The 69,136-nt window shown below is 39.2% G+C and overlaps 3 protein-coding genes and 3 long non-coding RNA genes across 10 annotated transcripts; all 6 read left to right on the plus strand.

Moving 5' to 3' along the window:
• The first annotated feature begins 6,722 nt into the window (after positions 1-6,722).
• Positions 6,723-22,725, plus strand: LOC119907978 (salivary glue protein Sgs-3-like). Of its 4 annotated transcripts, XM_038725715.1 has the most exons (7): positions 16,762-17,157; positions 17,540-17,815; positions 18,475-18,708; positions 19,104-19,268; positions 20,044-20,046; positions 21,155-21,248; positions 21,716-22,725. In XM_038725715.1, exons 1-7 carry the CDS (start codon positions 17,019-17,021, stop codon positions 21,741-21,743), a joined length of 939 nt encoding a protein of 312 aa, XP_038581643.1. In that variant the 5' UTR covers positions 16,762-17,018; the 3' UTR covers positions 21,744-22,725. The 4 variants fall into 4 exon arrangements, with proteins under 4 accessions (XP_038581645.1, XP_038581642.1, XP_038581643.1 ...); XM_038725716.1 differs by lacking the exon at positions 20,044-20,046 and having other exon boundaries at positions 16,766-17,157; XM_038725717.1 differs by lacking the exons at positions 16,762-17,157; positions 17,540-17,815; positions 21,155-21,248; positions 21,716-22,725 and adding exons at positions 6,723-8,439; positions 8,823-9,101 and having other exon boundaries at positions 20,044-20,640.
• LOC119907997 lies at positions 10,560-14,170 on the plus strand. Its single transcript, XR_005445171.1, has 3 exons — positions 10,560-10,637; positions 12,603-12,695; positions 13,161-14,170. It is a non-coding gene; the product is annotated as an uncharacterized LOC119907997 (long non-coding RNA).
• A 2,587-nt stretch (positions 22,726-25,312) lies between the features above and the next one.
• Positions 25,313-31,311, plus strand: LOC119907979 (salivary glue protein Sgs-3-like). Of its 2 annotated transcripts, XM_038725719.1 has the most exons (6): positions 25,314-25,710; positions 26,093-26,368; positions 27,028-27,261; positions 27,657-27,821; positions 29,751-29,844; positions 30,313-31,311. In XM_038725719.1, the coding sequence occupies exons 1-6, from the start codon at positions 25,572-25,574 to the stop codon at positions 30,338-30,340; spliced, it is 936 nt and encodes a 311-aa protein (XP_038581647.1). In that variant the 5' UTR covers positions 25,314-25,571; the 3' UTR covers positions 30,341-31,311. The 2 variants fall into 2 exon arrangements, with proteins under 2 accessions (XP_038581646.1, XP_038581647.1); XM_038725718.1 differs by lacking the exons at positions 29,751-29,844; positions 30,313-31,311 and adding an exon at positions 28,597-29,254 and having other exon boundaries at positions 25,313-25,710.
• A 3,493-nt stretch (positions 31,312-34,804) lies between these two features.
• LOC119907993 lies at positions 34,805-39,846 on the plus strand. Its single transcript, XR_005445165.1, has 4 exons — positions 34,805-34,934; positions 36,223-36,387; positions 38,276-38,369; positions 38,844-39,846. It is a non-coding gene; the product is annotated as an uncharacterized LOC119907993 (long non-coding RNA).
• A 790-nt stretch (positions 39,847-40,636) lies between these two features.
• LOC119907668 lies at positions 40,637-44,375 on the plus strand. The gene is made up of 4 exons (XM_038725385.1): positions 40,637-40,697; positions 41,434-41,724; positions 43,082-43,315; positions 43,927-44,375. The coding sequence occupies exons 1-4, from the start codon at positions 40,637-40,639 to the stop codon at positions 44,085-44,087; spliced, it is 747 nt and encodes a 248-aa protein (XP_038581313.1). The 3' UTR covers positions 44,088-44,375.
• Positions 44,376-67,165: 22,790 nt separating this feature from the next.
• LOC119907998 lies at positions 67,166-68,983 on the plus strand. The gene is made up of 3 exons (XR_005445172.1): positions 67,166-67,361; positions 67,455-67,524; positions 68,908-68,983. It is a non-coding gene; the product is annotated as an uncharacterized LOC119907998 (long non-coding RNA).
• Positions 68,984-69,136: the final 153 nt, after the last annotated feature.

Genomic DNA, 69,136 nt, shown 5'->3' on the forward strand with positions numbered 1-69,136 from the left:
ATAGGCCATCCACTTCATTTGTACCATTAACAGCGATTATTGGTGAGAAAGAACTGAGCAGGCTAGCGGTTTCCCCTTGCTTCCAGTCTTCATGCTCTAAGCTAAGCACATAACTGTATTTAAAAAAAAAAAACCTGTTAATATACTGTTCTATTAACAAAGTAAAAGCTGTTTGACTAATAAATCACTTACTTTCTTGTGTGGTGTGTGATGAAATTACTACCTTTAGTGCTTTATTGTGTTTATACCTCCTTTGGCCAGTTTATTATACCAGCGGGGTATCTGATGACTGGCAGGGCGTATGTGTTGATGGCTCAGATCTTGTTTTGACCTGCCTCACTCTCTGTAGGTATTTGGCTGTGGTGGACTTCCTTGCTGCCTCCTCATGGTTTCCGTTAGCCTGCGGCACCCAAAGGTATTTGTAGCTGTCCTGAACATCTGCAATGTGGCCTTCTGGTAGTTCAACCCCCTCGGTTCTGATCATCTTCCCTCTTTTTGATACCATGCGACCACACTTGTCCAGTCTGAATGACATTCCCATGTCGTTGCTGTAGATCCTGGTAGCGTGGATCAGTGAGTCGACGTCTCGTCATTTCTGGCATACTGCTTGATGTCATCCATGTAGAGGAGGTGACCGATGGTTGTTGTCCATGAGAGTTTAAATAGAGTTTGTTTTCATCATTCCTGCAAATGTGCTATTCGCAGGAGTGTGGTTTTTATCTGCCAGCAGTGTTTTGCTGTTTAAAACCAATAAAGCTTGCCTGGTTCCAGCCTCCTATTTGCTTTTTTTTAATGATATTTGCTCCTTATTTAACACACAATTAAAGCAATGGTTAGAAAACAAGTTTGTACATAATTCAAAATCTGTGGTTCAGTGTTAACTTTTGCTCTTTGAGTAAAATAGGTTGAGATGGCAGCTTATAGTGCAAATAAAATGTTATATTGGAGGAGAAAAATACTATACAATTTTTTAAATTGTATATCTCCAAGGTCTTGTCTGCATTTATTGTATATCTCCAAGGCGGGGCAAACCACCATCTCAGCTACTGAGAGGACTGTGAGGAGACCGACTGTACAGATCTGGCTGAAACATTGAGAGCTTTGCTGCGTTCTTCACCTGCTCCTGGAGCAACTACAACAACCTGAAGTTGTCAGTAAACTACCAACCCAGCAGGAAGCAACACAGAAAGTTCTAGTCTAGAGAAAGTGAGCTAAGCTAGCATCCATACACACGAGCTAACCTAGTAGCTTACACCAGCTCCACACAGACATACTACTACGGTTACTAGCAAACCAAAAACAACCATGCCAAAAATACCTTGTGAGAACTCCATTCTACCTGATGACGCAAACAAAAAGATCACTGACCTCAGAAAAGACATCTGACAGCTATCCAATGAACTCCAGAAAAAAGACTCCCTTCTGACCAGCTTCATGGAAGTGGCTCCTGCACAGACCAAACAGATTGCCTCCCTCAACGCCACCATCCATGACACAATGCTGTGGGATCCCTCTACTTGCCCACGGCTTCCATCCTGCTCGACACCAAAACACCAGTCATCTTGGGCCGAAGTTGTGGTCCGTGGACGCAAGAGAGATTCGGACGGGGATGCATCACCACCGCGGATAAGCCTCTCTAACCGCTATGTGTCCCTGTCCGACACACTCCGGTACACACAGTGGATACACCTGCGGGCCCAGCATGTCCCGATAATGACCCCGGTCTGTGGACGATGCCTGCCGACCCTGGGGCCTTCCCTCCAGCTAGTGGTGCTCGGTTGGGTCCCCGGTCTGATTCTGGACAACCATCCCAGTCAAGAACCTCCGCTTCCCGGCATAGGATCCTGAGGGACGCTGTGCAGAGACAGTCTGGAGGCCATCCCTGCTCCCTGACAGCAGGAAATCCCTTTCTCAGGTCAAACCTTGCTCCCTCAACACAACATTTGCCTGTCCACAAGTCCCATCCTCAGTCAACACATACTGAGGAAGTTAATTCTATGCTGTCCCGCTCCAAAAATCTGCAACTGTCATCCCCTCGTTCCCTTTTCTCTCCAACTACATTAATAGTTGGGGACTCCATAATCAGGAACATCCGTTTCTTTAATGCAACCACTCAGTGCATTCCTGGAGCCACAGTCCCTACCCTCCTGATAAGCTCCCGGGGCTGCTGAGCTCACTTCCACCCACCATACACAGAGTGATTGTCCATGTGGGGACAAACAATGCGGCTTGTGAGCAGTCAGAGCTGACCAAAAAGGATTTTAATGACCTTATAAGCTTATAAGTACAGAAAGTTTTTATTTCTGGTCCTATTCCCACACTGATCTATGGAGCAGGGCGCTTCTCCAGAATCCTCAGCCTCCACACCTGGTTAAACTCCACCTGCAGAGCACGCAATATCGGTTTTATAGAAAATTTTAACTTGTTTTGGGGGGGAGTCCACAAAAACAGGCTGGGTAGGCTAATGCTAGGGGCTAACTAGCAGCACGCTGTACAGTCCGCTCCACGTGAATGACTATTTAAATCACACACCCCTTCCCCGGTATCTTCCTCGTGTCTCACACTGAGTACACTTACTCCAGCTACAGCACCCTCCTGGCCTCATCTATCATTACACCACTCCAGTTTACCCATACAGACTGTTATTAAGCAAAGGGCATCCCGCCCACACAGTACACGGTGTGTAGACTTCAGTGTCTCCACTAGCCAAATCATCTACACACACACATACACACAGGACCTGCCATAAGTTTGCTCTCTTCAACATCCGCTCTATTGTCAATAAAGCCCCGCTAGTGAATGACTTCATCACAGGTCACAAACTGGATTTTTTATGTCTCACAGAAACATGGCAGCCACAAAATGATTCATCTAAACTCAGCAGCTCCACCTGGCTTCACCTACATATCCAAACCAACCTCTGGAGGAAGCGGAGGCGGCCTTGCGCTGATCTATCATGAGTGTATAAAACTAACACAACTCTGTTTACCTGATCGGTGTTCCTTTGAGTTAAGCTTCGTAGACCAACACCTACTATCATTGCTGTCATATACAGACCACCAAACTCATCCAACATGTTCATCACTGAGCTCTCAACAGTCTTAAGCACACTATGTCTCCCAACATCATTTTAATTGGGGATTTTTGATAAACCTGATAACATGTTCACAAAAGATTTTAAAACAATGTTAGAGTACTTCATTACACACACCAAGGGCCACATCCTGGACCTAGTCTGTTGTTCTGGCATCTTACCCTATAACTTCACATCTGCCGAGTTACCCATCTCTGACCATAAAGCTGTACTGTTCAACACCAACCTACTGCTCATACCATATCGAAACATTAGACATGTGCACCCAGAAAGCCTTATCAGTTTAATTACATCAAACCCAGCTCCACCGCCCACCACCTCAACTCTGGATCTAATGGACTACTACAATGACAGCTTATCCTCTGCTCTGGACAGTTTAGCCCCTCTAAAAACACGGATTAATTTACCCATACTTCTCCCTGGTACACATCCAAACTGTGTCAGCTTAAGGGCATAGGACGCCGCCTGGAGAGGCTCTACAAAAAGACTGGACTTGCTGTACATAAACAGATGTACAATGATCATATACTGCTATACAAAAATGCTCTCTCAACATCCAAAAACTCATACTACGCAAACATCACTGCGGCAAGTGAAGGGAATGCCAAAATCCTCTTCCCCACAGTAAAAAAACTACTCAATCCACCGGAAACTAATATGAACAATAACCTTTCAAATGAACAGGGCTCTGCTTTCTTGACATTATTCTACTCAAAAATCACTGTAATACATCTTGGCACAGTGCAGACCAACCTACAATCAGTAAGTTCATTATCACTGCCTACATCCACTGTCTTCTGTGACTTCAGCCTTCAAACTGAAAGTCACATTTCAGAAACTATTGCCAAGTCCAATAACTCCACATGTCATCTGGATCCAATCCTCACAACCCTAGTAAAAGCGTGCTTGCCCCACTTCGGAACCGGTCTCCGTAGCCAGTCTTTGTGATGATCTGGCTGAGGGGAAGCTTCCATGTTGTGCAGAGGCAGGTTATTGGCCGGTAGTTGGATGGGATTGTTCCCTGCTGGGGGTCCTTCATGATCAGGACTGTCATATATATATATATATGTGAACAGGCTGTGGCTGGATGGGTGCTATCTTTTAGTTTCCTTTAGGCTCTGCAGGCACCTCATCTCACTGATATCACTACTTGGTAGATGGGTACCAATGATCTTCTGAGTGATTTTAATTGGGTTGTGCACATCCCATGCCACTTGGTGATTTTTCCAGTTAGGATGCTTTCTATTGCTCCTCTGTAAAAGTTGACCAATCTCGGCACTGGAATTTAGCCTTTTTAAGTTTCCTTGAGCTTTCATCACCAGTGTGTACATGTGAGTCGACCACGTCAGGTTCTCTGTGATGCTGATTCCCAGGAACCTGAAACTGTTCACCTGCTCCAGAAGCTCCAAAGATCAACAAATCAGCACAGGATGAGCCAGAAAGTAAATCAACCAACACATACAGAAGTAAATATTTACCGGCAATAACATGAGCATAACATTGTGGGTTTGGAGGTTGGGGTTATAGTTACAGCACCTCCTGTCACCAGTCTGTCAGGCTCCTGAAGTTTGTGGACGACACATTGGCCTCATCTCTGGTGGGGATGAGTTCACCTACAGGTGGGAGATCGACCAGCTGGTGACCTGGTGGAGCCAGAACAGTCTGGAGCTCAACGCTCTGAAGACAGTGGAGATGGTCGTGGACTTCAGGAAGAGCTGTGTGATGCCACTGTGGACTCCTTCCACTTCCTGGGCACCATCATCTCCCAGGAACTCAAGTGGGAGCTGAACATCACCTCCCTCACCAAGGAGGCCCAGCAGAGGATGTACTTCCTGTGGCAGCTGAAGAAGTTCAGCCTGCCAAAGACAATGATGGTGCACTTCTGCACCGCCATCATTGAGTCCATCCTCACCTCCTCCATCACCATCTGGTACGCTGCTGCTACTGCCAGGGACAAGGGCAGGCTGCAGCGTATAATTCGCTCTGCAGAGAAGGTGATTGGCTTCAATCTTCCATCACTTCTGGACCTGTACACCTCCAGGACTCTGAGGTGTGCAGGAAAGATTGCAGCTGACTCCTCCCACCCAGGACACAAACTGTTTCAGACTCTCCCCTCTGGCAGGAGGCTGCGGTCCATCAGAACCAAAACCTGTTGCCACAGAAACATCTTGCAGTGGGCTTCCTCAACAAGGCCCGGGTCCCCACAGTCACTGACTCTCATGCCCCCCTACCCAAACACACACACACACACACCCACACACACTCCTGACCCCACACTTTGCAACACTTGCAAGGCTCGCGGGCTGAATGCGGCCCGCCACATCATTTTATGTGGCCCGAGAAAGCTTAAAAAATTCATGATTGTCCTAAAAGAAAAATCTATGCTGCCATAAACTACATCTCCCACAATGCATGTCGATTTTGTGACCCAAGAAGTGTCGGCATCCCGCCACTAGATTGCAATTGGAGATGAGACATGGATACAAACAATCCCTAAATGTCCAAGATGAGAAAGACTGATGCAGAAGAATCCATGGATGGTTCGTTCTTTCATTATTTCATTTAAAAACCAAATCAGAAAAAACCTAATTTTGTTTTTTCTGTTTTAAAACCAAAACGGAAAAACAGATACATAGAAAACAAAAAAACAGACATTGTTTTTTTGAAAATATTTATTTAGATTTGTGCAGCTTTGTGTGTGACACTTGATAAACCTGCAGCAGATACACTTGGGCGATGGCGGTGCCTGATTAAATGTAATTAAGATGAGCTTGAACATCAACATAAGTGTCTTTTTTAGTTAGAAAAACAGGACAATATCATATGGCTGCAGTACCGGAGGCTGCAGCTATATGATATTGGCTGGAGCGTACAGGGCGAGGGAGAGGAGGTCACGCCCTTGATAAAGATATTCAGGTATTTTCTTAGATTGCTCAGGTAACCAGCTGCTTCAGATCAGCCCACAACAAAATGCTTCCTTGATGCTGACATACATAAGATAGAAATTGGAGAATTTCGAGTGTTTGAGGCTCTGCAATAGGCCTATAGCGCTCACTTCTACAATCATATCCACCACAGTTGAGATGCGATGCGATCTGAAAAGATATAGTTAAATGGAGCCGCCTGCTCTCATTGGCTGGATGTGGATGTCGAGTCGGCCAACTCTTCCAGATATTTGGCATGCTAGATATCTGGCAGACGTCGGTGATGTGTCAGAAATGTGTCAGGGAGCCATTTTGATGCGTGGTAGTGTGAACTAGGCTTAGGCTCCAGTAGCCTATATGTCTGCATCTTTCCAGGTATTCAAACTATCTGTCATTAGTTGGACGTATTCCCTCTGCAAGGCTGTGTGCAGCTGGACTATTTGTTTTATCAAATGCCACATCTGTCCCTCACGTTATTAGCAGCATTTTATTTTGTTTTACCAGGGTTCTGCTCTTCTCTGTAGTACAAGAAAAATGCACTTACTGTTCACATTTTCCTCCCAGATTTTCAGGATACTGTAGTTTGATCTTTAGCTGTAGCATATTATATAGCCAACCTTTTAAAGGGTTACTGTTTTAAAACAAGGTGGTTTGACAATAAGATCTAACATCTCACCCCCTGATCCCACAGAGACACCTCCAGCAGTTTGAACCAGTGTCGTCCTCCAAGCTGTCAGAACTGGTCTCACACATGAATCCCCCTGTTGTCCTGTAGACATCACTGTCAAGCTATTTTTTTTTTTTTACCACAGTCCGCCTCTTTGTTTTGGCTATAATTTTAGCTCTCAAACACACGGATTTGTCTCTTCCACTTTTAAACATGCAATTGCACAACTAAAGAAAGCCAGCCTCAACCCCACTGGCCATAACAACTACAGGCCCATCTTGACCATTTATTTCCAGGAAAAGACGACTTGGTCTCTTCCTATTTGAACTTGTTCAACAGCCTCCAAATTCCAGTCTGGTTGGAGAACAGAATCAGCTCTGCTTAAGGTACGTAACTACATCCTTCGCTCTGTAAACTGGTTCCTGTGTCATTTTACTCCTGCTCGATCTCAGTACAGCGTTCAACACGATCAATCTAACCCGTCTGCCTCGACTGGAAAGCCATTTGATGTTACATTATGTTGTAGGTAGATGCAGAAGTGGATCCAGAACACAATATATTGTATTAAAAGCAACACTCTTCTTTAATAAATGATCTGTTGGTGAGGTTGCTGGCAAGGCTGAGGTCAACAGGAGGCAGGCAGGCTAAGATGGCGTGGTTCGGCTGGCGTTTAGCGGAGGTAGCGTGAGGTGAGCAAGGAGGAACCGTGTGAGCACAGCAGGCCCAGCGCCAGGAAGTGACTGAAGAGGCAGTTATGCCACTTCACACATTTGTTTTCATCCTGGGGTGACAATGTAGCAATGTTTTCACTAGATACAACCAAGTCCCTACCTTACCATATATTCTAAATTTAATGCAGCATAATGTTAGTTTATTAGGCTGTATTCTTATTTTTATTATTCTTATTCTTATTATTATTATTATTCTTATTATGTAGGCCTATAACAGGGTCCTTAGGCTACTGTTCTGCTTGTTTTTTCAGACTCCCATTGGGCATCTAGACCAGAACACACACATAAGTTTAAAAGTCCAAAAAAAATGTATTTATTATCAATTCCAAAATTCAAAGTAGATTTTTACCCAACAGAAAAATGTTTAATGATCACTTTTGCTATAGAATAGCCTACATGGCGGTGTAAACGATCCTCCGGTAAAAACCACACAAGGGAGCCGCACGCTCTCTTGAAAGAAGTACAAAACACAACTATCACAGGGAAAGACTATTTTAAACTACATGTTTATAGATATAGAGAAATATATACATTTGAAAATACTACACACTGGACCTTTAACCAGCAGTCAGGATCAAGCTGCTGCGCTGCTGATACAAAGATCTTAATGTTAATACAAATTAATGTTAACTCTTCTTATGACCACCGCCTTTTTCAAACCTTAACAAACTTTAGTTGCCACAGAAAATATCTAATTCATAGAAGATGCAGCTGGACTTCATGCAGCGAGCTGCCCTGTGACATGCTAATCTTTTACTGTAAGTGGAAAAATCATACTACTAAACACATAATACTCTCCAGCACCAACACGCTATTTGTAGTTGGTGAAAGATGTGTGAGCTCATGTTCACACTAAAGGAAACATCATTATTCATCGACCACAAAAAGACACTCAGTTCCTGTTCAGCCTCGATAAGCTGAGGTCAGACATTATTCTGTCAGTCACTTCAGTCTGAGTGAAGATGAGCGTGATTATCTGCAGCTGCCTGTTGGCCTTTGCTCTGAGCTGTAAAGTCACTGCAGGTAAGAACTTTTTAAATTCATCAGTTACTCACCTGTTAAAATATATTTGTTATTGGCAGTGGCCAGTACATTTACTCAAATACTGTATTTAAGTATGAATTTGAGGTACTTTACAAAACCTTTGATAGGTATAGAGAGTTTATAAAATATGTTTATAGATTAAACTACCCAACACTTTATCCAAGTACGGCTGAAACTTTTGGTCAACTGATTGATCAGTCGACAGAAAATTAATTGGTAACTAATTTGTTGTTAAAAGTTTTTTCATGCAAAAATATATTTTAATAATAAAACTATAATGAGGTTGTGTTTGATGGGCAATCGCTGCATTTGACAGTAAAATGTGAACTTTTGATTCATGAAAAAATCTGTTTCATTTGCAGCAATAAATCATGAAGCAGTCGAGGAGAAGAGCCAGGTCACTCTGCGATGTCCTCACCCTGTGGGTAAAGTGACGTGGAGCAGAGAGATTAATGGAAACAAAGTTGACATACTTACAGTTGATGGTGGCAGAGAGATAAGACACAATGATCCAGGCAGACGATACAGTTCACAGGCAGATACATTTAAGTCACTTCTCATTCTCAGAGCTGCTGCATCAGACACTGGAAGATACTTCTGTAATAATGAACCAGCTGTGGAGCTGACGGTGATCCCACCAGGTAACATCAAACTTTAAACTTTAACGTTGTTCTACTTCCTGTTTTCTCTTCCTGTTATAAAACCATGTCTCTTATAAATGTTTCATTTTTCTTCAACTTTGAAAACAGAAATTAATCGGCACATTAAGGAAAAGTGGGTTTTAGTTATTATATTTTGCAATATTATATAATCATTCCTTATTTCTTGAACACTGCTCAAAGTAGCATTTTAATGAAATGCCACAGCAGATTGGCAGAAACAGAGTGGATTTATTTCAAATTTACTTCCTGTTACTTGTTGTACTTTACTGTGTATTTGTTTAAGTCAGTAATCTTATTTTATATATGATTTTAACATACTTCACTAAATATGAAACTAAATATCAGATCAGAATATTTATCTTGAAAACTGCCAGAAAACAGTATCTTTGCTCTGTGATCACATCTATGTTCAAACTGAGACTTACAAAAAACTTAATTTTAATTTAAGTTTAATTTGTGTAGAAGTTGTTAAAATGTTGTACTGAAGCATTTTGAAAGCTACAAGTAGTTGTTTTGAGTATGAATGTTTATTCTTGTGCACAGGTCTCACACAGGACATTACATCATGAGACTGTTTAAGTACTGAGACTTCATGATGGAGCATTATGTTGTTTTCTTTGTTGTGTTCAGGGACAGTCAGACTCACGGCTGCAGAGGGGACCAGGGTCACTCTGAAATGCCCTCCTGATGTTGGAGGATCAGCTGTTCCAACATGGAGCAGAAACTCCAGTGTAATACAGCAAAAAGACGTTTTAATGTTTCACCAGTTGACAAGACGCTGACTATAACAGACCTGCGGCCTAAAGACTCTGGACTTTACTACTGTGATGGAAAACCAGCTGCATATCTGACTTTGATCAAAGGTGAGAGATCTGAGGAACAACATGACACATTTTAATTGGCTAAATAAAAGAAAAACAGCTCAGAGGCACAACTGTTTTCTCCTGAATTTGGAAAGCACTTTGGTCATTGTTTTTAACAATTTGAACTTGAACTGCAGAACAGTACTGGAAATATTTTCATAAAATACAGACTAGAGAGCAGGTTTAATGCTGATTTGAAATACGTGTTTCTACAGAATAGGAAGTAACGTGAATCATGATGAGAACTCTGTTGCTTCACGACTCACCACAAAAATAGTGAATTATTGTGAGACATTCTGTCTCATGAGAAACATGTTTTGTCCTGTAATATATATTTTCTCTATGCATTACATTTTTGTGTCCTGATTTATGCAGCATTCTGTTTGTCCTCTATCTCACACTGAAGGTAACAAGGCACCACCCAAACCAACATCAACACCAACAACAAGACCAACAACAACAAGACCAACAACAACACCAGCAACAACAACAAGACCAACAACATCAACACCAGCAACTACAACAAGACAAACAACATCAACACCAGCAACTACAACAAGACAAACAACAGCAACACCAACAGAGCCTCGTCCAGCAGCAGCAACAGCACCATCAACACCACCTGCAAACACTGATACAACAAAAGAAAAAGGTTCCAACAAGAAACCCGGAGAGGACGAGAGTAAGATGAAACAGAACGAAATGTTAAATAGTTAAATTGATGAAATGTGATCAGTCTGAGAGACAAGAAAACACTTTAAATGTTAAAGTGAGCGTAAAGCAGTTATTTAAAGAAGACGCTGCAGATATTTTCAGTAACAGTCTGAGGTCAGGTTTAACTCAGCGTGCAAATGAAACTTGAGGTTAAAGTCTAATATGGGAAGTTGAGCGCACAGCTCACTCTGCATGACTGTGGTTCAAATTGAGAGATCACTGCTGGTAGACATGAAATGAAAAAGTTCTTGTTCCTTTTTTAAACATGCTGAAAGATTTCTGTCTTACATTAGTAAAACATGGCAAGCCCTTTTACATTTTAAAAATTTACATTAAACACATCCACAATGTATTCATGACCAGTCAGAGACTTAATTTGTTTATTTAATTACATTTGACTTGTAAGGATGAACCCTGTATTGTACGGAATATATAATTAGAGAAATCTACAATTTAATTTTGATAATTTGTAATAAACATTTTAAATGTGAATACCAGGTACCGTAGCTTTATTTAAAGATTAAGATATCTTCATTGTAGGTCTGATTAGGTCTATTTTTTATTAAAGAATTAATTCAGAAACTCAAAATGAATTCATCTGAAACTGGAGTCTTGCAATAAGTTTTGACTATAGTCAAGATATTTACAAAGGACTCAACGGTTCATTCTAATGTTTCAAAGTGTAATAGGAGACATTTTGACTCAAACTTTTAATGGTCCTAAATGTATTGTGAATATATTTAATGGGAATCCTGCCAATCTTAAAAAGGGCTTGCCATACTTTACTTTGTATTCCCTCTGTCCCAAACAGAAGGTAAGAAAACAACTTAACAGTACATCATTAACATCAGAGGCAAATACAGGTAAGACTACAGTAACGAAACAAAGTCACAACAAGAAACCCAGAAAGAAGAAGAGCAGCAGAAAGATTCAAAAAATCTAAATGATAATCGATTAAATGTGATCAAAGACAAACAAAGAACAAGATTAAAGCAGATATTCATTCATAAAGAGAGATATAAATACATACAAAGGATGAAGAGGGCGGCTGTGGCCCAGGAGGTGGAGCGGGTTGCACGTTAACTGGAAATCAGCGGTTCAATCCCTCCAGGCTACATGTCGAAGTGACCTTGGGTCCCTGGTGACTGTTCCACCAGTGCATGAAGGTGTGTGAAAGGTGAATGCGATGTAAAAGCGGTCGGAAAGACTAGAAAGGTGCTATACAAATACAGAGCATTTACATACGTCTGAAAGCCTAAAATGAAACCTTAAGTCATGGATGTATTACAGCGTCCTGAGGACAACAGGCTCCTGGACACAGAAAATGACTTCAGTCCGGGAGTCTCGCTCCTATGTTGGAGGGTTTGGGGTCCTCTTAGACATCTGTCTCTTTGTGGTAGTTTTGTCTCTGTAGTTGGCGCTGGCCCTGGGGCCCCCTACCTAGTGGGCTTGGTCAGGAATATACAGAATGAAATAAGAAATCAAACAACATTTAAAGTAGAATCTGACCACAGCTGTTGTTGAACCACCTGCATAGTTTTGGAAAAATAAATCTGCAGCTAAAAAGTTGCATTGCTGTAACAACAGTGTTTCAAAGAAGTGTGGGAGCATTAATGATGTTTGGAGAAGGTGTCTTTGTTTCAGGACACATTTGAACACAAACATGCCAAAATCTAGTTTTACTAAAGGAAATTTTAATGGCGCAAACGAGTGTTTAGATTTTTGTGAGGATGCAAAATTTGAATTTCTAGTTCCTTCATTGTTAAATCCAATATTGACGTTTTCAGCTACCTTTATTATTCATATGGCCTTCAGCTATTTTAAGAACCATGTCTGTATATTTATTGTGTTTCTATGTTCGTTACTCATGAGGTCTGATTATGAATGCTTCCTTTTCTTCCAGCGGCTCCTTACCTGTGGCCGTCTGTTCGTATGGGGATTGGGATACTCTGTTTAATCATCATGACCAGCATCACTGTCACTACCTGGAGAAAAGGTGAATATAGTTTGAACTGCAAGTGGTTTTCAAATAAAAACATCTTACATTTTTCCAGGCTCATCTTAGTATCATATGTTTCAGTGTTGGAGAAGCTGAAGGTAAAACATCAGGGTAAAGGAGGGGAGATGGCAGAAACCCTGTCTGGGTGCATGTGTTTGTGGTTTATACTGACAGATTTGTCTGAACTGTAATATAAAGTGATCTATGGACGGCCACATGGTGGCTCTGTTACTGCTACTAACTCAAACTAATGGCTTGTCCCATGGCTCAACCTTCTTCCAGGTGTAACTGAAAGGTTGTTTTTGAGACATTCTGCTAACAAACAGAGTTGCAGGTCATGGATAACCACGTTCCAAATAATTACCATAAACATGTTCTTACAAATGTTTACAGGGAAAAGTTAGAACAGAAGTTAAATAAAAATATTGTCCATCATCTCCGTGTTTATCTTCTCTCTTGCAGCTCGACAGAAACAGAAAATGATCTGTGATCCTCCATCACACAGAAACGAGAGGGGTAACAACTGAACCGTCTTCAGCGTCCATCCTCATTCAGCGCAACAGTCTTTCAGCGTTCAACCCAGTACTATTAAACAGTACTTCATAGACGTGCAGGAGTCATACTAGTTTGTCACCTTTTAAAATAGCTTTGTTTATCTGAGGCTTTTACACTTCCTTTGTACTGTGTACTCTGGGGCGGACGTGTAAATGGAGGGGCGGAGATGTAAATATGAGGGGGGAATAAAGTAGGAGGAAAGAGAAATGAGTGTTTGCCGAAACAAGAGGAATGTAGAAGATAGAAATGTTGGCACAAGAAGCAGCTAAATGCACATTTTCTGTGGTGGAAAGGTTGCAGTGGCAGGACCCAGCAGCAGCAGGGACATGTGCACGATTAGTATGCATTAAGCATTTATGTATAGGCAAGTATATTGTATATTTTTATATTCTCGTGCATATGTAGCTGTACAATCAGAGGCAGGGTCCAGCGGGGGAAGCTGAGCCAGGGAGAGGCCTATTCAGAGCTTAAGTGTTCCTGCTCAGGCTAGCTTGACCCGGTCTTGTTCAGTGCAGGGGTGACTTGCTCATACTAACGTAGGAGGCAGGTGTCAATTTCAATTTTCTTGAAGGTCTTCAGCATAATCTGATTCTCTTTTTACCACAAAAACATTGTTAGTGTTAATATAACTGCAAAAAAATAAAAATAAGAGCCTAAAGGGCGCTCGCATAAAAGGCCTCTCCGTCTTAAAGTCCAGGGCTGAATTTCAGTCCCAGCACATCCCTGAGTGTACTGCTTAGCTGCTAATGTTAGCATTTCCAATTTTCAACCACAGTGTGAACACAATTAGGTAATTACAATATTTTGTGTGGTTATGTTACAAACATCCCTGTTCAGGACTGAAGACTCTGCTGCTGAGATCCTTAACTTTTGTAAAAGTGAAACATTTGTGAACATGTAATAAAACATAAATGTGACCTCTGTGTTTGTCCAAGTATGTTTTTCTACAGTGAGTTAGAACAAGATAACAGTCTGATGTTCTCTTTACCTCATCTTAAAACATAGGACTAACTAGCTCGACCCTGTAGTACAAGAACAATGCGCTTGATGTTCACATCTTCCTCACAGAAAAAGAAAAATATTTTCTTTAGCTATAGCATGTTAGTAATGTAGCCAAGAAAATTCATATTTAATTTTAAAAGACGTTGATTTTAGATGTCACTTGTCACCACCAGTCACTGATCCCACAGAGCTAAATCATCCAGTCACCTCCAGCAGTTTCAAACAGTGTCGTCCTCGCAGCTGTCTGAGGTGGTCACATTATCTTAAACCGCATATAAGAACTGAACGCTTGACAGATGTAGAAAGCATTTTTACAAATACACAATTAAGCTGTAAAGCCACAAAAACTCTTTGTTCTACTACTAAACATCTCAAACTTTCCAGGACCAACACACTCACGTTCACACTAAAGGAAACATCAGTTTTTATCGACCAAAAAAAAAAAAAAAAACCCCACTGAGGTGTGTTGAAGATGTGTATTTTGTTTGATTATACTTACATACTTCTCAATGCAGAGTGTTTTATCAGAGTATTTTTCCAGTATTGTATTAGTACTTTTACTAAAGTATGATTGGCTTGAGTCAAACTCAACAGAACTGAAATAATTCATGAAGAACATGCAATCTTTGGTACGTTCTCATTAGTGTGACTTATAATGTAAAATCACCAAGTAAAGCTGTATTCAACGTGCAATAACTGCATTTGACAGTTAAATGTGAACTTTTTACTTAAATGTAAAGTGTTTCTTTTGCAGCTATAAATCACGAGGAGCATGAGAACCCGGCCATTCTGCAGTGTCACCAGGTCACTCTGCGATGTCCTCACCCTGTGGAGGGTAAAGTGACGTGGAGCAGAGAGATTAATGGAAACAAAGTCAACATACTTACAGCTGATGGTGACGGAGACTTAAGACACAATGATCCCGACAGACAACTTAACACAACTTGCTCTTCTCTGTAGTACAAGAAAAATGCACTTACTGTTCACATTTTCCTCCCAGATTTTCAGGATACTGTAGCTTTGTCTTTAGCTGTAGCATATTATATAGCCAACCTTTTAAAGGGTTACTGTTTTAAAACAAGGTGGTTTGACAACATAAGATCTAACATCTCACCCCCTGATCCCACAGAGACACCTCCAGCAGTTTGAACCAGTGTCGTCCACCAAGCTGTCAGAACTGGTCTCACACATGAATCCCACCTGTTGTCCCGAAGACATTACTGTCAAGCTATTTTTTTTTTTTTACCACAGTCCGCCTCTTTGTTTTGGCTATAATTTTAGCTCTCAAACACACGGATTTGTCTCTTCCACTTTTAAACATGCAATTGCACAACTAAAGAAAGCCAGCCTCAACCCCACTGGCCATAACAACTACAGGCCCATCTTGACCATTTATTTCCAGGAAAAGACGACTTGGTCTCTTCCTATTTGAACTTGTTCAACAGCCTCCAAATTCCAGTCTGGTTGGAGAACAGAATCAGCTCTGCTTAAGGTACGTAACTACATCCTTCGCTCTGTAAACTGGTTCCTGTGTCATTTTACTCCTGCTCGATCTCAGTACAGCGTTCGACACGATCAATCTAACCCGTCTGCCTCGACTGGAAAGCCATTTGATGTTACATTATGTTGTAGGTAGATGCAGAAGTGGATCCAGAACACAATATATTGTATTAAAAGCAACACTCTTTCTTAATAAATGATCTGTTGGTGAGGTTGCTGGCAAGGCTGAGGTCAACAGGAGGCAGGCAGGCTAAGATGGCGTGGTTCGGCTGGCGTTTAGCGGAGGTAGCGTGAGGTGAGCAAGGAGGAACCGTGTGAGCACAGCAGGCCCAGCGCCAGGAAGTGACTGAAGAGGCAGTTATGCCACTTCACACATTTGTTTTCATCCTGGGGTGACAAGGAAGCAATGTTTTCACTAGATACAACCAAGTCCCTACCTTACCATATATTCTTAATTTAATTGCAGCATAATGTTAGTTTATTAGGCTGTATTCTTATTTTTATTATTATTATTATTATTATTATTATTGTTATTATGTAGGCCTATAACAGGGTCCTTAGGCTACTGTTCTGCTTGTTTTTTCAGACTCCCATTGGGCATCTAGACCAGAACACACACATAAGTTTAAAAGTCCAAAAAAAAAGTATTTATTATCAATTCCAAAATTCAAAGTAGATTTTTACCCAACAGAAAAATGTTTAATGATCACTTTTGCTATAGAATAGCCTACATGGCGGTGTAAACGATCCTCAGGTAAAAAACACACAAGGGAGCCGCACGCTCTTGAAAGAAGTACAAAACACAACTTTATCACAGGGAAAGACTATTTTAAACTACATGTTTATAGGAGATAGAGAAATATATACATTTGAAAATACTACACACTGGACCTTTAACCAGCAGTCAGGATCAAGCTGCTGCGCTGCTGATACAAAGATCTTAATGTTAATACAAATTAATGTTAACTCTTCTTATGACCACCGCCTTTTTCAAACCTTAAACTTTAGTTGCCACAGAAAATATCTGCTTACAAGTCTAATTCATAGAAGATGCAGCTGGACGTCATGCAGCGAACTGCCCTGTGACATGCTAATCTTTTACTGTACGTGGAAAAATCATACTACTAAACACATAATACTCTCCAGCACCAACACGCTATTTGTAGTTGGTGAAAGATGTGTGAGCTCATGTTCACACTAAAGGAAACATCATTATTCATCGACCACAAACAGACACTGTTGAGGATGTGGAGACAAACGTAGATGATCACTCAGTTCCTGTTCAGCCTCGATAAGCTGAGGTCAGACATTATTCTGTCAGTCACTTCAGTCTGCGTGAAGATGAGCGCGATTATCTGCAGCTGCCTGTTAGCGTTTGCTCTGAGCTGTAAAGTCACTGCAGGTAAGAACTTTTTTAAATTCATCAGTTACTCACCTGTTAAAATATATTTGTTATTGGCAGTGGCCAGTACATTTACTCAAGTACTGTATTTAAGTATGAATTTGAGGTACTTTACAAAACTTTTGATAGGTATAGAGAGTTTATAAAATATGTTTATAGATTAAACTACACTTTAACACTTTATCCAAGTACGGCTGAAAGTTTTGGTTAACTGATTGATCAGTCGACAGAATTAATTGGTAACTAATTTGTTAAACATTGTTAAAAGTCTTTTTAATGGTTATAATAAAACTATAATGAGGTTGTATTTGATGTGCAATCGCTGCATTTGACAGTAAAATGTGAACTTTTGATTCATAAAAAAAATCTGTTTCTTTTGCAGCAATAAATCATGAAGTAGTCGAGGAGAAGAGCTCGGTCATTCTGCGATGTCCTCACCCTGTGGAGGGTAAAGTGACGTGGAGCAGAGAGATTAATGGAAACAAAGTTGACATATTTACAGTTGATGGTGACAGAGAGATAAGACACAATGACCCAGGCAGACGATACAGTTCATGGGTAGATAAGTCACTTCACATTCTCAGAGCTGCTGTATCAGACGCTGGAAGATACTTCTGTAATAATGAACCAGCTGTGGATCTGACGGTGCTCCCACCAGGTAACATCAGACTTTAATAACGTTGTTCTACTTCCTGTTTTCTCTTCCTGTTATAAAACCATGTCTCTGATAAATGTTTCATTTTTCTTCAACTTTGAAAAAACTGAAATTCATCGGCACATTAAGGAAAAGTGGGTTTTAGTTTTAATTACACTATTTTGCAATATATCATATAATCATTCCTTATTTCTTGAACACTTTGCTCAAAGTAGCATTTTAATGAAATGCCACAGCAGATTGGCAGAAACAGAGTGGATTTATTTCAAATTTACTTCCTGTTACTTGTTGTACTTTACTGTGTATTTGTTTAAGTCAGTAATCTTATTTTATATATGATTTTAAAATATTTCACTAAATATGAAACTAAATATCAGATCAGAATATTTATCTAGAAAACTGCCAGAAAACAGTATCCTTGCTCTGTGATCACATCTATGTTCAAACTGAGACTTACAAAAAACTTAATTTTAATTTAAGTTTAATTTGTTTAGAAGTTGTTAAAATGTTGTACTGAAGCATTTTGAAAGCTACAAGTAGTTGTTTTGAGTATGAATGTTTATTCTTGTGCACTGGTCTCACACAGGACATTACATCATGAGACTGTTTAAGTACTGAGACTTCATGATGGAGCATTATGTTGTTTTCTTTGTTGTGTTCAGGGACAGTCAGACTCACGGCTGCAGAGAGGACCAACGTCACTCTGAAATGCCCTCCTGATGTTGGAGGATCAGCTGTTCCAACATGGAGCAGAAACTCCAGTGTAATACGGCAAAAAGGACGTTTTAATGTTTCACCAGTTGACAAGACGCTGACTATAACAGACCTGCGGCCTAAAGACTCTGGACTTTACTACTGTGATGGAAAACCAGCTGCGTATCTGACTGTGACCAAAGGTGAGAGATCTGAGGAACAATATGACACATTTTAATTGGCTAAATAAAAGACAAACAGCTCAGAGGCACAACTGTTTTCTCCTGAATTTGGAAAGCACTTTGGTCATTGTTTTTAACAATTTGAACTTGAACTGCAGAACAGTACTGGAAATATTTTCATAAAATACAGACTAGAGAGCAGGTTTAATGCTGATTTGAAATACGTGTTTCTACAGAATAGGAAGTAACGTGAATCATGATGAGAACTCTGTTGCTTCACGACTCACCACAAAAATAGTGAATTATTGTGAGACATTCTGTCTCATGAGAAACATGTTTTGCCCTGTAATATATATTTTCTCTATGCATTACATTTGTGTCCTGATTTATGCAGCATTCTGTTTGTCACACTGAAGGTAACAAGGCACCACCCAAACCAACCTCAACAACAAGACCAACAACAACAACATCAACACCAGCAACTACAACAAGACAAACATCAACACCAACAGAGCCTCGTCCAGCAGCAGCAACAGCACCATCAACACCACCTGCAAACACTGATACAACAAAAGAAAAAGGTGAACGAAATGTTAAATAGTTAAATTGATGAAAGGTGATCAGTCTGAGAGACAAAGAAAAAAGCGTAAAGCAGTTATTTAAAGAAGACGCTGCAGATATTTTCAGTAACAGTCTGAGGTCAAGTTTAACTCAGCGTGCAAATGAAACTTGAGGTTACAGTCTAATATGGGAAGTCGAGCGCACAGCACGCTCTGCATGACTGTGGTTCAGATCGAGAGATCACTGCTGGTAGACATGAAATGAAAAAGTTCTTGTTCCTTTTTTAAACATGCTGAAAGATTTCTGTCTTACATTAGTAAAACATGGCAAGCCCTTTTACATTTTAAATGACCAGTCAGAGGCTTAATTTGTTTATTTAATTACATTTGACTTGTAAGGATGAACCCTGTATTGTACGGAATATATAATTAGAGAAATCTACAATTTAATTTTGATAATTTGTAATAAACATTTTAAATGTGAATACCAGGTACCGTAGCTTTATTTAAAGATTAAGATATCTTCAGTGTAGGTCTGATTAGGTCTATTTTTTATTAAAGAATTAATTCAGAAACTCAAAATGAATTAATCTGAAACTGGAGTCTTGCAATGAGTTTTGACTATAGTCAAGATATTTACAAAGGACTCAACGGTTCATTCTAATGTTTCAAAGTGTACATTTTGACTGAAACTTTTAATGTTCCTAAATGTATTGTGAATATATTTAATGGGAATCCTGCCAATCTTAAAAAGGGCTTGCCATACTTTACTTTGTATTCCCTCTGTCCCAAACAGAAGGTAAGAAAACAACTGAACAGCACACCTACAGTACAACATTAACATCAGAGGCAAATACAGGTAAGACTACAGTAACGAAACAAAGTCACAACAAGAAACCCAGAAAGAAGAAGAGCAGCAGAAAGATTCAAAAAATCTAAATGATAATCGATTAAATGTGATCAAGAACTCAAAGACAAACAAAGAACAAGATTAAAGCAGATATTCATTCATAAAGAGAGATATAAATACATACAAAGGATGAAGAGGGCGGCTGTGGCTCAGGAGGTGGAGCGGGTTGCACGTTAACTGGAAGATCAGCGGTTCAATCCCTCCAGGCTACATGTCGAAGTGACCTTGGGTCCCTGGTGACTGTTCCACCAGTGCATGAAGGTGTGTGAAAGGTGAATGCGATGTAAAAGCGGTCGGAAAGACTAGAAAGGTGCTATACAAATACAGAGCATTTACATACGTCTGAAAGCCTAAAATGAAACCTTAAGTCATGGATGTATTACAGCGTCCTGAGGACAACAGGCTCCTGGACACAGATGTCTAAGAGGACCCCAAATCCTCCAACATAGGAGCGAGACTCCCGGACTGAAGTCATTTTCTGTCTCTTTTGGTAGTTTTGTCTCTGTAGTTGGCGCTGGCCCTGGGGCCCCCTACCTAGTGGGCTTGGTCAGGAATATACAGAATTAAATAAGAAATCAAACAACATTTAAAGTAGAATCTGACCACAGCTGTTGTTGAACCACCTGCATAGTTTTGGAAAAATAAATCTGCAGCTAAAAAGTTGCATTGCTGTAACAACAGTGTTTCAAAGAAGTGTGGGAGCATTAATGATGTTTGGAGAAGGTGTCTTTGTTTCAGGACACATTTGAACACAAACATGCCAAAATATAGTTTTACTAAAGGAAATTTTAATGGCGCAAACGAGTGTTTAGATTTTTGTGAGGATACAAAATTTGAATTTCTAGTTCCGTCATTGTTAAATCCAATATTGACGTTTTCAGCTACCTTTATTATTCATATGGCCTTCAGCTATTTTAAGAACCATGTCTGTATATTTATTGTGTTTCTATGTTCGTTACTCATGAGGTCTGATTATGAATGCTTCCTTTTCTTCCAGCGGCTCCTTACCTGTGGCCGTCTGTTCGTATGGGGATTGGGATACTCTGTTTAATCATCATGATCAGCATCACTGTCACTACCTGGAGAAAAAGGTGAATATAGTTTGAACTGCAAGTGGTTTTCAAATAAAAACATCTTACATTTTTCCAGGCTCATCTTAGTATTATACGTTTCAGTGTTGGAGAAGCTGAAGGTAAAACATCAGGGTAAAGGAGGGGAGATGGCAGAAACCCTGTCTGGGTGCATGTGTTTGTGGTTTATACTGACAGATTTGTCTGAACTGTAATATAAAGTGATCTATGGACGGCCACATGGTGGCTCTGTTACTGCTACTAACTCAAACTAATGGCTTGTCCCATGGCTCAACCTTCTTCCAGGTGTAACTGAAAGGTTGTTTTTGAGACATTCTGCTAACAAACAGAGTTGCAGGTCATGGATAACCACGTTCCAAATAATTACCATAAACATGTTCTTACAAATGTTTACAGGGAAAAGTTAGAACAGAAGTTAAATAAAAATATTGTCCATCATCTCCGTGTTTATCTTCTCTCCCTTGCAGCTCGACAGAAACAGAAAATGATCTGTGATCCTCCATCACACAGAAACGAGAGGGGTAACAACTGAACCGTCTTCAGCGTCCATCCTCATTCAGCGCAACAGTCTTTCAGCGTTCAACCCAGTACTATTAAACAGTACTTCATAGACGTGCAGGAGTCATACTAGTTTGTCACCTTTTAAAATAGCTTTGTTTATCTGAGGCTTTTACACTTCCTTTGTACTGTGTACTCTGGGGCGGACGTGTAAATGGAGGGGCGGAGATGTAAATATGAGGGGGGAATAAAGTAGGAGGAAAGAGAAATGAGTGTTTGCCGAAACAAGAGGAATGTAGAAGATAGAAATGTTGGCACAAGAAGCAGCTAAATGCACATTTTCTGTGGTGGAAAGGTTGCAGTGGCAGGACCCAGCAGCAGCAGGGACATGTGCACGATTAGTATGCATTAAGCATTTATGTATAGGCAAGTATATTGTATATTTTTATATTCTCGTGCATATGTAGCTGTACAATCAGAGGCAGGGTCCAGCGGGGGAAGCTGAGCCAGGGAGAGGCCTATTCAGAGCTTAAGTGTTCCTGCTCAGGCTAGCTTGACCCGGTCTTGTTCAGTGCAGGGGTGACTTGCTCATACTAACGTAGGAGGCAGGTGTCAATTTCAATTTTCTTGAAGGTCTTCAGCATAATCTGATTCTCTTTTTACCACAAAAACATTGTTAGTGTTAATATAACTGCAAAAAAATAAAAATAAGAGCCTAAAGGGCGCTCGCATAAAAGGCCTCTCCGTCTTAAAGTCCAGGGCTGAATTTCAGTCCCAGCACATCCCTGAGTGTACTGCTTAGCTGCTAATGTTAGCATTTCCAATTTTCAACCACAGTGTGAACACAATTAGGTAATTACAATATTTTGTGTGGTTATGTTACAAACATCCCTGTTCAGGACTGAAGACTCTGCTGCTGAGATCCTTAACTTTTGTAAAAGTGAAACATTTGTGAACATGTAATAAAACATAAATGTGACCTCTGTGTTTGTCCAAGTATGTTTTTCTACAGTGAGTTAGAACAAGATAACAGTCTGATGTTCTCTTTACCTCATCTTAAAACATAGGACTAACTAGCTCGACCCTGTAGTACAAGAACAATGCGCTTGATGTTCACATCTTCCTCACAGAAAAAGAAAAATATTTTCTTTAGCTATAGCATGTTAGTAATGTAGCCAAGAAAATTCATATTTAATTTTAAAAGACGTTGATTTTAGATGTCACTTGTCACCACCAGTCACTGATCCCACAGAGCTAAATCATCCAGTCACCTCCAGCAGTTTCAAACAGTGTCGTCCTCGCAGCTGTCTGAGGTGGTCACATTATCTTAAACCGCATATAAGAACTGAACGCTTGACAGATGTAGAAAGCATTTTTACAAATACACAATTAAGCTGTAAAGCCACAAAAACTCTTTGTTCTACTACTAAACATCTCAAACTTTCCAGGACCAACACACTCACGTTCACACTAAAGGAAACATCAGTTTTTATCGACCAAAAAAAAAACAAAAAACCCCACTGAGGTGTGTTGAAGATGTGTATTTTGTTTGATTATACTTACATACTTCTCAATGCAGAGTGTTTTATCAGAGTATTTTTCCAGTATTGTATTAGTACTTTTACTAAAGTATGATTGGCTTGAGTCAAACTCAACAGAACTGAAATAATTCATGAAGAACATGCAATCTTTGGTACGTTCTCATTAGTGTGACTTATAATGTAAAATCACCAAGTAAAGCTGTATTCAACGTGCAATAACTGCATTTGACAGTTAAATGTGAACTTTTTACTTAAATGTAAAGTGTTTCTTTTGCAGCTATAAATCACGAGGAGCATGAGAACCCGGCCATTCTGCAGTGTCACCAGGTCACTCTGCGATGTCCTCACCCTGTGGAGGGTAAAGTGACGTGGAGCAGAGAGATTAATGGAAACAAAGTCAACATACTTACAGCTGATGGTGACGGAGACTTAAGACACAATGATCCCGACAGACAACTTAACACAACTTGCTCTTCTCTGTAGTACAAGAAAAATGCACTTACTGTTCACATTTTCCTCCCAGATTTTCAGGATACTGTAGCTTTGTCTTTAGCTGTAGCATATTATATAGCCAACCTTTTAAAGGGTTACTGTTTTAAAACAAGGTGGTTTGACAACATAAGATCTAACATCTCACCCCCTGATCCCACAGAGACACCTCCAGCAGTTTGAACCAGTGTCGTCCACCAAGCTGTCAGAACTGGTCTCACACATGAATCCCACCTGTTGTCCCGAAGACATTACTGTCAAGCTATTTTTTTTTTTTACCACAGTCCGCCTCTTTGTTTTGGCTATAATTTTAGCTCTCAAACACACGGATTTGTCTCTTCCACTTTTAAACATGCAATTGCACAACTAAAGAAAGCCAGCCTCAACCCCACTGGCCATAACAACTACAGGCCCATCTTGACCATTTATTTCCAGGAAAAGACGACTTGGTCTCTTCCTATTTGAACTTGTTCAACAGCCTCCAAATTCCAGTCTGGTTGGAGAACAGAATCAGCTCTGCTTAAGGTACGTAACTACATCCTTCGCTCTGTAAACTGGTTCCTGTGTCATTTTACTCCTGCTCGATCTCAGTACAGCGTTCGACACGATCAATCTAACCCGTCTGCCTCGACTGGAAAGCCATTTGATGTTACATTATGTTGTAGGTAGATGCAGAAGTGGATCCAGAACACAATATATTGTATTAAAAGCAACACTCTTTCTTAATAAATGATCTGTTGGTGAGGTTGCTGGCAAGGCTGAGGTCAACAGGAGGCAGGCAGGCTAAGATGGCGTGGTTCGGCTGGCGTTTAGCGGAGGTAGCGTGAGGTGAGCAAGGAGGAACCGTGTGAGCACAGCAGGCCCAGCGCCAGGAAGTGACTGAAGAGGCAGTTATGCCACTTCACACATTTGTTTTCATCCTGGGGTGACAAGGAAGCAATGTTTTCACTAGATACAACCAAGTCCCTACCTTACCATATATTCTTAATTTAATTGCAGCATAATGTTAGTTTATTAGGCTGTATTCTTATTTTTATTATTATTATTATTATTATTATTATTGTTATTATGTAGGCCTATAACAGGGTCCTTAGGCTACTGTTCTGCTTGTTTTTTCAGACTCCCATTGGGCATCTAGACCAGAACACACACATAAGTTTAAAAGTCCAAAAAAAAAGTATTTATTATCAATTCCAAAATTCAAAGTAGATTTTTACCCAACAGAAAAATGTTTAATGATCACTTTTGCTATAGAATAGCCTACATGGCGGTGTAAACGATCCTCAGGTAAAAAACACACAAGGGAGCCGCACGCTCTTGAAAGAAGTACAAAACACAACTTTATCACAGGGAAAGACTATTTTAAACTACATGTTTATAGGAGATAGAGAAATATATACATTTGAAAATACTACACACTGGACCTTTAACCAGCAGTCAGGATCAAGCTGCTGCGCTGCTGATACAAAGATCTTAATGTTAATAAAGTTAATGTTAACTCTTTTTATGACCACCGCCTTTTTCAAACCTTAAACTTTAGTTGCCACAGAAAATATCTGCTTACAAGTCTAATTCATAGAAGATGCAGCTGGACGTCATGCAGCGAACTGCCCTGTGACATGCTAATCTTTTACTGTACGTGGAAAAATCATACTACTAAACACATAATACTCTCCAGCACCAACACGCTATTTGTAGTTGGTGAAAGATGTGTGAGCTCATGTTCACACTAAAGGAAACATCATTATTCATCGACCACAAACAGACACTGTTGAGGATGTGGAGACAAACGTAGATGATCACTCAGTTCCTGTTCAGCCTCGATAAGCTGAGGTCAGACATTATTCTGTCAGTCACTTCAGTCTGCGTGAAGATGAGCGCGATTATCTGCAGCTGCCTGTTAGCGTTTGCTCTGAGCTGTAAAGTCACTGCAGGTAAGAACTTTTTTAAATTCATCAGTTACTCACCTGTTAAAATATATTTGTTATTGGCAGTGGCCAGTACATTTACTCAAGTACTGTATTTAAGTATGAATTTGAGGTACTTTACAAAACTTTTGATAGGTATAGAGAGTTTATAAAATATGTTTATAGATTAAACTACACTTTAACACTTTATCCAAGTACGGCTGAAAGTTTTGGTTAACTGATTGATCAGTCGACAGAATTAATTGGTAACTAATTTGTTAAACATTGTTAAAAGTCTTTTTAATGGTTATAATAAAACTATAATGAGGTTGTATTTGATGTGCAATCGCTGCATTTGACAGTAAAATGTGAACTTTTGATTCATAAAAAAAATCTGTTTCTTTTGCAGCAATAAATCATGAAGTAGTCGAGGAGAAGAGCTCGGTCATTCTGCGATGTCCTCACCCTGTGGAGGGTAAAGTGACGTGGAGCAGAGAGATTAATGGAAACAAAGTTGACATATTTACAGTTGATGGTGACAGAGAGATAAGACACAATGACCCAGGCAGACGATACAGTTCATGGGTAGATAAGTCACTTCACATTCTCAGAGCTGCTGTATCAGACGCTGGAAGATACTTCTGTAATAATGAACCAGCTGTGGATCTGACGGTGCTCCCACCAGGTAACATCAGACTTTAATAACGTTGTTCTACTTCCTGTTTTCTCTTCCTGTTATAAAACCATGTCTCTGATAAATGTTTCATTTTTCTTCAACTTTGAAAAAACTGAAATTCATCGGCACATTAAGGAAAAGTGGGTTTTAGTTTTAATTACACTATTTTGCAATATATCATATAATCATTCCTTATTTCTTGAACACTTTGCTCAAAGTAGCATTTTAATGAAATGCCACAGCAGATTGGCAGAAACAGAGTGGATTTATTTCAAATTTACTTCCTGTTACTTGTTGTACTTTACTGTGTATTTGTTTAAGTCAGTAATCTTATTTTATATATGATTTTAAAATATTTCACTAAATATGAAACTAAATATCAGATCAGAATATTTATCTAGAAAACTGCCAGAAAACAGTATCCTTGCTCTGTGATCACATCTATGTTCAAACTGAGACTTACAAAAAACTTAATTTTAATTTAAGTTTAATTTGTTTAGAAGTTGTTAAAATGTTGTACTGAAGCATTTTGAAAGCTACAAGTAGTTGTTTTGAGTATGAATGTTTATTCTTGTGCACTGGTCTCACACAGGACATTACATCATGAGACTGTTTAAGTACTGAGACTTCATGATGGAGCATTATGTTGTTTTCTTTGTTGTGTTCAGGGACAGTCAGACTCACGGCTGCAGAGAGGACCAACGTCACTCTGAAATGCCCTCCTGATGTTGGAGGATCAGCTGTTCCAACATGGAGCAGAAACTCCAGTGTAATACGGCAAAAAGGACGTTTTAATGTTTCACCAGTTGACAAGACGCTGACTATAACAGACCTGCGGCCTAAAGACTCTGGACTTTACTACTGTGATGGAAAACCAGCTGCGTATCTGACTGTGACCAAAGGTGAGAGATCTGAGGAACAATATGACACATTTTAATTGGCTAAATAAAAGAAAAACAGCTCAGAGGCACAACTGTTTTCTCCTGAATTTGGAAAGCACTTTGGTCATTGTTTTTAACAATTTGAACTTGAACTGCAGAACAGTACTGGAAATATTTTCATAAAATACAGACTAGAGAGCAGGTTTAATGCTGATTTGAAATACGTGTTTCTACAGAATAGGAAGTAACGTGAATCATGATGAGAACTCTGTTGCTTCACGACTCACCACAAAAATAGTGAATTATTGTGAGACATTCTGTCTCATGAGAAACATGTTTTGCCCTGTAATATATATTTTCTCTATGCATTACATTTGTGTCCTGATTTATGCAGCATTCTGTTTGTCACACTGAAGGTAACAAGGCACCACCCAAACCAACCTCAACAACAAGACCAACAACAACAACATCAACACCAGCAACTACAACAAGACAAACATCAACACCAACAGAGCCTCGTCCAGCAGCAGCAACAGCACCATCAACACCACCTGCAAACACTGATACAACAAAAGAAAAAGGTGAACGAAATGTTAAATAGTTAAATTGATGAAAGGTGATCAGTCTGAGAGACAAAGAAAAAAGCGTAAAGCAGTTATTTAAAGAAGACGCTGCAGATATTTTCAGTAACAGTCTGAGGTCAAGTTTAACTCAGCCTGCAAATGAAACTTGAGGTTACAGTCTAATATGGGAAGTCGAGCGCACAGCACGCTCTGCATGACTGTGGTTCAGATCGAGAGATCACTGCTGGTAGACATGAAATGAAAAAGTTCTTGTTCCTTTTTTAAACATGCTGAAAGATTTCTGTCTTACATTAGTAAAACATGGCAAGCCCTTTTACATTTTAAATGACCAGTCAGAGGCTTAATTTGTTTATTTAATTACATTTGACTTGTAAGGATGAACCCTGTATTGTACGGAATATATAATTAGAGAAATCTACAATTTAATTTTGATAATTTGTAATAAACATTTTAAATGTGAATACCAGGTACCGTAGCTTTATTTAAAGATTAAGATATCTTCAGTGTAGGTCTGATTAGGTCTATTTTTTATTAAAGAATTAATTCAGAAACTCAAAATGAATTAATCTGAAACTGGAGTCTTGCAATGAGTTTTGACTATAGTCAAGATATTTACAAAGGACTCAACGGTTCATTCTAATGTTTCAAAGTGTACATTTTGACTGAAACTTTTAATGTTCCTAAATGTATTGTGAATATATTTAATGGGAATCCTGCCAATCTTAAAAAGGGCTTGCCATACTTTACTTTGTATTCCCTCTGTCCCAAACAGAAGGTAAGAAAACAACTGAACAGCACACCTACAGTACAACATTAACATCAGAGGCAAATACAGGTAAGACTACAGTAACGAAACAAAGTCACAACAAGAAACCCAGAAAGAAGAAGAGCAGCAGAAAGATTCAAAAAATCTAAATGATAATCGATTAAATGTGATCAAGAACTCAAAGACAAACAAAGAACAAGATTAAAGCAGATATTCATTCATAAAGAGAGATATAAATACATACAAAGGATGAAGAGGGCGGCTGTGGCTCAGGAGGTGGAGCGGGTTGCACGTTAACTGGAAGATCAGCGGTTCAATCCCTCCAGGCTACATGTCGAAGTGACCTTGGGTCCCTGGTGACTGTTCCACCAGTGCATGAAGGTGTGTGAAAGGTGAATGCGATGTAAAAGCGGTCGGAAAGACTAGAAAGGTGCTATACAAATACAGAGCATTTACATACGTCTGAAAGCCTAAAATGAAACCTTAAGTCATGGATGTATTACAGCGTCCTGAGGACAACAGGCTCCTGGACACAGATGTCTAAGAGGACCCCAAATCCTCCAACATAGGAGCGAGACTCCCGGACTGAAGTCATTTTCTGTCTCTTTGTGGTAGTTTTGTCTCTGTAGTTGGCGCTGGCCCTGGGGCCCCCTATCTAGTGGGCTTGGTCAGGAATATACAGAATTTACAACTACAACAAATCAATTTCAGTATTTCAATTTCAGTATTTAAGAAATCAAACAACATTTAAAGTAGAATCTGACCACAGCTGTTGTTGAACCACCTGCATAGTTTTGGAAAAATAAATCTGCAGCTAAAAAGTTGCATTGCTGTAACAACAGCGTTTCAAAGAAGTGTGGGAGCATTAATGATGTTTGGAGAAGGTGTCTTTGTTTCAGGACACATTTGAACACAGAAACATGCCAAAATATAGTTTTACTAAAGGAAATTTTAATGGCGCAAACGAGTGTTTAGATTTTTGTGAGGATACAAAATTTGAATTTCTAGTTCCTTCATTGTTAAATCCAATATTGACGTTTTCAGCTACCTTTATTATTCATATGGCCTTCAGCTATTTTAAGAACCATGTCTGTATATTTATTGTGTTTCTATGTTCGTTACTCATGAGGTCTGATTATGAATGCTTCCTTTTCTTCCAGCGGCTCCTTACCTGTGGCCGTCTGTTCGTATGGGGATTGGGATACTCTGTTTAATCATCATGACCAGCATCACTGTCACTACCTGGAGAAAAAGGTGAATATAGTTTGAACTGCAAGTGGTTTTCAAATAAAAACATCTTACATTTTTCCAGGCTCATCTTAGTATTATACGTTTCAGTGTTGGAGAAGCTGAAGGTAAAACATCAGGGTAAAGGAGGGGAGATGGCAGAAACCCTGTCTGGGTGCATGTGTTTGTGGTTTATACTGACAGATTTGTCTGAACTGTAATATAAAGTGATCTATGGACGGCCACATGGTGGCTCTGTTACTGCTACTAACTCAAACTAATGGCTTGTCCCATGGCTCAACCTTCTTCCAGGTGTAACTGAAAGGTTGTTTTTGAGACATTCTGCTAACAAACAGAGTTGCAGGTCATGGATAACCACGTTCCAAATAATTACCATAAACATGTTCTTACAAATGTTTACAGGGAAAAAGTTACAACAGAAGTTAAATGAAAATATTGTCCATCATCTCCGTGTTTATCTTCTCTCTCTTGCAGCTCGACAGAAACAGAAAATGATCTGTGATCCTCCATCACACAGAAACGAGAGGGGTAACAACTGAACCGTCTTCAGCGTCCATCCTCATACAGGGCGACAGTCTTTCAGCGTTCAACCCAGTACTATTAAACAGTACTTCATAGACGTGCAGGAGTCATACTAGTTTGTCACCTTTTAAAATAGCTTTGGCTTTTATACTTCCTTTGTACTGTGTACTCAGGGGCGGACGTGTAAATGGAGGGGCGGAGATGTAAATATGAGGGGGGAATAAAGTAGGAGGAAAGAGAAATGAGTGTTTGCCGAAACAAGAGGAATGTAGAAGAATAGAAATGTTGGCACAAGAAGCAGCTAAATGCACATTTTCTGTGGTGGAAAGGTTGCAGTGGCAGGACCCAGCAGCAGCAGGGACATGTGCACGATTAGTATGCATTAAGCATTTATGTATAGGCAAATATATTGTATATTTTTATATTCTCGTGCATATGTAGCTGTACAATCAGAGGCAGGGTCCAGCGGGGGAAGCTGAGCCAGGGAGAGGCCTATTCAGAGCTTAAGTGTTCCTGCTCAGGCTAGCTTGACCCGGTCTTGTTCAGTGCAGGGGTGACTTGCTCATACTAACGTAGGAGGCAGGTGTCAATTTCAATTTTCTTGAAGGTCTTCAGCATAATCTGATTCTCTTTTTACCACAAAAACATTGTTAGTGTTAAATAACTGCAAAAAAATAAAAATAAGAGCCTAAAGGGCGCTCGCATAAAAGGCCTCTCCGTCTTAAAGTCCAGGGCTGAATTTCAGTCCCAGCACATCCCTGAGTGTACTGCTTAGCTGCTAATGTTAGCATTTCGAATTTTAACCACAGTGTGAACACAATTAGGTAATTACAATATTTTGTGTGGTTATGTTACAAACATCCCTGTTCAGGACTGAAGACTCTGCTGCTGAGATCCTTAACTTTTGTAAAAGTGAAACATTTGTGAACATGTAATAAAACATAAATGTGACCTCTGTGTTTGTCCAAGTATGTTTTTCTACAGTGAGTTAGCAACAAGGTTGACAGAACAAGATAACAGTCTGATGTTCTCTTTACCTCATCTTAAAACATAGGACTAACTAGCTCGACCCTGTAGTACAAGAACAACGCACTTGATGTTCACATCTTCCTCACAGAAAAAGAAAAATATTTTCTTTAGCTATAGCATGTTAGTAATGTAGCCAAGAAAATTCATATTTAATTTTAAAAGACGTTGATTTTAGATGTCACTTGTCACCACCAGTCACTGATCCCACAGAGCTAAATCATCCAGTCACCTCCAGCAGTTTCAAACAGTGTCGTCCTCGCAGCTGTCTGAGGTGGTCACATTATCTTAAACCGCATATAAGAACTGAACGCTTGACAGATGTAGAAAGCATTTTTACAAATACACAATTAAGCTGTAAAGCCACAAAAACTCTTTGTTCTACTACTAAACATCTCAAACTTTCCAGGACCAACACACTCACGTTCACACTAAAGGAAACATCAGTTTTTATCGACCAAAAAAAAAACAAAAAACCCACTGAGGTGTGTTGAAGATGTGTATTTTGTTTGATTATACTTACATACTTCTCAATGCAGAGTGTTTTATCAGAGTATTTTTCCAGTATTGTATTAGTACTTTTACTAAAGTATGATTGGCTTGAGTCAAACTCAACAGAACTGAAATAATTCATGAAGAACATGCAATCTTTGGTACGTTCTCATTAGTGTGACTTATAATGTAAAACCACCAAGTAAAGCTGTATTCAACGTGCAATAACTGCATTTGACAGTTAAATGTGAACTTTTTACTTAAATGTAAAGTGTTTCTTTTGCAGCTATAAATCACGAGGAGCATGAGAACCCGGCCATTCTGCAGTGTCACCAGGTCACTCTGCGATGTCCTCACCCTGTGGAGGTAAAGTGACGTGGAGCAGAGAGATTAATGGAAACAAAGTCAACATACTTACAGCTGATGGTGACGGAGACTTAAGACACAATGATCCCGACAGACAACTTAAACAACTTGCTCTTCTCTGTAGTTCAAGTAAAATGCACTTACTGTTCACATTTTCCTCCCAGATTTTCAGGATACTGTAGCTTTGTCTTTAGCTGTAGCATATTATATAGCCAACCTTTTAAAGGGTTACTGTTTTAAAACAAGGTGGTTTGACAACATAAGATCTAACATCTCACCCCCTGATCCCACAGAGACACCTCCAGCAGTTTGAACCAGTGTCGTCCTCCAGCTGTCTGAGGTGGTCAACATTATGTTAAACCGCATATGAACTGAAAGCATTACTGTCAAGCTATTTTTTTTTTACCACAGTCCGCCCCTTTGTTTTGGCTATAATTTTAGCTCTCAAACACACGGATTTGTCTTCCACTTTTAAACATGCAATTGCACAACTAAAGAAAGCCAGCCTCAACCCCACTGGCCATAACAACTACAGGCCCATCTTGACCATTTATTTCCAGGAAAAGACGACTTGGTCTCTTCCTATTTGAACTTGTTCAACACCTCCAAATTCCAGTCTGGTTGGAGAACAGAATCAGCTCTGCTTAAGGTACGTAACCACATCCTTCGCTCTGTCAACTGGTTCCTGTGTCATTTTACTCCTGCTCGATCTCAGTACAGCGTTCAACACGATCAATCTAACCCGTCTGCCTCGACTGGAAAGCCATTTGATGTTACATTATGTTGTAGGTAGATGCAGAAGTGGATCCAGAACACAATATATTGTATTAAAAGCAACACTCTTTCTTAATAAATGATCTGTTGGTGAGGTTGCTGGCAAGGCTGAGGTCAACAGGAGGCAGGCAGGCTAAGATGGCGTGGTTCGGCTGGCGTTTAGCGGAGGTAGCGTGAGGTGAGCAAGGAGGAACCGTGTGAGCACAGCAGGCCCAGCGCCAGGAAGTGACTGAAGAGGCAGTTATGCCACTTCACACATTTGTTTTCATCCTGGGGTGACAATGTAGCAATGTTTTCACTAGATACAACCAAGTCCCTACCTTACCATATATTCTAAATTTAATGCAGCATAATGTTAGTTTATTAGGCTGTATTCTTATTTTTCTTCTTTCTTCTTCTTCTTATTATTATTATTATTATTATGTAGGCCTATAACAGGGTCCTTAGGCTACTGTTCTGCTTGTTTTTTCAGACTCCCATTGGGCATCTAGACCAGAACACACACATAAGTTTAAAAGTCCAAAAAAATGTATTTATTATCAATTCCAAAATTCAAAGTAGATTTTTACCGAACAGAAAAATGTTTAATGATCACTTTTGCTATAGAATAGCCTACATGGCGGTGTAAACGATCCTCAGGTAAAAAACACTCAAGGGAGCCGCACGCTCTCTTGAAAGAAGTACAAAACACAACTTTATCACAGGGAAAGACTATTTTAACTACATGTTATAGATATAGAGAAATATATACATTTGAAAATACTACACACTGGACCTTTAACCAGCAGTCAGGATCAAGCTGCTGCGCTGCTGATACAAAGATCTTAATGTTAACTCTTTTTATGACCACCGCCTTTTTCAAACCTTAACAACTTTAGTTGCCACAGAAAATATCTAATTCATAGAAGATGCAGCTGGACGTCATGCAGCGAACTGCCCTGTGACATGCTAATCTTTTACTGTACGTGGAAAAATCATACTACTAAACACATAATACTCTCCAGCACCAACACGGTATGTGTAGTTGGTTAAGATGTGTGAGCTCATGTTCACACTAAAGGAAACATCATTATTCATCGACCACAAACAGACACTGTTGAGGATGTGGAGACAAACGTAGGTGATCACTCAGTTCCTGTTCAGCCTCGATAAGCTGAGGTCAGACATTATTCTGTCAGTCACTTCAGTCTGCGTGAAGATGAGCGTGATTATCTGCAGCTGCCTGTTAGCGTTTGCTCTGAGCTGTAAAGTCACTGCAGGTAAGAACTTTTTTAAATTCATCAGTTACTCACCTGTTAAAATATATTTGTTATTGGCAGTGGCCAGTACATTTACTCAAGTACTGTATTAAGTATGAATTTGAGGTACTTTACAAAACTTTTGATAGGTATAGAGAGTTTATAAAATATGTTTATAGATTAAACTACACTTTAACACTTTATCCAAGTACGGCTGAAAGTTTTGGTTAACTGATTGATCAGTCGACAGAATTAATTGGTAACTAATTTGTTAAACATTGTTAAAAGTCTTTTTAATGGTTATAATAAAACTATAATGAGGTTGTATTTGATGTGCAATCGCTGCATTTGACAGTAAAATGTGAACTTTTGATTCATAAAAAAAATCTGTTTCTTTTGCAGCAATAAATCATGAAGCAGTTGAGGAGAAGAACTCGTTCAGTCTGCGATGTCCTCACCCTGTGGAGGGTAAAGTGACGTGGAGCAGAGAGATTAATGGAAACAAAGTTGACATACTTACAGTTGATGGTGACAGAGAGATAAGACACAACGACCCAGGCAGACGATACAGTTCACAGGTAGATAAGTCACTTCTCATTCTCAGAGCTGCTGCATCAGACGCTGGAAGATACTTCTGTAATAATGAACCAGCTGTGGATCTGACGGTGCTCCCACCAGGTAACATCAGACTTTAATAACGTTGTTCTACTTCCTGTTTTCTCTTCCTGTTATAAAACCATGTCTCTGATAAATGTTTCATTTTTCTTCAACTTTGAAAAAACTGAAATTCATCGGCACATTAAGGAAAAGTGGGTTTTAGTTTTAATTACACTATTTTGCAATATATCATATAATCATTCCTTATTTCTTGAACACTTTGCTCAAAGTAGCATTTTAATGAAATGCCACAGCAGATTGGCAGAAACAGAGTGGATTTATTTCAAATTTACTTCCTGTTACTTGTTGTACTTTACTGTGTATTTGTTTAAGTCAGTAATCTTATTTTATATATGATTTTAAAATATTTCACTAAATATGAAACTAAATATCAGATCAGAATATTTATCTAGAAAACTGCCAGAAAACAGTATCCTTGCTCTGTGATCACATCTATGTTCAAACTGAGACTTACAAAAAACTTAATTTTAATTTAAGTTTAATTTGTTTAGAAGTTGTTAAAATGTTGTACTGAAGCATTTTGAAAGCTACAAGTAGTTGTTTTGAGTATGAATGTTTATTCTTGTGCACTGGTCTCACACAGGACATTACATCATGAGACTGTTTAAGTACTGAGACTTCATGATGGAGCATTATGTTGTTTTCTTTGTTGTGTTCAGGGACAGTCAGACTCACGGCTGCAGAGAGGACCAACGTCACTCTGAAATGCCCTCCTGATGTTGGAGGATCAGCTGTTCCAACATGGAGCAGAAACTCCAGTGTAATACAGCAAAAAGGACGTTTTAATGTTTCACCAGTTGACAAGACGCTGACTATAACAGACCTGCGGCCTAAAGACTCTGGACTTTACTACTGTGATGGAAAACCAGCTGCGTATCTGACTGTGACCAAAGGTGAGAGATCTGAGGAACAATATGACACATTTTAATTGGCTAAATAAAAGAAAAACAGCTCAGAGGCACAACTGTTTTCTCCTGAATTTGGAAAGCACTTTGGTCATTGTTTTTAACAATTTGAACTTGAACTGCAGAACAGTACTGGAAATATTTTCATAAAATACAGACTAGAGAGCAGGTTTAATGCTGATTTGAAATACGTGTTTCTACAGAATAGGAAGTAACGTGAATCATGATGAGAACTCTGTTGCTTCACGACTCACCACAAAAATAGTGAATTATTGTGAGACATTCTGTCTCATGAGAAACATGTTTTGCCCTGTAATATATATTTTCTCTATGCATTACATTTGTGTCCTGATTTATGCAGCATTCTGTTTGTCACACTGAAGGTAACAAGGCACCACCCAAACCAACCTCAACAACAAGACCAACAACAACAACATCAACACCAGCAACTACAACAAGACAAACATCAACACCAACAGAGCCTCGTCCAGCAGCAGCAACAGCACCATCAACACCACCTGCAAACACTGATACAACAAAAGAAAAAGGTGAACGAAATGTTAAATAGTTAAATTGATGAAAGGTGATCAGTCTGAGAGACAAAGAAAAAAGCGTAAAGCAGTTATTTAAAGAAGACGCTGCAGATATTTTCAGTAACAGTCTGAGGTCAAGTTTAACTCAGCGTGCAAATGAAACTTGAGGTTAAAGTCTAATATGGGAAGTTGAGCGCACAGCTCGCTCTGCATGACTGTGGTTCAAGTTGAGAGATCACTGCTGGTAGACATGAAATGAAAAAGTTCTTGTTCCTTTTTTAAACATGCTGAAAGATTTCTGTCTTACATTAGTAAAACATGGCAAGCCCTTTTACATTTTAAATGACCAGTCAGAGGCTTAATTTGTTTATTTAATTACATTTGACTTGTAAGGATGAACCCTGTATTGTACGGAATATATAATTAGAGAAATCTACAATTTAATTTTGATAATTTGTAATAAACATTTTAAATGTGAATACCAGGTGACGTAGCTTTATTTAAAGATTAAGATATCTTCAGTGTAGGTCTGATTAGGTCTATTTTTTATTAAAGAATTAATTCAGAAACTCAAAATGAATTAATCTGAAACTGGAGTCTTGCAATGAGTTTTGACTATAGTCAAGATATTTACAAAGGACTCAACGGTTCATTCTAATGTTTCAAAGTGTACATTTTGACTGAAACTTTTAATGGTCCTAAATGTATTGTGAATATATTTAATGGGAATCCTGCCAATCTTAAAAAGGGCTTGCCGTACTTTACTTTGTATTCCCTCTGTCCCAAACAGAAGGTAAGAAAACAACTGAACAGCACACCTACAGTACAACATTAACATCAGAGGCAAATACAGGTAAGACTACAGTAACGAAACAAAGTCACAACAAGAAACCCAGAAAGAAGAAGAGCAGCAGAAAGATTCAAAAAATCTAAATGATAATCGATTAAATGTGATCAAGAACTCAAAGACAAACAAAGAACAAGATTAAAGCAGATATTCATTCATAAAGAGAGATATAAATACATACAAAGGATGAAGAGGGCGACTGTGGCCCAGGAGGTGGAGCGGGTTGCACGTTAACTGGAAGATCAGCGGTTCAATCCCTCCAGGCTACATGTCGAAGTGACCTTGGGTCCCTGGTGACTGTTCCACCAGTGCATGAAGGTGTGTGAATGGTGAATGCGATGTAAAAGTGGTCGAAAAAGACTAGAAAGGTGCTATACAAATACAGAGCATTTACATACGTCTGAAAGCCTAAAATGAAACCTTAAGTCATGGATGTATTACAGCGTCCTGAGGACAACAGGCTCCTGGACACAGATGTCTAAGAGGACCCCAAATCCTCCAACATAGGAGCGAGACTCCCGGACTGAAGTCATTTTCTGTCTCTTTTTGGTAGATTTGTCTCTGTAGTTGGCGCTGGCCCTGGGGCCCCCTACCTAGTGGGCTTGGTCAGGAATATACAGAATTAAATAAGAAATCAAACAACATTTAAAGTAGAATCTGACCACAGCTGTTGTTGAACCACCTGCATAGTTTTGGAAAAATAAATCTGCAGCTAAAAAGTTGCATTGCTGTAACAACAGTGTTTCAAAGAAGTGTGGGAGCATTAATGATGTTTGGAGAAGGTGTCTTTGTTTCAGGACACATTTGAACACAAACATGCCAAAATATAGTTTTACTAAAGGAAATTTTAATGGCGCAAACGAGTGTTTAGATTTTTGTGAGGATGCAAAATTTGAATTTCTAGTTCCTTCATTGTTAAATCCAATTTTGACGTTTTCAGCTACCTTTATTATTCATATGGCCTTCAGCTATTTTAAGAATCATGTCTATATATTTATTGTGTTTCTATGTTCGTTACTCATGAGGTCTGATTATGAATGCTTCCTTTTCTTCCAGCGGCTCCTTACCTGTGGCCGTCTGTTCGTATGGGGATTGGGATACTCTGTTTAATCATCATGATCAGCATCACTGTCACTACCTGGAGAAAAAGGTGAATATAGTTTGAACTGCAAGTGGTTTTCAAATAAAAACATCTTACATTTTTCCAGGCTCATCTTAGTATCATATGTTTCAGTGTTGGAGAAGCTGAAGGTAAAACATCAGGGTAAAGGAGGGGAGATGGCAGAAACCCTGTCTGGGTGCATGTGTTTGTGGTTTATACTGACAGATTTGTCTGAACTGTAATATAAAGTGATCTATGGACGGCCACATGGTGGCTCTGTTACTGCTACTAACTCAAACTAATGGCTTGTCCCATGGCTCAACCTTCTTCCAGGTGTCACTGAAACTGAAAGGTTGTTTTTGAGACATTCTGCTAACAAACAGAGTTGCAGGTCATGGATAACCACGTTCCAAATAATTACCATAAACATGTTGTTACAAATGTTTACAGGGAAAAAGTTACAACAGAAGTTAAATGAAAATATTGTCCATCATCTCCGTGTTTATCTTCTCTCTCTTGCAGCTCGACAGAAACAGAAAATGATCTGTGATCCTCCATCACACAGAAACGAGAGGGGTAACAACTGAACCGTCTTCAGCGTCCATCCTCATACAGGGCGACAGTCTTTCAGCGTTCAACCCAGTACTATTAAACAGTACTTCATAGACGTGCAGGAGTCATACTAGTTTGTCACCTTTTAAAATAGCTCTGAGGCTTTTATACTTCCTTTGTACTGTGTACTCAGGGGCGGACGTGTAAATGGAGGGGCGGAGATGTAAATATGAGGGGGGAATAAAGTAGGAGGAAAGAGAAATGAGTGTTTGCCGAAACAAGAGGAATGTAGAAGAATAGAAATGTTGGCACAAGAAGCAGCTAAATGCACATTTTCTGTGGTGGAAAGGTTGCAGTGGCAGGACCCAGCAGCAGCAGGGACATGTGCACGATTAGTATGCATTAAGCATTTATGTATAGGCAAGTATATTGTATATTTTTATATTCTCGTGCATATGTAGCTGTACAATCAGAGGCAGGGTCCAGCGGGGGAAGCTGAGCCAGGGAGAGGCCTATTCAGAGCTTAAGTGTTCCTGCTCAGGCTAGCGTGACCCGGTCTTGTTCAGTGCAGGGGTGACTTGCTCATACTAACGTAGGAGGCAGGTGTCAATTTCAATTTTCTTGAAGGTCTTCAGCATAATCTTATTCTCTTTTTACCACAAAAACATTGTTAGTGTTAAAATAACTGCAAAAAAATAAAAATAAGAGCCTAAAGGGCGCTCGCATAAAAGGCCTCTCCGTCTTAAAGTCCAGGGCTGAATTTCAGTCCCAGCACATCCCTGAGTGTACTGCTTAGCTGCTAATGTTAGCATTTCCAATTTTTAACCACAGTGTGAACACAATTAGGTAATTACAATATTTTGTGTGGTTATGTTACAAACATCCCTGTTCAGGACTGAAGACTCTGCTGCTGAGATCCTTAACTTTTGTAAAAGTGAAACATTTGTGAACATGTAATAAAACATAAATGTGACCTCTGTGTTTGTCCAAGTATGTTTTTCTACAGTGAGTTAGCAACAAGGTTGACAGAACAAGATAACAGTCTGATGTTCTCTTTACCTCATCTTAAAACATAGGACTAACTAGCTCGACCCTGTAGTACAAGAACAACGCACTTGATGTTCACATCTTCCTCACAGAAAAAGAAAAATATTTTCTTTAGCTGTAACATGTTAGAAATGTAGCCAAGAAAATTCATATTTAATTTTAAAAGACGTTGATTTTAGATGTCACTTGTCACCACCAGTCACTGATCCCACAGAGCTAAATCATCCAGTCACCTCCAGCAATTTCAAACAGTGTCGTCCTCGCAGCTGTCTGAGGTGGTCACATTTTTACAAATACACAATTAAGCTGTAAAGCCACAGACCTACATGTGATTCCTGTGGCTTTCTTACACAGTATTCATGTGGACCTAAAATGCAGAATTAGTTGTGAAGGAAAAGTGATAACAGGAACCATCAGTTATTTATCCACAAAAAGACAAAATGTGAGACACAGTTTACACATCCTTTTAAAACAGTTTTAGATCAGTCTTTGTTCTACTACTAAACATCTCAAACTTTCCAGGACCAACACACTCACGTTCACACTAAAGGAAACATCAGTTTTTATCGACCAAAATAAAAAAAAAACCCCACTGAGTTGTGTTGAAGATGTGTGTTTTGTTTGAGGGACAAGCGTTGGCAGCCACACACTTCCTGTTTGGCCTCACTGATGTCAGACATTATTCTGTGGACTGAGTCATTTCAGTCTGTGTGAAGATGAGCGCGATTATCTGCAGCTGCCTGTTAGCCTTTGCTCTGAGCTGTAAAGTCTCTGCAGGTAAGAACCTTTAAAAATTTACTCAAATACTTTAAGTATGCATTTAAAAAGATACAGAGTTTATAAAATACGATGTTTTGTTTAAAAAAAAAACAACTACCCAACAGATTGATCATACACAAAAATGCATTTCATGGTTCTGGCTTCTCAAATGGGATTATTTATTATAATAATTTTATTAAACAAGCATTGTGAAGGTGTCACTTTGGGCTCTGGGTAACTGATGGCAGAATCTTTACAAACCAATAAATCAATCAGTTAATGGAGAAAAAACAAAAACAAATCAGCAGATTGATCCTGAATGAAAGTCTGATACAGAATGGTTCAAATTGAGCTCCACCTCCACAACTACAGCAGTTAATTCTGCTTTCAATTAATGCATAAAGACTTAATCTGATGATGGAATATATAACAGGGACATTTTACTGCACAGAGTACTTTTACTTTCAGTACTTTTAATACTTTTCCCGATTATACTTACATACTTCTCAATGCAGAGTGTTGTAACAGAGTATTTTTCCAGTATTGTATTAGTACTTTTACTAAAGTATGATTGGCTTGAGTCAAACTCAACACAACTGAAATAATTCATGAAGAACATGCAATCTTTGGTATGTTCTCATTAGTGTGACTTATAATGTAAAACCACCAAGTAAAGCTGTATTCAACGTGCAATAACTGCATTTGACAGTTAAATGTGAACTTTTTACTTAAATGTAAAGTGTTTCTTTTGCAGCTATAAATCACGAGGAGCATGAGAACCCGGCCATTCTGCAGTGTCACCAGGTCACTCTGCGATGTCCTCACCCTGTGGAGGGTAAAGTGACGTGGAGCAGAGAGATTAATGGAAACAAAGTCAACATACTTACAGCTGATGGTGACGGAGACTTAAGACACAATGATCCCAACAGACGATACAGTTCACCGGGAGATAAGTCACTTTACATCAGCAGAGTTACCGTCTCAGACGCTGGAAGATACTTCTGTAATAATGAACCAGCTGTGGAGCTGACGGTGATCCCACAAGGTAACATCACACTATAATAAAGTTTTCTGCTTCCTGTTTCAGAATCATGTCTGAGCTGAATGATTCATTTTTATTAAACGTTGACAACTTTTAATAAATAATTTTAAATTAAAATAATTACAATGTAAAACTCTGAATCAGATACTAATTCATTTATTACAACACTATGGTGGCAGGAAACGAAGGAAAGTAATTTTGTTTACATTAACTTCCTGTTCTTGTGGTTGAGAAGCATTTTGTTGTACTTTTCTTTGTATTTTTAAATTGGTAATTTTATTCATATTATATACACACAATTCTAATATGCTTCATTAAATATGAAATCAAATACATTACAGTTTAAGTTTTTTCGCCCCCCCATCCCTATCCGAGTCATTTAATATTGATTATCTGCCGATTCAGAGTCCCGATCTGATACTTGTATTTTCCTAATACAGTTGCACACTTAAAATTACATTACATTTCTCTCTCCTTTTATTTTAAGTATCCTCCAGTGTGTCCTTCTCCTTGTGTGTAACAGAAGTGAAAACCAGTGGAGGACTATGGAAGTGAGGACCCATGAATCAGGACACTGTGCATTGTCAAAGCTTTGTAATATATTGATTAAACATACATATTTTTAATTTGACACACAGAAAATCACTGATCACTCCTGATTTTCCCTGAGATTTCTCCCAGTGTTGTCGGTGGCAAGTCTGACTTTAATGTTAATGAAAAGCAGCAGGGTGGGGGTTATATCTTTACTCGGCACTGCGCTGGTAAATAAGTTCTCAAAAATATATATTTTTTTAGAGGTTTATGCGACTAAATTGGTCCCACTGTGGGTGTTTATCTTTTTAGGTGGCTGGTAGAACGCAGCTCTTCTAAAGCAAATTAACACAACCTGCAAATATTCACCTTTTATCTGGTTCACTACAGCATAATGAACCCAAAAGAAACATTTTACTGTAGTTAAATAGCAATTAATGGATCATAATGATCCCTAACTATGATTTGTTTAACATAAGAAGTTTAGTCAGGTATGTCCGCAAGGAAGCAACTTTTAAAACACTTGTTTTCTAAATGCAGTTCGGATCGCTCAGGGTTATGCTATGCTAACTTGTTTCATAGAGAAGTAAAATTACAACGATAGCTGGAATCAAATCACAGACACATATTTTCAGAACTAAGTACAGGTAGTTCCTCGCTTACTTTTCTGTATAAATATGAAGCAATATCACAGAGCAACTCGGTGGCTCTCTGCAGCAGACAGGTCGAGAAGTTAAATACACTTTTTAATCCACATAAAGTAATTCATTAAATAAATTAACTCTGATGCATTGTGAAACATGAATGTTGTTTTCTTTGTTGTGTTCAGGGACAGTCAGAGTCACGGCTGCAGAGAGGACCAGGGTCACTCTGAAATGCCCCCCTGATGTTGGAGGATCAGCTGTTCCAACATGGAGCGGAGACTCTGGTGAAATACAGCAAAAAGGACGTTTTAATGTTTCACCAGTTGACAATACGCTGACTATAACAGACCTGCGGCCTGAAGACTCTGGACTTTACTACTGTGATGGAAAACCAGCTGCGTATCTGACTGTGACCAAAGGTGAGAGATCTGAGACAGAAAACATGACACAGACATTTTAATTAGCTAAATAAAAGAGAAACAGCAGAGAGAGCAGGTTCAGTGCTGATTTCAAATACATGTCAAGAGACTGTTTCTGCAGAATAGGAAGTAACGTAGACCCTGCTCGGTGTTCAAGTGGTTTCCGTTGTGAGAACTCTGGTGCTCGATGACTCACCACAAAAACTGCACCCGGCCTTCTTCTATTTTTAAACATGGTGAATAATTGTGAGACATTCTGTTTCATGAGATGCATTTTATTGCCCTGAAATATACATCTATTTTTCTACAACAACAAGGCACCACAAAAATCCGCACCATTGACACCTCCTCTGACAAAGCAGATCATGCAGAGAAAAATCACTGTATACAAGCCTAAATAAAAGTAAATATGCAGGACAACCAAGAGGTTTAATGCTTCTTTCAAGTGAAACTCGAGAGAGGATAATTGCATTTCAAATGTCAAGTAAACCCCGTCCTCCGCATTCAAGTGGTTTATGTCATGAGAACACTTTTGCTAAATGCCATGACTGTGTTGTTCTTCTGTGCAGTTCTGTGTCCAGATTTATGCAGTATACTATCTGTCCTCTAAGGTAACAAGACACCACGTGCAACCACCTCAACACCAACAACAAGACAAACAACATTGTCAGCGGCAACAAAGTCTCCTCCGGCAGCAGCAACCGGACCATTTACACCACCTGCAAACACTACAACAAACAAAAAAAGGTCCCAACAAGAAACCCGGGAATGAGAACGAGTGTAGCATTATGGGCAGCAGAGCGTGTAGCCTTCCCCATGTTTATTGTTAAACGTTAATTTGTCTTTTGTGCTTCTACTACATTCTTCAAGGTCTCTGTGACCACATTTTGTTCTGTCGTCTGCACGGAGGCATACCCCACAGGGAGCATGTCTGAATCAGAGCGTTTTGCCGGCCTGATTTTGCTGACATGTTTAGATTTTGTTGATTTGGTAATTACTGCTTGCTTATTGTGCTTCTACTATGAGAGAGTAGGCTACGTAGTTAAATGGTTTCTTTATCTGTGTTTTAACCGTGTTTATTGTTGTTTTATGATCGGGAGTCTGCACAGGGTGTTTTATTTTGAAAATTGGCCGGATTCTCTCTGCCGTTCTGTGTCTGACTTCCTGCCTGGTTGACGCGGCTTCCATCAAAAATAGACTCGCTAGCTATTCTCTGCGGAGCGGAGAGCCTCGTCTGGTGGACTCACAAACATTGACTAGAATGGCCGCGATTACCTCCGGCAACCGCAACGCAGCCGTAAAGTGAAATTTATATTTCTGTGTCAATTCGACGGTGTAGGCTGACGTGCACCTCCTCAAAAATGTAGCTACATGTCGAGTCGACACGGACCATAAGCTCTGTGATTGGTCGGCTGGGTAGCCTCGCAATGCCTCAGAGTCGACAGGAAGTACCCCGTGCTTTGAAGTAACATTTGCTAGCGGCCAAAACGGCGGCTGAAACACAGTGAATAATATTTGACCGTTGCAACCCGAGCGAAATGACTCGTTTCGCTATCAGAATGTGATCCATTCGGTCGGTAACATTTGAAAAGGCTACACCAGCCGCTCGTTTACAGTTTACGTTAAACCGGAAGTTAGCTTGCCCAACACAGTGGATGCTGTAGCGCTACTGCCGACTAGCGTTTGGGGCTGTAATTGACGGACAGACCCACGCACAAGTATAAATGCATGGCTGCGTGCGTAGCCTACGGCGCAGGTACGCACGTAGCCCCTACGCAGGAGTATAAAGGGACCTTACGCAGGCGGATTCAGTGGACTTTACGTTTAAGATGAAACAGATCTAAAAAATAAATTAATCAGGAACTTAAAGAAAAACAAAATTAAAAACAAGTTATTCTAACAAAAAGAGAATAAATCCATTTAAAAAGGATCCTCGTGGACACAGACATGTAACAGGTCCCCAAACCCTCCTAAGAGCCACAAACTCAGACTGAAGCATGAACCAAATGTTTTGTGATTGATGAAGGTCTGATTATGAATACTTCCTTTTCTTCCAGCGGCTCTTTACCTGTGGCCGTCTGTTCGTGTGGGGATTGGGATACTCTGTTTAATCATCATGATCAGCATCACTGTCACTACCTGGAGAAAAGGTGAATATAGTTTGACCTGTAAGTGGTTTTGAAAATACTCAGCAGTTCTGTGTCATAAACAAGTGATGTTTGAAAGACATCTCAAATAACACAAGAAATAACTAGAAAGCCCTCAGGGTGTTTTATCTCAGCTTTATGAAAAGATGAGTTGTGCAAAATGTAATTGAATCACACCAGCGAGTGAGTATATCAACTTATCATGTCTCTGTAGCGCCACCTACAGGTGAAATGTCAAACTGACCAGCACGTGTGCAGGTCTTCTAAATTTAGTTGCAGTTAAACAATTTATTCAATAATTACTACAGTTTATGTCCAGTGGGCCAAATAATACTACAATATGTATCTTTCCCAGGCTCATTTAAGTATTACATATATTTCAGTGTAGGTGAAAAGTAAAGAGTAAAAGAGGGGAGATGACAGAAACTCTGTCTGGGTGTATGTGTGGTTTATACTGAGAGATTTGTTACCAAAAACAATTTTTGCTTCTGAACTTGACAGCTCAGGAATTGTAACTCCAAAATGTAAAGTGCTCTGTGGTCGGCCACATGGTGCCACTGTTGCTTCTATTAGATCTGCACCCAAACTAGTCACTTGTCCCATGGACCAACCTTCTAACAAACAGAGTTGCAAGTCCCGTATGACACATTCCTAATTACCATAAACATGTTGTTTTAAATGTTGACATTGAATGAAAAATTACAACAGAAGTTAAATAAAAATATCGTCATGTTTATCTTCTCTCTCTCTCTTGCAGCTCGACAGAAACAGAAAATGATCTGTGATCCTCCATCACACAGAAACTAGTGCGATAACCACTGAACCGTCATCAGCGTTCATCCTCAGACAGTCCCGCGGTAAACTGGCATCCTGCTTTCGTCACTGACTACTAGTCTATAGCCATGTTTCCGTCAACATATTTTTATGCGCATTTTGAAATATCACATTAGAAAAGGGTGATGGAAGGTTTTTACACATGCTTGAGGTGGTTTTCGCCTTTATCAAAAAATAGTTACTAGAAATCCCTTTTTGTCTTTGTCTCTGGACAGAATGAAACATGGCCAATACTAGCTGACCTCTCTCCATTTTTCTCAGATCTGTGGTCCTCAGTCTATGTGACTGGTTTTGTTTGTGGTTTGCAACCTCTACTTCTTGTTTATTACAGCCATGAGTATCATCAACTTTGTAATGGGAATGAGTACCATCAGTCATGTAATTAATGTTACACACTGAGGGCCTCTAGTTTATCAGGTACTGGGTAAATGTGTGTGATGCGTCCAGGGGGTCATGTCTTTCATTGTTTTACAACATGTACCTGGCTGTTTAGGGCTGAATGTCTCTGCGATAGATTTAGATTGAGGACCTCTTAATGACGACATGTTCTAGTGGTAAGACAGTGCTGACCCTGAGATTAGGATAAAAGCTGCCTGTGCTGAGACACTGGAGCTCACTCGGATGTGCATTTGTGTCCCTGTAAGTTCCTTCTGCAGAAGACTTGAATAAAATTCACAGAAAGTGTTTGCCTAAGCTGTTTATTTGAAAACTTGAATTGCTTCACAACTTCTGACGAAACTACACTTTGCGTAGCCTATTTGCTCCAAAAGACGCAAATGCACCCAATTCTCTTTCTGACTTTTCAAGTTTTGCTTGATAATTAGATGGGAACTGCTGTTGACACAGATTTTAAGTAGTTCAGCACGTGGCCACACATTCTCACATGACAGTCAAAGCTCACTGTAGTTCAATCACACTATGGGGGTTTGGTTTGAGTTCATTTGAAATAACAAAATTCACTTTAAGGCAAATTAAATGCAAAAACAAAAGAGGAAGGCCTACTACTTTTACCATTTCTACTGTGGCTGAATTTGGAAGAGTTAAATGCATTTCAGATGAAGTAACTGCTGTTTGAACATCAGTGATGTCACAGCCGGTGTTAAAATTGCCTTAACGTTTTGACTTCACAGTTGTCAGGGTCTGAAGTAGTACCCAAAAGCAGACGGTGAATTTAAGAGGTTTATTTGAAAAATAAACAGAAGGAATAAGTGAGCTTAGGGGGATCGGGGCAAAGGGCCGGGTTCTGTTGGGGACAGGAATTCAGGACAGAATTTCCTGAAGGCAAAAGACAGAGCGAATTAGCAGGCAAACGAGAAATACAGAACTAACCAGACTTAGGACTAGGCTGCGATCAGAGGCTGGTGTGCCACGTACTCAGGTTACACAACAATCCAGCGAGGACTGGGGTTAAGTAGTGAGTGCAGATGAGCGAATGCAGAACAGGTGCTTGATTGTGACAGAGAACAGGTGTGCCACAGCCGTAGTGAACCGGAGACCACGCCCCCCAGCCCCAGGAGACATGGAAGAGAAGACAGACAAAAACAAAACCCACCAAGCACACAGCAAACACCCAAAAGGCAAAAAGCAAATTAAAAGCCACTCACACACACAGCCACCAGCCCGGGTCATGGTCAAGAGGGCGTGACGACAATCGATCAGATATTTAGGGTGTTTTCTGTTTTCAGGAAGAGCGAGGAAGCTCCAAAGTCACTATAAAGACGGATTTTTAAACAAATTTTTTAGCATTTAAAAATATCTATATAGATAAAGTGTATGGATGATTGTATATATGTTAAATATGCACATATTTAACAGAATAGGGTACAACAAAGACAGAAAAATATAGATCAAACAGCTTTGTGGAATTTAGCTAAAGGTCCAAGTTATCGTTCATCAACCATCCAACACACGAGTCAGATCAGAAGTCAGAACCCATCAGAGACTCTCCTCCTTCTGTAAACTGAACCAGAGCAAAAACGTTGCCATAATTCAGAAAGGAGAAAAAAATATTTAGTTATTTAAAATCTTGACCCTCCAGTAAACAATCCAAAGTGCCTAAAAGTTTCTCTTACTTTCTAAGTGACTGATAGTTTTTACATTTGGGGTTGTGAACTGTCTGTGATGTTTCCTGCTCTGTCCTCTTGTGTTTCCTCGCAGGTGTCTGGTCGAAAGAGCTGGAGGACGTCCTGCACAGCTGAACAGAATCTTTCTCTTTGTGCACAGTCTTGTGTTTTTTTTGTTTGCTTTTTGTCACCTGCTTTCATTCAGCTGGTGTGAAAAATGTAATATTGTTAAAATTTCACACATTCAGAGGATTCTGCAGACTCGGATGTGCTTTCCAGTATCTCACTGCTCACGATGCTCTTAACTTAACCTTGCACTACACAGAAAGGTTTCGATATTGGCTCTGTAAATATTGATTTTCTAAGAAAATGTGTAGAATTTTACAATAATTATCATTACAGGCTGTTTTCTGAAATTGTGTTTTTCTACATACGCTGAGTCCAAAATCTCCACTGCAGTAGCACTTACAGACTTTCCAGTTGTCTTCCTGACTATGTTCTGAAGGTCTTTACAGAGGGATTTGTTCAGGTATCATTCACAGCCTGAATTATAGAACATCTTATTCACAAAAACATGTCAAAAATTAAATTGTTTGTTTTTTCCTGTTGACAGTACTTTTTGATTTATAAAATAAAGCCCTTCTGTAAAAACATTTTAATGTTTAACAGTCTAGTGTCTCAACAAAATTAAACAATAATTTTGAAAATTACTTAATCCAGTGATTTCAGTTTGTTAAATTGATGCAAATTAACAAATATTTCATTAGATTCTGCCTCATTTGCATATTATTTAATATTTCAGAAAACCTGTACTACAAGAAAAATTATTGTCTTAATGTAAGTAATAAACTAGGAAAGTTAAAGGTTAGGGATTAGAGGTGTTATAAGAGGAAGAGATGAGTTTTCAAGAGCTGCCTAGTCTCACATAGCCAGATCTATTTCCATGCATAAGCGCTGTGCCAGCCAGTTTCTGCCCCTCGGGAGGCTTCCGGTAGCTGCGCCAATCAGAAGAAAGTGGGCTTTTAGGATGGGAGGCTGAAGCAACGGACAGTCTGAGAATATAAACATTTCCTTTGTGCTTGAGAGATAATGTAGTAACAATTTATTAAAACACTCTTAATAAGGTGAACAAGGAAGGAATTCAATGTGTCTGTGTGTATTTAGCCTTTTTGTGACTGCATTCAATCCATACTTGTGTTGGACGTTTTCTGGAAATTTGACAGGTCCAACTTATAAGATTGCAGAGAATGAATTATTAATTAGCATGTATCCAAATTTCTCTGTGGCAATGAACACAAGTCTAATAATCTGACCGACTGTGGTCACAGCAGGTCCTCTTACATGGAAGTCGCCATGTTTCTACAGTAGCCCAAACGGACAAACTGCTCTACCTGTTTCATCACTAAGTTAAATATGTACGACAAACAAGCAGAGGTAGAAGTTGTAGTAGTCGTCAACTGGTTTATTAGACGTAAGAAAAGGACAGTGCGTATTATTTAGCACAAGGGCCAACAGAGCGTGAGCGTGGGAGGAGTGAGCGGTGACTGATGGGCCATTCGTGTGGTGGAATAATGCGGATATTTTTTTCATCCTTTCATCCTTAAGTCTTTATTGCAAGAGAGATAAAGTGTACATGGGACGTAAAGAAGCATACAAAACTTTGATTCATGCAAAATCACGTATTGCATATAGATATTTGTATTTTGTTATTAAATTACGTCACTAAATTACAAGTTACTCCTCAACACTAAGTGAGATACAGCGAGCTGTAACTGTCACGTCAGCACGTGTGGACATGAGCTGGACCACAAGGCAAAGTACTTGAAAGGGTCTGTGTCACTTATAGACCAGTAGACACATCGTTGAAAGCAGGATGCCAGTTTATCGTGGGACTGTCTGAGGATGAAAACTGAAGACGGTTCAGTTTCTGTGTGATGGAGGATCACAGATCATTTTCTGTTTCCGTCGAGCTGCAAGAGAGAGAAGATAAACACGGAGAGGAGAGGATGAACGATATTTTCATTTATCTTCTGTTAAACTTTTCAGCAAATGTCAACAGTTTAAACAACCTGTTTTTAGTAATGATTAGGACTGTGTCATGTTCATCCAGGACTTGCAACATGTTTGTTTGTTAGCAGAATGTCTCAAAAATGACTTGTTGGGCCATGGGACAGGTGATTTGGTTGATTTGTGTCATTTGTTTTGGTGCAGACATGTTATTAACAACAGTGCCACCATGCGGCCGTCCATAGATCATTTTACATTGGAGTTATAATTCCTAAATTGTAAAGTTCAGTAGCGAAAACTTTTTATGGTTTCAGACAAATCTGTCAGTATAAACCGCACACATGCACCCAGACAGAAATCTGCCCTCTTTTACCCTGATTTTTCACCTTCAGCTTCACCAACACTGAAACATATAATACTTAGATGAGCCTGGATATTATTTTATTATTTGGCCTATGTGGCAGTGAAACTGTCGTAATTCTTGAATACTAGTGCGACTCAGTTGAAAATTTTGCACAATTCACCTTTGCACAAAACGAATTAACACTCCGAGTGCTACCTAGTTCTTTACAATTTGAAGTTCTTTCTGGAGTTATGAGTAGGAGTTTCAAAACATTACTTGTTATGATACACAATTGTTAAGTAGTTTCAGATGCACAAAACCACTTGCAGTTCAAACTATATTCACCTTTTCTCCAGGTAGTGACAGTGAAGCTGGTCATGATGAATAAACAGAGTATCCCAATCCCTATACGAACAGAAGTTTGCGTCAGGTAACGAGCAGCTAGAAGAGGGACAGATTTGGTTTGTCTTGCTGGAGGTAAAGGTGGTACTAAAGTCACTGGTGCGTTTTGACCTCTATTAAAGGTTGGATCTGTAAAAGAGAGCTGAAGTCATTACATCACCTCCTGTTTGCCTCTGTAATTATATGCAATCTCTCATTCAGCATTTCCTTCATCTGTCGATCTGAGAAAATGAGTTCCTGAGGTTTACTTACCACATTGTCAGACATATCAGCTCCACTACAACACTCGCGATTAGAAACTAGTTCAACATAGTTTAACAAACCCCAGCTACCATGAAAAGTCTGGTACTTCATCGTAACTTTGTTTCGTACACATCCATAAAATTCATCCGAGTTCTCCAAGTACAGCTGTAATATCTGCTGTCTGAAATCTGAAAACATGTGCAAATGTTTACATGGAAAATTATTTATTCAAAAAACTAAACAAATAACAATATTGGAGCTTTTTAAATATCAAAATATTTAAAGGGACCACAGAAAGGCCTCCTTTTAGCCACTTCCCCAGGCCCCTGCGTCTGCATAGGTTTCATTTCATCCTGCACCTGGAACGCTTGGATGTCGGAAGTTGGAAATTTCAAGGGGGTAATTCTGGGTTCTGACTGGAAGGCAGCAGCTTCCACTTTATCTGCCTGCCTGCTTGATCTTCTGCCTTTTTATCCGCCCCTTGTCTGGTTAAGTTTGCCTTTCCTTGTCTCCCTGGTTCCTTGACTCCTGTACATACGCGCCCCAGTATTCATGTGCTGTGGCCCAGTAAAATGGTCAAGACCCCGTGGCGTCGTTTTTGGACGTGTAGGGCTCCGCCGTCAAGTTAGCAACAAAACATCTTGTGACGTCTGGGCAAGTTAACGATAAGAAATACACAAGGTCTGATCACACTTTGCACACTTGTTGTGAAACATCGCAAAAAAACAAGTCAAAGGTGAAAGCGAGTGTTTACAATGTTGATAAGAGGATGAAGAGGGACTATCCTTCTGGGCACTCCTCACAGGCACACGCCATTTAAAACAAGACGGTGATTATCTGTCTCTTATTCAAACTGGACTAAGGTTGTGTTTTAGGGTCTGAACCTGCATGTTCTGAATAATCACAACAACATACTGTTGAGAAAGGCTCTGTTCCACTGCTTTATTTTCTAGTTATTAGCACCGTTAAAAATGTCTGTGGGCTTTTAAATTAAGCTATTCTCCCAGATGTTCCTGTCTCAGTAGATATTACAACAACTTTAATGCACAAATTATTCACAAAATGATTCACAATGACTGAAAAAGGAACTACACCACATCAACCTGTTCTCACTCCCTGACTCCTCACTTATGGACGCATAGTCAAGAGCCATCAGCGTCAGTTTGTAACACACTGGGGATCCCTTTGCCATCATAGTTCAATGCATTTAACATTTGACTTTGCCTAAACCCAACCAAGTACTTTTTGTGCCTAAACCTAACCAAACTGCACCGTTTCACGACTTTAATAATGCATTTTATTTTGAAAGTCTATTTGTTGTTGCTAAGCGTCGCTAATTTTACCGCGGATCCCTAAAACTTATTGATGCTAAAGGGCTACCCAGGGCGTTAAAAGGCGAAGAACGCGTTGACCACATCCATATTGTAGTAACTGACAACTGAATAGGGCTGGAACGAATATCCAAATATTTGAATATTTAAATATTCAATCATTCGGTACACATTTGATTTTCAATTTCGAGATCTGAAAATTGAGGGTTTTTCCCGCACTTCTGCTCACAGCAGTGAACTTTTTACCTAAACAATTACCAAACACCAATTACCTAATTTCATTACAGATCAGAACTGTCAGATATCTCGTAATCATTAATTTGCAGGCTACAACAAACAAACAACAACATAATGAACTTATTTAATTAATTATATTAGGCCGATAGTAAGTAAATTACTATCAAAGCTTCAAAGCTCAAAAAACTGAAGCTCAACTGAAAAAATATTTACTAAAATGTGAGCAGTGTCATTTTTGTGAGATACTGTAGTGTGATGTTACCTGTGATCACCGTCAGCTCCACAGCTGCTTCATTATTACAGAAGTATGTTCCAGCGTCTGAGGCGGCAGCTCTGCTGATGTGAAGTGACTTATCTGCTGATGAACTGTATCGTTTCAGTGGGTCATGAATGTGTCTTATGTCTCCGTCTCCATCAACTGTAAGTATGTCAACTCTGTTTCCGTTTGTCTCTCTGCTCCACGTCACTTTACCCTCCACAGGGTGAGGACATGGCAGAGTGACGGAGTCCTGCGGCCTGATTATTTTATGCTTTTTCTCTGTAAAAGAAAAACATTTTTCATTAAATATGCATGCATTTTAAGAAAAGCAGTATTTCTGTGAGCAACTCTCGGATCTACAGTGTGTTCACGGTAAGACTAATGCAGTGGAAGTGCACATTGAAGAAGGACACTTTTATCAAAAATGAACAAACAAAATAAATCCAGAGTTATTTATCTAGAAGGCAAAAGAACATTTTTGAGAGTGTAGGGTCCAAAGTTATAAAATATATTGTTAGACATATTCTAGATTGAGATTCATATGAAGCTTAGCCTTCTGTGGTTCACTTATGAAGCTGCTGTGTGTGACGTTCAGACCTGAAGGTTTTAACATAAACCTAACTGAATCTATTTAGAGAACATCCGCACTAAGCCGGTTTAACTTGGAAATGGCAGTGTTCTCGTCACAAGGTTTTCCTAAATCTGTGTGTGGCTGTAAAAGTTAAAAAACCTTTAGTCTCCTCAAACTAACTCTGTGATCGTTTATTCTCAGTGTTCAGCAGCCAAATACACAGCAGAGCTGTTGACATTAACCTGCGTTAAAATCAATGTTGAAAAATCATTTTATCAGCAGAGCAGTGGCATGAGCATAATTGCTAGTTAAAATCTTGTGTTTATGGGTTGGGATTAAAGATTTTAAATAATTTGAAAGTTCTTACCTGCGCTGACATTACGGCAAAGAACAAAGGCTAACAGGCAGCTGTAGATCTTCATCCTCACACAGACTGAAGTGACTGAACCAACAAACTGTTTTATTCTGAGCTGAGGATGTGTAAACCGGAAAATCCCACACTCATGGTTCCTGATGTTTAAAGATAGTGTAAAGTAGAGTATGATCACATTTCCCTCACAACTAATTCTGTTCTAGGACAAGCAAGAGAACTGACTCAAGGGCACAGACATCACCACCTGATGAAGTGCATCATCAGGTGGTGATCAGTCGTCAACGGCCGCCTACTTCCACATCCGGCAGACACAGAGCAACATTAGCATCCCCTTGGAGAGGAGTTTGGGTCCAAAGAGCAGCAACAGTTTTAAGCTACCTAGAGAGCTAACCACACAGAGATAATAACATCATGCTGGCAACCTGTGAAGCTCCAGGCCCAAGAGGGTTAAGGTAGCGCTGGAAAATAATGGTGGCCACACAAAATATTGATACTTTTGGCCCAATTTGGACATTTTCACTTAGGGGTGTGCTCATTTTTGTTGCCAGTGGTTTAGACATTAACGGCTGTGTGACGTGTTATTTTGAGGGGACAGCAGATTTACACTGTTATACAAGCTACACACTCACTACTTTACACTGTAGCAAAGAGTAATTTCTTCAGTGTCGTCACATGAAAAGATATAATCACATATTTACAAAAATGTGAGGGGTGGACTCACTTCTGTGAGATACTGGAATCCATTGTTGGCGTTAGCTGATAACATTTGGGGGTTTTTTCTTACACTGGCAGCAAAAAGTGAGATCACCAAGTGTCACTTTCAAAATCACCAGTTAGCTTGACAGCGTTCATATGTAGGCTGTAGTGAAGTGAAAAAACTGAATGTGCTTCTTTAACATGTAATCCATCCAGAGAAAAGCAGCACAGTCTGCAGTGCCCTGAAGCAAACTCATAAAAAATTGAAGGAGCGACCAGAAGACCAGCATTGAGAGAGTTAAGACGCAGATGAAAAACGTACTGTTACTAATCCACAACTTTCTTGCAAAGCCCCAGACTCACCTGTGCTTCCTGGCTTTCTTCAACAGTATTCATGTGGACTTCAAATGCCTTAAAAGGAGACTGTGACATGCAGTCATCTTTCTGTGGTCACATTTTGCAGCCAGTGTAAGGAAAAAACACTCAAAGTTTTCCGACAGGTCGCCATCATTAGATCGTGACGTTATTGTCAGTGTGGTTAGCTCTCTATCTGTAAATGTGGTTTTCCTGTTTAGCATCTCTGCTCTCTGTGTTTAGTTTGGTTTTCAGCTGCTATGGACACAAACTCCTCTCCAATGGGATGCTAATGTTGCTCTGTGGAAGTAGTCGACTGTTTGTTGCCATGTTTGTTATAACAGCTTCATAAGGTGATCATGTCTTTGTCTTTTTGTCAGTTATTTCAGGTTCTTTCTTGTACTGGCACAGAATTAGTTGTGAGGGAAGTTTGATCATGCCCTTTATTTAAATTACCTTGATGGTTATCTGTGTGCATTAACCACAAAAAGACAAAAATGAGTGTCAGTATGTCCGGTTTGCACATCTCTTTTCTCAGCTCAGACTAAAACAGTGTTTGATCAGTCACTTCAGTCTGTGTGAGGATGAGGATGAAGATCTACAGCTGCCTGTTAGCCTTTGTTCTGTGCTGTAATGTCAGCGCAGGTAAGAACTGTACTTAATTTTTTAAAATTTTATCCAGCAGTCTTGTTCAAGCTTCTGCTCTGCTGATATAATTATTTTATGATATTAATATTAACACAAGTTAATGTCTAATGGCTAATGGCTGCTGAACACTGGCGCTGAAAATGAACGATCACAGAGTTAGTTTGAGGAGATTAAAGATTGTCTTATAAACTTTACAGCCACACACAATTAAGGAAAACTTTTGTTTTTTTTACTAGATTAGTTTTAATTTAGATTATTAGATTTAGGTAGCAGCTTCATAAGTGAACTACAGACGGCTAAACTTACTTTGAAGAATATGTCACTAACTTATACTCCATTTAGAACAGTGGCCTTCTTCAATGTACTTTCACAGTATTAGACAGATTAATGTTATTCTATCTCTAACGGTGGACATGGATCTGAGAGTTGCTTACAGTAGAAATACTACAGTTCTGTGGTCGTTTCATGTGTTTCGACAAGGACGGTCATTTTATGTAAAACTCTGATATAGTTGCACTTTCAATAAACAGCATTATTCATGTACTTAAAACATTTTTAGACAGCAGAGACTGAAGCTAAACATGGGGAACTTGGGCGAAAGACAGTTGAGGTACCACACTGCAACAGACTTGTACATTTTCGTTGTTGAACTTGTTAAAATGTTGTAGTGGAACAGATATGTCTGAAAAATAAACCTCAGGAACAAGTTTTTTCAGCTCCACAGGCTAATGAAATGCTGCATGAGAGATTGCATTGAGTTTCAGAGGCTAGACAGGAAGTGCTGTCATGACTTCAGCTCTCTGTTGTTTCCTCTGCTCTACAACACCTCCGACAGAGACTTCAACACCACCTTCACCAAAAACAGCAAGACAAGTCACACCTGAATCTCTTCAAGCAGCAACAACTGCTTCATCCACTCCGCTAGTAAACACAGGTATTAAAGAAAACAGTTTTACCAAACAACCCAAAAGCATTAAAGAAAATGACGAAACTCTTTCCACAATATTCAACGCTGTATATGTGCAGTGATACAGAATTCAGCTAAGGAGGTATTTCCAATATGTCTGATCATTACAGGAAGATCTACAGTTTCCACCTCTCAGCCGACAATGAACAATCAGTGTGAGTGAGATCATATTTAATCTAATTAGTCTCTAAATATAACTTACTGTAGCTTCTACCTAATGAGCAAAGGATTGAGAGTCTTTCTGAAGATTGTTTGGTTCAACATTTGATGTCGCTGACTGAAGAGTCCTGACGTCCGAACACAATCTGTCACTACTTCTACATTTTGACCACTTTCACTAAAGATACATTTATACATTTATGTTTCCCCATGATACAGAGTAATATTATAGGGTCTGCTTTGGAATGAAATAATCTGAGAGCATACAGTTTACGTTTTGAGAAAGAAAAAAGTTGAAATGTAGGAATCCATTGTTGATGAAACAGGAACTTCTGGGAAGTAAGAAGACGTCACTCTCTGTCTCTCCTGTTTAACTGAATCTCTCAGAGCTTGTGGGATTAAAGTTCATTAAAACTAAATACATGAAACAACATAATTTGTCCCTCTTAAAAAAGAAAGTAACCAAATGTATTTACACAGATTTCCTGTTACCTTGTTTTTAAAATACACTTTTCCATTTATGTTACACAGTTATGCAAAAACAATTATGTAACTTTATTACAATATAAGATACATGAGGCGAATGAACAATAGAAGATAACTCGTCTTCATGTTTAAATATTACCACACTCTTTAGAACAACGCACCTGCATTTCTGACAAAGGACAATAGTGTAGAATCAAAACAGCGCGACAAGCAGCGCATGCTCTGTCAGGAAAGGCGGCATCGTGTTAAAGTTAGCAGAATGAACAAAATGAACTTCATAAAAACACAGCAAAAAGTATTTTGTCTGAGAAAGTGGAGAGGAAACCTCAGGAACAGAGTTTTTCAGCTCGACAGATGAATGAAATTGAGTTACAGTGACTTCAACACCACCTTCTTCCCAAGTAAAACAAACCATGTCTGTTCCTCTTCCAGCTGATCCTCACATGTGGGAAACAGCTGTTCATATTGTGGTTGGAATACTCTGTTTAATCATCATACTCAGCATCACCGTCACTTCCTGGAGAAAAGGTGAATATAGTTTGACCTGCAGGTGGTTTTGTGTGTCTGAAAATACTCTGTATCATAATCAGTAATGTTTTGAAACTCAAAGAAGATTTCAATATTTGGAAAATAAGTCAAGAAATAATTTGATTTTCAACAACTAGCACGCCCTCACAGTGTTTATACTTCGGCTTTGTACAAAGGTGAATTGTGCAAAATGTAACTGAGTCACACTAGTGAGTGCATTTTGGGCATTTCAACTTATCATGTTGCTGTAGCGCCATCTACAGGTGAAATGTCATCAAATTGATCAGCACAGATCAAAGTCATCTAGAATTGAAGAATTATGACAGTTCATGTCAGACAGGCCAAATAATAATAATAACCTTTTCCAGGCTCATCTAAGTATTATATGTTTCAGTTTGTGTGTGGTACAAAATCAGGGTAAAAGAGGGGAGATCACAGCTCAGGAATTATAACTCTAATGTAAAGTGCTTCAGAGACGGCCACATGGTGGCACTGTTGCTACTATTAGATCTGCACCAAAAGTAATCACTTGTCCCAACTTTCTACCAGGTGTCATTGAAACTGAAAAGTCTTCTTTGAGACATTCTGCTAACAAACAAACAGAGTTGCAAGTCGCTGATAACCACAACACGTTACTAATAATTACCATAAATACAATGTTTTAAATGTTGAAAAGTAACAACAGAAGTTAATAAAATCATCTCCATGTTTATCTTCTCTCTCTTGCAGCTCGACAGACACAGAGGCAACACACAGCAGCAACAGAAAATGATCCTCCATCACACGAGAGCAGTAACTGAGCCGTGTTCAGCGTTCATCCTCAGACAGTCTGACAGTAAAAAGTCCTCCAGCTTTCAACACTGTGACGACTAGTTTCCCCTTTTCAGGAAAGTTGGGATACTTTCCAAAATGCAATAAAAAGAAAGATCTGAGATTTGTAAATTCACATGAACCTTTAGTTTCAACACTTTTACTGACCAGGGTAATTGTATTTTGAAAAAATAAAAACAAATTTCATGCATGCAACATGTTTCCCAGTGTGTTACATCACCTTTCCTTTTAATTACACTTCTAATAATTTGCGAAGTGAAGATAGGCCTACTAATGTGCCGGCTCTGCAAGTGGAATTTTTGCTCATTCTTGCTTGATACAAAACTTCAGCTGCTCAACAGTCTGTATTTGTTCTTGTCTCATTCTCCTCTTCATGAGGTGCCATACATTTTCAATAGGAGGCAGATCTGGGCTGGCAGTAGGCCAGTCGAGCACTCTGTGTCTACGAAGCTGCGCTGTTGCAGCCCGTGCAGAAGGAGGCCTGCCACTGTCCTGCTGACATGGATGTCCCTGCAAGAGATGTCAACTTGATCTGTCTCTAAAATCCCAAAATATGCCTCTGCGTTAATGGTACCTTCACAGACATGCAGGGGCACTGGGCACTGATGCACCCCCATCACAGATGCTGCTTCTGCACCTTTCGCTGAGAACTATCTGGATTGTCTTTTTCATCTTTGGCTTGGAGAACTTGATGTCTCTTTTCCGCTCCGATCACGATCCTACGCAGGAGGATAAATCAAGCTTACAGAAATGAACGTTCCAGAAAATGAGCCCCATGAGGCTGACGCTATTGTGGTGTTACCTGGTGAGTGAAAGCAGCATTTACCTTATCCTGCCTTAGGCTACATAACCTTGACAGTGGTTTTGGAAGATAAGTGTTGTAGTCAAGACCGCCCAAACCGAGACCAAGTCAAGACCAAGACCAGAGTTTATCGAGACTGAGACAAGACCAAGACTTTTAGGGGCTGAGAGCAGTCGAGGGCGAGACCGAATCAAGACCAAGACCAGTTCCTTGCATTGCATGGCACTCAACAAAATGTGGAACAAGCCCATAGGTACTTCTCTAAGTGATCTGAAAGATCTACATTCCCATTAAAACCTCCACATACAAACACTAAGAGCTGAAATCAACATACACATCGTGGGGAGCTGTGACAGTCGTTAACGGGAACAACACATGTTTAATTAGGGTTATTGGCTGCATTTGAAGCAATAAGTTTTACTTCCAATCAAAGTTAGGATGTTAACAAATCAGACAATGCAAAAGCAATTTATTGATATTCCCAAAGTTACGGTATTGACTGGTCTTGAAATTAAGTCCTCAAGACGGAGTACAAAGGCGGTCGAGTCTGAGACAAGACCATCAAAAAGTGGTCTTAAGACCAAGACCGGTCTCAAGTACTACAACACTAGATAAGTGTGCTTGAGATGTGGACCACTTTTTGTGTCCTCACTGTTAATAATATTCTGTAATGACTGAGTGTTGCCTATGTTCATTGTTATTACTGCCACTCAGCTTTCCATTATTGTTAAGAATAGTTGCAACTTACACTCTTAAATGTGCATTGAAAATTGCCAGCTGATGAAACCTGTGCTCCAGTGACCACATTCGTATATCTTAGGCTGACTGTGTTAAGCGGTTTCTGTGGGCAGGGCTCGAAGGTCACGCGCATTCAGTGGTTTCCGACCTTGCCTTTTACTCAGTGAGATGTCTCCCAAATGTCCTTAATCTTTTCACAAAATTACGTACTGTTGATTTTGAAAGACCTAAATTCTCTGCAATCTTGCATTGAGAAATGTTCCCTTTGCACCAAGGGGTCCCCGAGCCATCTTGCAGAGATTGAGCCTTTTGGCGGATTCTACTTTTAGTGGTGCAAACTAGCAGAGTTTCAGGAGCAGGACCGCAATCAACCATGTCATCATCAGCATTTCCATAAATACCCATACGTCCCAACTCCTCTTCTTCCCCCCTGTGTTGAAGGCATGAAAATCTAACTTTGTTAACATTTACAAAATACAATTGTGCTGGTCAGTGAAACGATTGAAAAATCGTATAAAGAAACCAAATAAAGATTCACAAGAATTAACAAATCACAGATTTGTTTTGTTTTTTGCATTTTGGAACATATCCCAACTTTTCTGGAAACGGGGTTTGTAGTTTATGTGTAAGCAGCACTTGGGCTTATGTTCATTGTCTGTTGCCTGTAAAGTTCCTCTCCTCCCTTGTGATGTTAATCCATAAAAACAATTGGTTATGTAATGTATTTTCTTCACATCTTGTAATGTTACAATATTTGTTAGTTCAATGTTAATTTTGAATGAAATATTTTTCTGTTTCTTACAAGTTTGGCACCACCGTCAGATGGAGTGAAGTTGTTTTAAAAAACTCTATAAAATTGTTGCATTTTCAAAGTTTTCAAAAGGTTTCAAAGATGTAATTTTAATGTTTCTAAGTATCTCTGTTCATTATGGAGACTAAATGCTAAATTGGTTAATCCATAGAACTTAAACCCATTGAACATTGACTAATCTAACTTTTAAAAGGTGATATGACTCATTTAAAAATGTGTATATTATTAGCAGAACCAACAACGTCAAAATATCTGTAATAATTAAATTCAATGACATTTCTATGTTTCTGATGGTGTTGACAAAAATCTAGTGCTGTTCCTGCAAACATGTAATTAATAAAGAAAACTGGGAGGTTGTTCAAAGACATGGTTACACAGCCAAAGCCTCATTTGGCAAAGATGCATACATAGTTTTCTTTTAAATAATCAAGATTTTATTTTAGAAAATCAAAACCTGTTTTGTTCCTGATCTCAAGAATCACTGAAATGTATTTGCCATGGTTTCTTTCATTAAAAAAAGCATAAATACAGTACATCTAATACTTTTCTTTGTACACATATAAGATATGATGCTTCTACCCTCCACATGTACCTGTTTCCTTTTAAGTGTGTTTTCAGAAGCCACAACCAAATGACATAAAGACATGATTTCCCAAAACCTTCTCGGCCCCAACTTGACACATATGGACGCTTGGTAGAGACCCCTCAGGCTTCACTTTTGCACATGTAGGGCTCCGTGGTCAAGTTAGCAGTAATAAATAGGCAACGTCTTTATTAAATTAAAGGAGTGACAGGGAGACCTGCATTGGGAGAGTTCAGGCGTCTTGCTGGTGTTTATGGTGTAATTAGCTCAGACAGGTAAGGTGGTGCAAGTTGTAAGTTAAAAGACAATCACATTGCTGTCCCCCTGCTCAAACTCTAGGCCTGTTGCTGGCCCCCAGTCTAGTTGCCCTTTTGCCTTGTCTCTGGTCCCATACTCCAGCCGTCAGCCCGGAGTCTGAGTGTTTGAAAAAATGTGCTATTAACATTTGTCATTTCAGCCCACAAAATCATTGGCACACTTTGACTCATTTGAATAAAACCATTATTAAAGTTAAACAATTTAGACATAAAAACTTGACAGATGAAAATACATGACACCTGTGCTTCCTGGCTTTCTTCCACAGTATTCATGTGGACTTCAAATGCCTTAAAAGGAGACTGTGACATGCAGTCATCTTTCTGTGGTCACATTTTGCAGCCAGTTTAAAGACAAACACCAAGCAGTTCTCAGCTAACAACAAGCTGGATGTTTTCCCACAGGTCGCCATCATTAGATCGTGACGTTATTGTCAGTGTGGTTAGCTCTCTATGTGTAAAGGTGGTTTTCCTGTTTAGCATCTCTGCTCTCTGCCTTTTTCAGCTGTTATGGACACAAACTCCTCTCCAATGGGATGCTAATGTTGCTCTGTGGAAGTAGTCGACTGTTTGTTACCATGTTTGTTATAACAGCTTCATAAGGTGATCATGTCTTTGTCTTTTAGTCAGTTATTTCAGGTTCTTTCTTGTACTGGCACAGAATGGAGGGAAGTTTGATCATGCTCTATATTTAAATAACCTTAACCATCAGTGGGCATTAACCACAAGAAGACAAAGACAATAATGTCCGGTTTACACATCCTTTTCTCAGAATTAAACAGTGTTTGTTGGTTCAGTCACTTCAGTCTGTGTGAGGATGAAGATCTACAGCTGCCTGTTAGCCTTTGTTCTGTGCTGTAATGTCAGCGCAGGTAAGAACTTTCAAATTATTTAAAATCTTGAATCCCAACCCATAAACACAAGATTTTAACTAGCAATCATGCTCATGCCACTGCTCTGCTGATAAAATGATTTTTCAATATTAATTTTAACGCAGGTTAATGTCAACAGCTCTGCTGTGTATTTGGCTGCTGAACACTGAGAATAAACGATCACAGAGTTAGTTTGAGGAGACTAAAGGTTTTTTAACTTTTACAACCACACACAGATTTAGGAAAACCTTCGATTTGTGACGAGAAAACTGCCATTTCCAAGTTAAACCGGCTTAGTGCGGATGTTCTCTAAATAGATTCAGTTAGGTTTATGTTAAAACCTTCAGGTCTGAACGTCACACACAGCAGCTTCATAAGTGAACCACAGAAGGCTAAGCTTCATATGAATCTCAATCTAGAATATGTCTAACAATATATTTTATAACTTTGGACCCTACACTCTCAAAAATGTTCTTTTGCCTTCTAGATAAATAACTCTGGATTTATTTTGTTTGTTCATTTTGATAAAAGTGTCCTTCTTCAATGTGCACTTCCACTGCATTAGTCTTACCGTGAACACACTGTAGATCCGAGAGTTGCTCACAGAAATACTGCTTTTCTTAAAATGCATGCATATTTAATGAAAAATGTTTTTCTTTTACAGAGAAAAAGCATAAAATAATCAGGCCGAAGGACTCCATCATCACTCTGCCATGTCCTCACCCTGTGGAGGGTAAAGTGACGTGGAGCAGAGAGACAAACGGAAACAGAGTTGACATACTTACAGTTGATGGAGACAGAGACATAAGACACATTCATGACCCACTGAAACGATACAGTTCATCAGCAGATAAGTCACTTCACATCAGCAACGTTACTGTCTCAGACACTGGAACATACTTCTGTAATAATGAAGCAGCTGTGGAGCTGACGGTGATCACACCACCAGGTAACATCAAACTTTAATAAAGTTGTTCTATTTTCAGTATGAATGAAAGCATGAATATGTTTCAGTTTATTCTTTTATTTTTTTATTTTTTTCAATGTTAATATGTAGTAAGTTGGGGAGTGGTTTTAGAGTCACAACAAAATGGACGTGGTGTAGTTCGCTTTTCAATCATTGTGAATCATTTTGTGACGTATTAAAGATGTTGTAATATCTATTTCTGTAAGGAGAGCTGAAGAGAGAAGGAAACTTCTGGGAAGTAAAAAGATGAAAGTCCCACTGACATTTTCTAACTATTCTTAAAACTAAAACTTAAGCCGTAGAACAAAGCCTTTCTCAACAGTTTGTTGTTGTAATCATTCAGAATGTGCAGGTTCTGACCCCAAAGCAAAGTCAGAGGTCAGAATTTCCCCCTAAAATTTCCAACATCCAACCTCTACTTTCCAGGTGCACGATGCCAAATCAAACAACAAACATGGCTGTCAGTGTCAAACGGATGTTTCTTTGTTAGTGTTCACACATCTGAACACTCAGCATGGCCATGGTGTTAAAGATTTAAGATTTATTACTAAAAATCAGTTGATGTTGTATATTTTCTATTGTTCTCACAGTTTTTTGCATTTTCAACATTTTCTGAAACAACCTAAAAGCATGAAAAGAAAATGATGTAACTCTCTACAACATTCAATGATTTATATATGTATTGATTCAAAATTAATCTAAAATGTGTTTCTAATATGTCTGATCATTATAGGAACATCTACAGTTTCCACCACTCAGCCAACGATGAGTGATCAACCTCTGACCGCCTGTGAGTGAGATTGTGCTTAAAGGTGTACTACAATAGAAAACTGTATTTACCTCGGCATAGTTGAATAAAAAGAGTTCAGTACATGAAATTGACATTAATCTCCATTGTTTTCTCCTTCGTATGTAAATCTTGTGTATGCAAAAGACCGCGGAACACAGGTGAAGGCCAACAAGTGCTAGAACATTTACATCCCACAAAATTTACATATACCAGCCCACGTTCCAAAAAGAGATAAAATCTTAATATGAAAAGTGTTTTGTAACTACAGCTGTCCAAACAACTGTACTACAATTAAAAGTACAATAGTGGAATAAAAGTATAAAACAGCCTAAAATAGAAATTATGAATTGTACAGTACAGACTGAAGTAAATAGTTTTATCCAGACGTTGCCAAACTCTACTGCTGTATACCTGACATGTATTATGTCTGTATGTACTGTTTCATTTGGTAAGTAGTTTTTACTTTGTCTTCCATCTGCTCCTGAAGACCGGCGACTACTTCATGGTGTGTTGTTTGGAATAGGTATCGTCCTCCTCGTGCTCCTCCTCCTCCTCATCGTCTTGTTCACTAGGAGATACAGACAAGGTAAATAAACCAGACCTGGACTTTATGTGAACTGTGTTTATGTGTTTTTGGTTGAAAAATGTTAAACTGTCTTCGCAGCATGATAAAAAAAATTAGAAAACAAAGGAATATTATAATTTTACCCTGGTAGACTTTGCATTGGGATCACAAAACTTGGGAAAACAAATGTATAATGGAGTTTTATGGGTGAAACACTTTTTGTGCTGTAAAGGATCTATCTTGCAGTAGTGACAGTAGCTGCTTGGACAAACCGGAAGCAACGCTGAGTGGTGGCACCATATCTAGCTCTTTGAATACAGCCATGTTTTCACAGATAGAAGAATCACAGTCAGCCTGATTTTAAAGCAGTTAATCTCTGATCATTCATTAATCTCTGATGTTCACAATTGTGATTGGCAGGAAATGAAGGAAGACACCATGTCTATGATGATGCACTGATGAATGGATTAGAGTCTCAAACTACTAATAGTAAGACATGATTTTTATTTTTATTTTATCTCTATCTAATCTAAAGTTAAACTCAGAGCAAGCAACCATTTCCTGAAAGACGAGTTCCTGCCAGTCTTTCGAAAACCCAGAAACACTAAATGCAACTTTAAGGGAATTTCTTCAAGATCTCTTCTGTCCATCTGGTTTTAAAACATCTTCCTTCCTCTGCACAATAAATAAGATTTTTCAACTGTTTCCCAAGTTGCAACTCTATTTTTGATGATAGCACAGTCAACCTGATATCATCAAAAGGTGTATGAATAACGTGCCGATACCTTAAGTCATTTCACGTTTTATTTCAACGCATTTTGTGCTTTCATTGTCATTTCACGCTGTTTAGCCTGTACTAGTGTTGTAGTACTCGAGACGGGTCTTAAGACCTTAGATCTTGGTCTCGTCTCGAAATCGGACATTGAGGACTCAGGATTTTATTTTAAGACCATAACTTTGGGAATATCAATAAATTGCTTTTGCATGGTCTGATTTCTTTGTTAACATGCCAACTTTGATTGGATGTAAAACCAATAACCCTGATTAAAATGTGCTGACAATGGAAAAGGAGTGTTGAATGAAGATGCTTACGTTGATTTCAGCTTTCAGTGTATTTGGGTGTTTTAATGTGACGTTAGTCTTTAAGAGACTAACATTATCATTTGATGAGAAGTCTACCTGTAACCGTCCCTTTCCTCTGCTGCGCATTACATTATTGATCGCTGGTAGTAACGTTTTCCCGTTTGACCGTCGCAGTTTGGAACTGCATTTTGCATGTGAAACCTTGCGTGATCAGGCAGAAATCTCACCACAAACCCACACACGTTAACTTCAGCAGCCCCAATAAAGTGCAGCTCACAGTCCCAAACAGAGCAGGTTGCGCTTCAGTTTTTAGATGTTTATGTTGCAAAACTCTACCAGCTAGGTCACCACTCGTCAAAGCTGTCTTAACTCACAGCTGGAGCAGTTCAGTAGATTACTATCATGGCGTACGCCGGTGTGGCGTCAGCTGACAGAATGAACGTGTGGCTTGACAGCGTGTGAAAAATGTCAATTGCGTTAATCTTGTGAGACAGCTTTTTCCCTGACGAGATATCTCGTCACAATTTAATGTCGCGATATCTCGTGGCATGAGATCTCGTCACACCCCTGTAAGTAAGCGATTGTGAAAAGCTTAACATGCGTTGACATGGCATGCAAACTGTGCTTAACAGTAGCATGCTATTTATACGCCATCCCATGATCACGTTGGCACAGTCATGACCACTTTTACAGAAAATCCACCACCTTAAACTTAACTGTCCATGTTATGGAGTGTTTTTGTGTTTAGCGCCACAGTGTAACTTTATTTTGAGATAAAAAAGAAAAATTAACAAATGTGTCATCATGGCTCTGTGCACTAACTATGTTTGTTATTTATAATTTATAGAGACATTTCATCATTGGGATTCAAAAAACACCTCATAATAACTCACAAATAGAAGATGATTGAAATATTCAAATATTTTGTACACTTGTGTCGCACCAGTGTCATTTATTGACATAAATTTAGATGTCTCGAGTCAAAATAGCCCCTTTTATGCTAAGTTAATCCAAAACCCCCCACAGACGGGAAACAGTACAGGTAAAGCCTGACCGCTCATCAACACACATTTTAACCAAATATTCTAGATGCTTGTTGCTGTTTATATTAATTACATATTATATCTTCTGACAGACACAACTCTAGCGAATGAGGAGCCATATTCTTTGATTTGGGAAACCAAAGCCTGATGGAAATGAAAAAGGTGACTTTAATCATTATATATCTTTAACACTGGGTGGGAGGAATTTAATGTGTTAAATTAAATAAAGTACGATTTCCTAATTGAGCTTAAAAAGGAGAGCAAATGGCACATCAACAAAAACTAACTTTAAAAGTTTAGATAACTGGAACAAAACTGAATTCTGTTTTCTCATCAACAGGTACATCACAGCTGCTTTGGAATGAAATAATCTGAGAGCACAAAGTTTCCGTTTAGAGAATAAAAAAAGTTGAAATATAGGAATCCATTGTTGCAACTTCTGGGAAGTAAGAAGACGTCACTCTGTCTCTCCTGTTTAACTGAATCTCTCAGAGCTTGTGGGTTTGTAGGAACAGCAGGTTTATCCCACTTCTGCATTAATCCTGCGTTGCTTTTTGGATTACAGTATGTACTTTTCTTAGGACAATACACTGACACACCGACACATTGATCATATAGTGGATTTAAGTTCATTAAAACTAAATAAATGAAACAACATAATTTGTCCCTCTTAAAAAGAAAGTAACCAAATGTATTTACACAGATTTCCTGTTACCTTGTTTTTAAAATACACTTTTCCATTTATGTTACACAGTTATGCAAAAACAATTATGTAACTTTATTACAATATAAGATACATGAGGCGAATGAACAATAGAAGATAACTCGTCTTCATGTTTAAATATTACCACACTCTTTAGAACAACGCACCTGCATTTCTGACAAAGGACAATAGTGTAGAATCAAAACAGCGCGACAAGCAGCGCATGCTCTGTCAGGAAAGGCGGCATCGTGTTAAAGTTAGCAGAATGAACAAAATGAACTTCATAAAAACACAGCAAAAAGTATTTTGTCTGAGAAAGTGGAGAGGAAACCTCAGGAACAGGTTTTTCAGCTCGACAGATGAATGAAATTGAGTTACAGTGACTTCAACACCACCTTCTTCCCAAGTAAAACAAACCATGTCTGTTTCTCTTCCAGCTGATCCTTACCTGTGGGAAACAGCTGTTCATATTGTGGTTGGAATACTCTGTTTAATCATCATACTCAGCATCACTGTCACTTCCTGGAGAAAAGTTGAACATAGTTTGACCTGCAGGTGGTTTGTGGGTCTGAAAATACTCTGTATCATAATCAGTAATGTTTAGAAACTCAAAGAAGATTTCAATATTTGGAAAATAAGTCAAGAAATAATTTGATTTTCAACAACTAGCACGCCCTCACAGTGTTTATACTTCGGCTTTGTACAAAGGTGAATTGTGCAAAATGTAACTGAGTCACACTAGTGAGTGCATTTTGGGCATTTCAACTTATCATGTTGATCAAATTGATCAGCGCAGATCACATCTCGTCCATCATCTCCATGTTTTCTTCTCTCTCTTGCAGCTCGACAGACACAGAGGCAACACAGCAGCAACAGAAAATGATCCTCCATCACACAGAAACGAGAGCAGTAACTGAGCGTGTTCAGCGTTCATCCTCAGACAGCTTTCAACACTGTGACGACTAGTTTCCCTTTTTCAGAAAAGTTGGGATACTTTCCAAAATGCATAAAAAAAAGATCTGGGATTTTAAATTCACATGAACCTTAGTTTCAATAGTTTTACTGACCAGG

This window comes from Micropterus salmoides, unplaced genomic scaffold (genome assembly GCF_014851395.1).
Source record: "Micropterus salmoides isolate LMB-PRFRI ecotype aquatic unplaced genomic scaffold, ASM1485139v1 Ms_hic_scaffold_17, whole genome shotgun sequence".
Lineage (NCBI taxonomy): Eukaryota > Metazoa > Chordata > Actinopteri > Centrarchiformes > Centrarchidae > Micropterus > Micropterus salmoides.

Bases quoted from the DNA above. Each gene is read 5' to 3' on its own strand.
- LOC119907978 (XM_038725714.1), top strand. From the start codon at position 17,019: ATGATCACTCAGTTCCTGTTCAGCCTCGATAAGCTGAGGTCAGACATT. The intron at 18,709-19,103 runs GTGAGAGATCTG...GTCACACTGAAG, and splicing joins GTATCTGACTGTGACCAAAG to GTAACAAGGCACCACCCAAA. The intron at 19,269-20,043 runs GTGAACGAAATG...TGTCCCAAACAG, and splicing joins TGATACAACAAAAGAAAAAG to AAGGTAAGAAAACAACTGAA.
- LOC119907979 (XM_038725718.1), top strand. From the start codon at position 25,572: ATGATCACTCAGTTCCTGTTCAGCCTCGATAAGCTGAGGTCAGACATT. The intron at 25,711-26,092 runs GTAAGAACTTTT...TTTCTTTTGCAG, and splicing joins GAGCTGTAAAGTCACTGCAG to CAATAAATCATGAAGTAGTC. The intron at 27,262-27,656 runs GTGAGAGATCTG...GTCACACTGAAG, and splicing joins GTATCTGACTGTGACCAAAG to GTAACAAGGCACCACCCAAA.
- LOC119907668 (XM_038725385.1), top strand. From the start codon at position 40,637: ATGAGCGCGATTATCTGCAGCTGCCTGTTAGCCTTTGCTCTGAGCTGT. The intron at 40,698-41,433 runs GTAAGAACCTTT...TTTCTTTTGCAG, and splicing joins GAGCTGTAAAGTCTCTGCAG to CTATAAATCACGAGGAGCAT. The intron at 43,316-43,926 runs GTGAGAGATCTG...CTGTCCTCTAAG, and splicing joins GTATCTGACTGTGACCAAAG to GTAACAAGACACCACGTGCA.